Raw genomic sequence first — 60,948 nt, forward strand, 5'->3', positions numbered from 1 at the left:
CATAATGAACAGCCTACTACTAAATAATGACAAGAAACAAGAAGGAAGGAACAGAATCTACAGAGTAAATACACAACACCGAAAAGGTGAAAACAGACAGAATGCACGATCCCCAGGAACCTAAAGATAATCAAAGACCTGGGGATTGTGACACATTTAAAAGCTTATTAAAATTTTAGACCGCATAATTCGGGGTATTTCGGGTAGGTAGACCTACTGACACATCAGTTTCTCCTTGTGATGTCAAAAAAAAAACTTTGAACCAAAGGCAATACTGATTCCAAATTCAATGCGAGGTACCTGTTGAACGTTAGCAGGGCACCACACTGACAGTTTTAGACACAAAAGCAGGATTTCAACAAATATGCAGTAATTAGTGAAAAAGAATGACAAGGATATATAGACAGCACTATAAGACAACCATGTTAAGAGTTTAGTAGCAAAAAAAGCAATTATATTAATTTATTAATTTATTTTGATTACTTATAACCTACTTGAGTAAAACTATAGTGAAGTAATTTTACTCTTACATGAATAAGATTTTTGCCTCTGGGTTAGAGCAATCAGCACATGTTGCAAAAGGTGTTAGCATGCTAATCTTAGTGCTGGTGAATATTCTTAGTCATCCGGGTCATTAACAGAGGAGGGGCCTTAGGTTCCAACTCTCAAAAACTTACAATACAGCTATAGGGTTAATTCCGGCCAATCATCACCTCAATTCTCATCCTCGTACGAGTGATCAAAACATTGCTGCCAATAACAACCCTAACGACTCCTCGTTACAGAGGAGTGGACCAGTTTCGGTCCAATCTGCTGTCTTAATGGCTTTAACAATCGCCCATTACTAAGGGGTGGACCTGTTTCGGTTGAATTTGCATATTATCTAAGCCATTACAAGGCCTTTGTTGGGCAGTAGTATAAAGCTTGTTACTCCACATTACTCCAGACTCTTTGAATTGAGAAAGCTTCCTGGAGAGGAATCGAAACGTCTTCAACTATGAAAAATAAGTCCAGTTGCTTTGTTTTTTACTTTTTTTGGAATGCTAATCTTAGCTACACAGAATATGAACTGATTAAAATGCTTTCTTCCACTCCTTCTTTAAACTTGCTTAGCGTGTAGGGTTCTAATTATCAGCAGAAATCTGACCACGTTTTACAAAAAAATGTCAAGACTTTCCTTCAGCCTATCTTTTTTTATTTGCTGTCATTGACAAAAAAAATATCCCTTGCACTTCTTCCTGAGCGGGAAGGCCTTACATTCATTAAAGAGTTGGGGAAAATCCTACACATTTTTTATTGTCACAGTCACAAGATTCAAACTGTTTCCCACAGGTTCATTGTGTTTTTGTTTCGTTTTTTTTTTTTTTTTCAGTCTATGGGCCATGACACCAAACAAAACCTTCTATCAATATGATATTTAGGAGGACAATGGTGCTAGAGGGAGGTAAGGGGTGTGCTTCCTGGTCTACTGTGCGGGAATGCCAGGAAAGCCAGGAAACATCTGAATCTAACTCAGCAATGTAATACAAATCTTTTTACCCCCCAGATGGCTTCACATGAGTGTGCGATCTAGAAATCAGGTGCAGATGATCTAGAAACAAGAGACAAAAAGCCAATAAAGAGCAAAATGTGTGATGACATATTTTTGTTTAATGCCTTTTTGCTTTCTATGATGTAGCTTTGCTTTGATCTAGTTGTTTTGTCCAAACAGGTTTATGTAAGGTTTACACTGAGAATTACATTAACTCAGTCACATTTACTTGAATAGCTTTACTGCACTATACTTTTTACTGCTGCTTGAGTTATTATTTTGACACTACTCTTCATCTCTGGCTTCTTTACCACCTTGAGTTTCTTCACTAAAAGATGAACAAACAAGTTTAACCAAAACATGTACCAGACACAGAAACAGTGTGTGTTAAAGTGAAACGTCTTGTTTGTGCACAACCTTCATTGTTCTAACGTTATTTTCTGCTGAGCCTGCTGTGCCGTTTGGAGGTCAAGTGAGGATAGAGTAAACTGTATATATCATCACTTTGCACTGTTGTAACATACACACATTACCAATTGTTGGTATTGGGTTCAAATCTTTTCAAAACTGGATTTGGAAATGTGTTTCTTTTTTCTTTGTTGTTTTTTTTAATGATGTTGCAATCATTTATTCTTTAAAATAACAGAATTTCCACATATCTTGACATCATTTTCACAATGTAAATCAGATGTTATGATCAAGCAGTTACTCAGTACTTGAGTCACCTTTTAACCAAACACGTTGGATGATGACTTTTTGCTTCTTGAGTGAAAGCATATTGAAATAACGCTACTCTTTCTTGAGGACAATTAGTTTTACTCTACTCACATCTGGTAATTTGTCACGCATAATATTCTAGTTTTATCTATTGATATTTTTTGCATTAAAAGCTCAATATTTTTTATTAGAACTTGGCTACGGCCCATCTTGCTACAGCTTCAACAATAAAAGAGATAAATTGTGAAAACATGTTAAGAAATATGGGCCTTGTGATTGCTCTGTTCTGAATTATCTGCTTTGTCTAGTGAAACAATAAGATACATTCAGGGTTTTGTTAATGTAGTGCTAAAATACTGACAAAAATAGTGTTTAGCAATAAGTAAAATATTTACACATTACACTTCTTTAATACCTATTTTAATATGTTTTAAAATAGCAGAGATCAACTGACTTTATGTCTAATGTCCATAACCTAACCAATCCAATTTGGTTTACCAAAAATGAATCAGTCATGTAACTTAGACATAAAAAGGTTCAATCATAATCATTCAACATTTAAAGTGAGTTAAAAAAGAAGAAGGGATATCTTCAGTTTTATAAAACTAAAGAAAATAAAACAGAAATAAACTACTGATGTCAGCTACAGAGTATGGGGACCTGCTAATCAAAAACCTATTTTATTATAAAATTGGACCAGATAGAAGACACAAAAGTGATCATGAATCTGATGTCAGGAGAAAGATTATTTCAAATGATCAAATGTAGGACTCTTATGACTAATTTTACTTTAAAGGTGCGCTCACACTGAACGTGTGGAGTGAGGGATTCCCATGTTATCCCAATGCAACGGTGCATTCAGGAGCAAATTACCTGTCCGTAAATGCAAATGGCACAAATTTGGCCTATAGAGCGAAATAAAACTGCAAAAAGTGCAGTAGACCTGCGACTAGAGTGAAGCAAAACTGTAAATAGAGCAAAGCAACATTTCTCTGAAATTCAATAATCAGAACTTTTCTGTCAGTTTGTGTCGCATTAAGGGTGCTCTTCGTCCATTTAGTTAAGCACAAAAAATGTTTCATGTGTTACATATTTAGATAGTACAATTAGGCTATATTGCTATTGAAAATGATGGAATTTACTGACCGAAGAGCACCAACGCGGGGCAGCAGCTCCTCATAACGTCTCCAGGAAAGACGGAAGTACCGCCGGAAGCGATCATCATCCAGACACAACTACAGGTGGTGGTACTCGCTGAACAGGGTGCATCAGGGGCACCAATGCCATTGTTTGGGTTTCCACATTAAACACAGCATCGTAACTTCCTCAGTAAAATCCACATGTGCCATGGTCAGTTGAACAGGCAGGAGGAATCAGCAAGTTGATAGATGCTCCTCCTATTTGATGACACTGTGAAACGAGCTGGGGGGAAAATGGCTGCCTTGTCAGCGTGTTGTGGGCGCAGATTGTTTGCAGGAGAGAGGAGAAATGTAACCAGCCAACGGCAGGCAATTCATGTGAAAATGTTGTCTTGTTCACACTCAATGCGAACACAGTTTAAGAGGACAGTGCTGTGTCTGTTGACTGTGAAGGCGGCTATAGAAGAAGATGGCAACTGTGGTCTCATTTGCCTCCAGTTTAGATGTCTGCAGGTTTTGGATGTTTGGCTCACAGAACTGGCTTTTCGACACAATAAGGACTCACTTAAAAAGTTACCGAATGAAGAATAACACACTTGGGTTGTAAAACTGATAAATAAGAAACAACCTGCAGAGATTCCCTCAGAAATAGACAACCTAGCAAAGCAAATAATGGGGGATAAAAAGAAACCTTTCATACAATCACAATCCAAACAAGGGGGTAAGTCCTGGTTCTGATTCAAATGGGTCTGGCTTGATGGATAAAGGTCTGGTCTTAGGACCCCTTTTCCACAGGTTGCTTTTAGGCTACTTTATACAGTAGAAGCTTAACTTTACTGGGATTCATTTATAGAAAATAATACTTTCAGTGACGTTTATGCAATTTTATTTTTATTGGTGAATTTGTTTAGAGGCTCTTTTTAAAATAAAACAAATGTTAACTTTAACTGCACAATACAATTATATTTGTTAAATATAGATTTTAATATGCTGATGTTTCTGGATATTTAAATTATATCTAGATGTGTTTGTGGAAGTTTGAGGAATGGCTCTGACTCTGATAAACCCAATTGTAGCCATATGTTAGCCAGTATGTAAACACAATTCATACTGAACCCTGAAATACAAGCATACAACATGGGCATTGTTCCAATTTCAGCTCTTAACATGTGTTTTGTATAGACTATATATTTTTATGTTGAGAAAAAGTGTGAAAAAGCTTTATTTCCTTTGTGAGCATTAGTTCCCCTGTGATCCTGCAAGGCTAAGCGGGCACAGACGAACATTAGCATTTCTAAAACTGGAGATTACTTCTAGCATGATTAAAAATATACAACAAAAGCTGCCCAGGAAGGGTACTTAGGATCAACACTGAAGGGAATGCACGGACTTACTGTAAGCATTTGTTGTGTTTTACATGGAAACCATCTCCTGTATTGTCTAGGACAGGGGTCTGCAACCTGCGGCTCTGGTGACGCAAGCGGCTCTTTGGACCTTCCACAATGGCAAATTATACCTTCGGCTAAAAATGACTGAGAACCAACTAGTGTTTTCAAATACAGATAAAATTACAAATTCTGAGTTTTGCATTTTTTTTTCATAGTGTTTCACTGTGTTGTTGCAGCAACTTAATTTTTCATAATCCTTCTTCTCCCAAGACATTTGTGTCAAGATGGTAAAACTTACAAGAATAACACGATGAAATAGGCATGGAGCATGGACAAAAAACAAGGCACTAAAGAAACAGGCAATAACTGGCAGTGTAATAGGCAGCTCCATTGGGGAAGAATGGTCAACAGTGAACCTATATACTGAGGGAATTGAGGAGGATGGCATTTCAAGCCAGTGTGACAATAAGAGGGTAACGAGGAGCAGCTGAGGCAGAAGGTAAGCAGGGAGGCTGAGGGAAGGAAACTACTTAGCACAAATGGAGCTGAGCTGAGACACAATCTATCAACCAAGATGAAAAGATAAATAGAGGTCTAAGAGGAGTAAAATCTAGAGGTACAAAAAACAGAACATGAAAATAAACAAAGCAATTAGCAATGTAGCTGTAAGTGCTGTTGAATTCATGTTAAAATGAATCATTCATAATTTATGTTGTTAAATAGTTTAGGTAAAAACTTTAAATGAGTAAACTCATGTGCGAAAAGACGAAATAAATGCCAGTTAAAGAGAAACCGATCCGTGTCTGTGGTGACGAGAGCTACAGTAGCAATAGGAGATTGTGGCAAGACCTGTTAGAACAACAAAGAAAGGCTAAACCAGAACTCCCAGAAATTGTGATAATTTGTTTTTTAGTTGACTTGTACAGGATACATGCCACATTATAAGTGATAAAGTTTTGCCAATTATTAATCAAGGTCTAATTATTTTACATCTCAAAAACCGAGCATTTTGAAAGGGTCATATAATGCAAAATATACTTTTAGCCTGTAATTAGATTTTGTTGTGCACTTGGAATCTCTAGAAGTGCAGAAAAGTTTAATGTAGCCTCTCCAGTTGCTGCATCAATATATTTATATTCTGTTTGGGTCAATTTTTTCAATCTGTTCAGTTTTCTCTATTTTCTATAAAAAAAAATGTTGAACAACAATGTCACAGTATTTGCTACAGAACTGCAAAACAGGGTTATGGATTTCTGGCTGTTAATCTGCCATTGTAATTTCTTAGAGAAATTTTGTAGTCCAAGAGGAAGGATGTGGAAGCTACAAGTGGATAAGTCAAACCATTTGGTTGTTGGGTGTATCAACCACTGAGCTATATAATACACTGGAGTGCTGATTTTGCTGAAAAACTGAAGTCACTGGCCGCCATCTTGCTACTCCCTACTCTCACAGAATCCCATAGGATTTGGTTGCAACAACAAGCAGTTTTCTGGCTGAGTGAAAACGTTTCATAGGTAATTCTACAGTCAGTGGATGTACGTGTATGTGTATGTGTATATGCATATATGTATATATATGTATACACATATGTAAATATATGTTTTTGTATATTGTTATTTATATATTTATAAATGTTAAACATATATATTTAAATGAATAAAATGCTAAATATTTCAGCACATGACTTTCTCAGTACTAGATATTTTTAGAACATAACATAAAAGTATATGGCATTTGACATTTTAAAAGTCTTAAGCCCCCCCTGAACATGAGAAAATCCTTGTTATTCGATGCTGTAGCGCACATATTCCCTAGTTACTGGGGGGAGATAGGGAGTACCAATATGGCGGCTGGTGGCTTCAAAGCGACTCGTTCAAACAGACGGTGATTAGCACTCCAGTGTATTACATAGCTCAGTGATATCAACCCACACAATTCAATCTGTTTATCTATTCAAGCAAACAAACTACGAAAATGGCTGTATGGAGTGGAGTGGAACGCTCTGCAACCTGGAGGAGGGCAGGGTGTGAAATGCTTCCTTTGCATTCAAACAGTAAGCAGAAGAACAAGTTAGATCAGATGTACCACATAACAGGGGTGATGTGGTACATCTGAATGCTTGCTTTGGTCTGAACAATTCAGACCAAAGCATTGCAGTTCCACTTTATATAGACCACAACTGAATGATTTCATGGTGAAAAGGAGGGATTTAAAAGCATGATCTGTTTATTTTAAGGAGAAAGTGATCAGTCAACTTCTGATTATTTCAATTTTGCTCCGAAATCAATTCATCCTTGCCAAACTTTGTCTTATCAATAACTTCTTAAAACATTTTCTAGCAATCGCATTTTGAATTAGAACTAGTTGGACTGGTCTCTACTTTATATGATAATAATGTTTTCCATTTTTTTGTAAATTGTATTCAGATAATTTCTAATTAAATTTAAAATTTGTTTAATATATGCATCACATATGTGATTTGTGTTCCAAGAGTAGGGATTCCACATCTTTCCTACAAAGGAGACGATGCAGATCCCTCAAATGCTCCATGGAGGGTAAAGTGGGATTAGCTGGCTGGTTCAGGACCCCCACTGTCCTCTAATGGACCAGGAGTAACTAAACTGACAGAGATGTAACATAGACCAACATAAAGCCCTCTCACATTTAGGCTTTGCACAGAAATGAGGACAGGATCATACAAACTAAGCCGGTAGAAATACAAGTGACACAAAATAACGTCTCAGATTATGCAAAAGCCTTGATCCAACAAAGACAGCGTCTGAGGATTATTTGTTATTCATGGATGTGGTTTAGGTTTTCTTTGCATAACTGGCTGCTTGTCAAGAATGTGAACAACAGCATCGAGAGCAGGGGTGGTGTGAAACACCACGGGTCTGATGTCCCACAAATCACTTATGCAGTGACAATAAGGTGCAAGAATTTGAGTTCATGTGAGAGTGGGGATGAACTCACAATCTAAACGATTCACTGAATGAGCATAAATCTCATTCATAGAGCCAGTGTCTTAACTGGGTACATTTTTATAAGCCGGCTCAGACAAGGTTGGCAGAACATGAATTGATTTCCAAATTAATGTGATCTGATAGTGGTACGTATTGTTCCCTTATGACACATTGCTATCAAGCCCCGCTAAGTCAATACTTCGTAGTGTTACCTTTTGCTGCAATTATAGCAGGGAGAGACAGAAATCTTTGTTCTTTACACGTATTTTTAACTCTCCCTAAATATTACGAGTTGGGTTTGTGTCTATAATTCATTTTAACAACTTGATCTGAACTAGTGCTTTGCAGCTCTGGCTCTGTTTTCTTTTGTGTCTTTCTCCAGGAGGAAGATAAACCTCTGCCCCAGTCTCGACTCTTTTACAGCCTTTAACAAGATTTTCATGTATTTACCTCCATCCACTTTCCCAACATCTCTGACCCTGCTGAAGAAAAGCATTCCCCCAGCATGATGCTCTCACTCTTATGTTTCTGCGTGTGTATGCCGTTGGCATGCTAATTTGCAATGTCAGATTTTCACCATACAATGTTTTCAATATATAGACCAACAATTTCACCTCAGTCACATTTGATCAGACCTTCTTCCACATTGTTGCTGTGCCTTCTTTTTGGCCAACAGCAGCTGGACTTTTGATGGCTTTCTTTAAGCCACTCTACCATAAAGAGTAGATTTGTAGGGTGAATAGTTCTCCTGTAGACAGATTTTTGCACCTGGGTTATTGATCTCTGCAGCTCTGCCATGGGCCTTTTGGCTGCTTCTCTGAGAATTGCTCTCCTTGCCCTGGAGTGAAGTTGGTTGGCAGGCAGGTTTGGATTTGTGTCAAACTCTTTCCAGTTTGAAGAACAGATAGTACAGCACTTTCTGTGAGGGGTCCAAGGCTTGCGATATATATTTTTTTCAAGTTAACGCTGCTTTTAACCTCTCCGCAGCTTTTTCCTTGACCTGCCTGCTATATATCTTCATGATGCTGTTTGTTGACTTACGTTTTCTAACAAACCTCTGACACCTTCTGAATTTATGCTGAGTAAGTGGCGATGACCCCCTGAAGACAGTTGGTTACACTGGATTTTAAGTTGGGGGAGTGTCACACGAGATGGTTAGGAAGGGATGGCCTTAAATTCGCATGTAAACAAAAGCTATGAAAAGTTGACATGCAACAGAAAGATGTGTAAATGTTCCTAATAACACCCCTTATTATTACAGAATATTGCATAAAAAATGTCATGGAACCGGTTTGTTTACCAGTGTGTCGTCGTCGTGTCTGCAGTGGACACTGTTGATCTCTGGCTTAGGCAGAAACATAATCTTTTAACACCTATCCTGCAGATTTTCTCTATTGTTGTCCATTTTTATTTTCAATGCATCCAGAGCTGCAGGCTGTTGTTCAAGTAAATAAACACAGGATTACCCGCTGTGGCTAAGCAGCACGTAGTGCAGCTGACCTTTTGGCATATCCCACCTTTACACAAGTCAGGAGTCAGACAACAATTATCAAATTGATCCTTTTGATTATGAAAATGTGGAATTAGGAATGTGTGCTGCAGGGTCTCCCCCTAAGCTGCGCACACAGGGAGACCCTTACTAAGCAGATTAGCTCAGTAAATCTGTGTCAGTATACTATGCTGGGTGTCCATTCATCAAGAGAGTGTGAAAATGCAGACACAAAACATGTTTACAGAAAATCGAACGTTTTTCTCTGCACAATACTGACATCTGCTGCACCTCTTTGAGCTACATGTGAACTTTGACTGGGTGTTTGAACTGATCTTGCTCGGAAAAGCTGCCCTATAGATGATCTGTGATAAAAGAGGATCATACAGGAAAAGAGTTTTTGGTCCAGAGATATATATATATAAAGAATGTTTCCTGTGTTTGGGTTTTACCTTGGATTAAGGAACAGAGTTGTGACTCACAGCTGTCAGAGGTGGAGCACAGGAGTGAGCTTGCAACATGAGAGGGCCAGATGTTGTCCTCCTACCATGGAGAATACAGTCTATCACTCACACTGCAGGTGGTGGGAAAAAAAAGGGGGGGGGGGGCACACACGAGAGAAAAGAACGAGTGAGTGAGTGAGTGAGAAACAGGGCAAACAGGAAGCAGAGGCCTTAAAACACAATGCTCCCAGAGTTTCCTGCAGGCTCACACAGATAAGAAGCAGCACTTTGTTTAAAGAGGCATTTTTACCCCCAAACGTTTCCCGCTTCTGGAAGCACATCTTGCAAAACTTGCAAAACGATTCTGCAGAACAGCTGTGACATTGTGTGGCGCAAAATGTGGAAGAAAAGGAGTGAAAAAAGCAATTTACAACCTTGACTCTGCAGAACAATGCACCAGCAGTAAGGTCAAAGGAGGCAAAATACAGAAGGTAGTAGCTGACACAGGTTCCTATGTGCTTTCTGATCACGAAGGAAATACTGTCTACACACCTTGAATGCACTGCGATAGTGTTCATATTTAACTTGGCATACGTTGCAGCAATACATTTAAACGTTTTTTGGGGGATTTAAGGAGCTAGAACAACTAAACACAACAGAGACTTATGAGGTGAATGGAAAGAAACAATGGTTTTCAAAGGTTTTTTTACATATAAAAATCTGACCTAAGACAGGATTAGAATGTAAAACAACATTCTCTTTGAACATCTCACCGAGCAATGAACAATGGCAGAAGAATGGCACAACTGCAAACCTAGCAAAGCATGGATGTCCACCTAAACCAAGAAGAAAATTAGTCAAGAAGCAGCCAAGAGGCCCATTAAAACTCGGGATGAGCTGCAGAGATCCTGGGCTCATGTGGAAGCATCTTTCAATAGGACCACTGCAAGTTATAAACTCCACAAACTTTGCCTTTACAGAGAAGAGTCAAGAAGATAACCATTGTTGAGATAAAGTTATGAATAGTCTTATTTACAGTTTTGCACAAGCCATATAGAAGCAAATATTACAGTGAAAATCAAACACCCTGAATGCACAGCTAGTACATTGTGAAACATTGTGGTGGCAGCATCATGATGAGGGAATAGTTTTACTGATGTTCATGTGTTTGAATGGCCTTGACGGAAAAAAATAATTGGTTTTATCTGCGCAAACTTGTGAAAGCCATTTATAGTTACACAATATGGTAGTACTTGATGTGTTTTAACACAAAATTCTGATAGAATAAATGGAATACTTTTGCAACTCACTAAATTTGCATAAATCTGGTTGATCTAATATTTTATATTTGTCAATTTCACAGATTTAAGGATTTGCTTGTATTCCATTAAGTTTTTTGTAAGACTCTCATTAAATAAACCGAGAAGTTTAGCTTGGTTTACTGGAAGAGGTTATCACAGTTTATTTTTGTTAGCAATATATTCTGCAGATCAATTCTCAGCTGTAATTTTTTAATGTTCATTATTAATGCTAAATTAAAAAAAAACTAAAGCAGCTTAGCAATTTTTGTATAATATAAAACATTCATGTAACCAGTTTATACTTAATTGATGTAACTTGAAAGCATTAGCTGTGAGACTCCACTGTGAATTAAATTGAATAGTTATTACTTTTAAGTAAGGGAAACAATAGGACATTGCAATAAAATGAAGATGGAACCTGCTGCAGACCAGTCGGGTCAGTTTGTGACGGAGGGAATAATTACTTTCAGTTTGCGCCTAACCCATAATGTTTGAATTTATGAACTCAGTCACCTCAGCAAAACAAGGCAGGATGAACCAAAGCACTTGATGTTGCTGCTATAAACATAAGCTGATGACAGTCTAACAATGACAATCCAGCTGTGCCTTTTGACCCTCTGTTTGCCTTCGTTTTAAATTGTGCAGCTTGCGTTGTTTAGGATTAGCATCTCTTTGAGCCAAAAGGTTTTTCTTTTTGTTTTATTCTGAAAGCTAAACCTGATCATGACGTGCCTTTAATAAAGTCCAAATGAACCTTCCAAAACTCACGTGAAAGCATTGTTTAAAAGCCAATTAACATAAATCACACGATTGAAGTGAGATTACAAGATTTTGCTTAAAAACGTCCCTTAAAAATACCATGTGGGAAAAATAATACACACTTAAATGGTTATTAATTATGAAACTCATTGAATTCCTTGAATTTATTGTCACATTTTTAAGGTGCATGAATGTGGCAGAATATGGAGATAAATTACAGATCATATTCACATTTAAGGTTAAATTCAGGGTATCTTTCCCCTGCAGGTTTAGGTAAAATATTATGAGCGTTGAGGATTTAATGTAGTTTTATGCTACATCATCAACTATTGGGAAAAAGTGCCAACTGTTGCTAAAGCTGAGACTCACAGGGGCAGCTGGTGATTGTGGATGAACACTGCCCTCTGCTGACCAGTAATTGCAATACACCGTTAAGTAATCAAATAAATTGGAACCCAAGTCCATTTTTGTTTAACTAATGTTTAATCACATTACAAAATAATCACGGCGGATTTTGACGCCTTCGGTGCTTCTTCCTTCTGCCTTGCTCCAGAATTAACATCCATTTGACCGTTTTTAGTAACAGGAGCATAGCAAGCTCAAACAAACATAACATTTTAAACGAAAGATGTTTATCTGTGTGCCTTTTGACCTTTAAACTGGTCTTTGTGGGAGGGACCATGTAAATGCACCAAACAGAAACACGAGGGGGTCCCTCTTCTGATTGGGGGGCCTTTGTTCTTTCAAACCGAGGTGGTCTCCTCTACTGGTCCAAATGAGCCCTCTGACTGACAAAAGAAATGCCTCAATTCTGCATGCACTTTTATATCGGTCAGAAATGGAGTAGTACCACATGGGGAAGATGGCACAAGTCTGTCAGAAAGCGGAAAAAACAAAAAGACAGGGAGATGAGCTGAGCTGCATGCTGGTTGGAGATGGAGCTGTTGGAAAGACCACCATGATCATCAGCTACATCTTTAATGGATACACTAGAGAGTACAGGCAGACAGCGTTTGATGTTTTCACTGGTATGAGAAATGTAATCTTTTTTTTTTTTTTATGTAGCTGACTAAGTAATAGAACTAATAACCTTTCCCCCTGCAGGTTTTGTTCATGTGGATGGAATCCCAACTCGGATCAAGCTGGTAGACACAGCTGGCCAGGTGAATTTCACAAATTTCTTAAAGCTGAATCAGGAATCATTTGCTTATCAACATATCTCATTTCATCGGTCAGGAGGAGTTTGGCCAGCTTCGCTGTCTGTGCTATGCCCACGTGGACGTCTTCATCCTCTGCTTCAGCCTGGTCAACCCCGTCTCCTTCCACAGCGTCTCTTCCAGGTGGATTTCACAGATCCGAGGTTCAAACCCCACTTCCCCCATAATTCTGGTGGGAACTCAGTCGGACCTGCGTCACGACGTGGACGTGCTGGTTGAGCTGCACCAACAGAGCAGCAGACCGGTGGGCTTCCGGCAGGCCAGACGACTCGCAGACAGGATCAGAGCTCAGGACTACATGGAGTGCTCAGCTCTGACCCAGCACAACCTCAAAGCTGTGTTTGACTCTGCTGTGTCTGCTGCCGTCCGGCACAAACATGATGAAGGTACTCAAGCCAGGAAATTCAACCCACTTAAACGGTTAAAGTCATTCGGAGGTTTGAGAAAAATGTTCAGATTTGTTTAATATTAATACAGAATAGTGGATACTGCTTATTTTTCATTGTTATGAACATGCCTTTTACCACTATATGCAAATAGAAAATGATTTTGAAACTTCCCTTAATAAAACTATAGCTGTGTTTCATTTTGCATCATACACAGTGGCGTCTCTAATATAAATTATGATTCTTACAAATCAGTTTATTCAAATAATGAAAATTTGCAGTCTAAATCTCTCATTTCTTCCTTATATTGAAAGCCCATTTGTCTGTTGCTATTGTTTAGATCCTTTTAAATGTTGTATATGTTTTCCAGTAAATGTCTTGCAGTTTTACGGTCCTGTTGTTGTATTTTTGGTTGAACTATTAAATACTGAACCCGCTAACCATCAGAATAATTTTGTTAAGGTTATTTACAGTGGAGAAATGGAGGGAAAACACAAAACACTAATGTTCCCCTGCTGTTACTTTGAAGTGTTGCTTTACACGACAAAAGCCATTTAAATCCATCCTTCTGTTCTAAGCTCACGATGGGACATACAGCCACACTGGAAACCAAGCCACAGGTTTAAGTAGTTTAATGAAGCGATCAGCACAAGCAGGTTTTTAATTGCAACTATCTCAGAAAAGCTCAGACTTTTACAACAGCTCTTACATTAACAGGTTATTAAAAGTTTCAATAGTTTCATCTGGTCCACATTTATTTTCATTTCAAAAGTAACCATTAAAAAAGGCCCCAATGAATGCTGTAAAACTATGAACAAAAATATGAACAGATTGAATCTAGTCTGGCATCAGCGCCTAACATCTAAAAGAGAAAGCCACAAAAAAAAAATATCAACAGCATAATGTCTAATAAACATATCCTGTAAGTTCTTTATTTATGTGATTTAAGTTATTGATTTTGCAAATATTAACATTTTGTTAGCAGATCATTCCTCTGGAGGAAAATCATTGTACTTTGTGTAGTCCGGGAAAGTGATGTGAACAGCCATAGCACAAAAACAAACAGTTAAACAGAAAAAAAAAATACTATAACATGAAAATTAGGATATATTTGTTGGAACAAAAAGAAAGTGTCACACATTTCGGTGTCGATCTATCACACAAATTCACCGTAAAACAAGTTGAATTCGGTGATTCCGTTTGCGCAGACTCCAGTTTGTCTTGTAGAACTACGTCTCCCAGCATGCCACAGCTCTCTGCCTGCCTCTCTCCAGCTCTTCGACTGAAATAATCAGATCAGCTGATCTGACCTAGCAACAACACAACGTAGCTACAGAAGTCTGCAAGGGAGGGGGACTGAAGAACAAAACAATGACACTGCTCGGAAGGACCCAAACACAGTAAGACTTTTAAAGGACTTTTAAAACGTAATTGCGTGGATTTCCTTCCGGGCTTAAAGCCAAAACCCTCCCTGGTTATCAGCGGTTCTCTCACCGGCTATTTTTTTATTTATTTGTACTTATGCCTCTTCAGTTCAGTTGACAAACAGGAGGCTAGCTGCTTGTTTGGACGGCTGTGAGGCGTTAGCGTCTGCTGCTTCTGTTTGGGGGGGAAAGTTCACGCACACTTACCGCTAAATCAAGCTAGCTGGAAGCCGAATTATGGCCAAATCATAAAAATAGAATTTTATAAATTAGCTTCCTAGGCTCAGTTTATTTTGCTAGCTAGCCTGTTGTTAGCATCAACACTTACACATTTATTTATCTCAGGAAAAGCTCCCAGTTGACACTGTCTGTTTCCCCATATGTGATATTTAATACGTTTAGCACTTATTCTATTTAGTCAGAAAAATAAAGTCGACAAAGTCAATTGCGTGTACATATATTTCGGGGATGTTTTTTTTAAGAAAAGACCATTAACGGCAACTTTGTTGCACCAGAAAGCTAGTTTAGCTTATCTGTTAGCATTACCTGCAGCTCCATAACTAAAAAATTAAAATTGGGAAATCACGTTCAACAGTTTGTGCGGCTAAACCCGTCCACCATGCAGCTGTCTTAATTTTATTTATTGACATTGCATCATTTTAGTTCAGTATTACTTCATGTGCATCTCACTTTAACTGCTTTTGGGAACTAGCAGGTGCTTCTGTCAAAGCTGTCCCAGTAAGCAAATAATCTGACCTGACGATCAACTTCTAAAAAAAACAAAAAAAACAATGAGCGGGCATGGCTCATCATCTGAAAAGGGAGTCAATACGAGTTTAATATGTCAAGAGAATTATTCCTGCGGCGGCTCCGAAGAGGCTGCGTTCGAGTGTGACGGCTGCAAAACCCTTCAGTGTGTCAGGTGTGAGCTGGAGCTCCACCGTCAGGAGCACCTGAGGAACCACGATCGGGTCCCAGTGGGTCCAGGCCACGTTCCCTACTGTGACAACTGCAAAGGAGGGAGCGGCGACGGGACCAAGCGCCACAGGTCCGTGGTCCGCTGCCAGAACTGCAAGGTGAATCTGTGTCAGGACTGTCAGAAACGCACCCACAGCGGAAGCAGCAAGAAAAAACACCAGCTCACCTCCTATCCCCCGCCACCGCCCAAGCCCGCCGAAGGGAACCCTACGAGGACGTCCGTCCAGAACGCGGACGTGCCTCAGCCGTGCGAGAGGACGAGGCTGCTGGAGAAGGTGTCGAGCTTTCTCCTCGTCGACGAGAATGAAGAAATGCAGGTGAGTTCTGCCAATGTTTGCACTCTCGGAATGCCAGACTTTGACTCAGTGGGACTGAAATCTGGGAGGCGGCGTGGTCACAAATCCCAAATTTTGGAATGATTGATCCATGAGTTACTTTTCTTTTGCCTCACCGCATTGTTTTTCATGGCAGTGTTTTGGAGGCAAAAGGATGAGTGATTCTTCACTGTCAGCATGACACAGGGCACCCTTTCTTCTCCATACAGTCTATTTCCACATGTCCCAAACAGTCTGTGAAAATAGCTTTACCCCGGTCCTTTGCAGTTCTACCCTGAGACTTCCTGCAGAATGTTTAGAAAGCCTGTCTTTGTTTTTTTTTTGTACTTGGAGATAAGTTGCTTCTCTGCAGCCCTTCTTGATGGAAGACCAGCACCGAAAAGGGCCTTTTCACTGGGTATGGAGAAACATTCCCACCTGTCTGCGGCCGCTCGCTTAACAAGCTATGCACTGGTGGCAAACAAATCTCTTTGATTTGCCATTTGCAAATTCCTTTCTTTTTTTTTCTTCTGAGGAGGTAAATCCCTTGAGTTCATTGCATTTAGAAACCTAGGCTATATAAAAAAAAAAACGGAAGCAGTAAAGTTATCAACAAACAGGATTCGTTAGGTCTCAAAACATCTGGCTAACGCTGTACGCTCTCCGTTGTTTCTCTCCAGATAAAAGATGAAGCCTCGTTCGTGAGGTCCCTTGGCTGCAGTCCCAACCAGCTGCTGAAGGTGGTCTCCATCTTCGGCAACACCGGCGAGGGCAAATCCCACACGCTGAATCACACCTTCTTCACGGGCAGAGAAGTCTTCCAAACCTCCCCCACGCAGGAGTCGTGCACAGTGGGCGTATGGGCAGCGTTTGACCCCATCCACACGATTGTGGTCATCGACACGGAGGGGCTGCTTGGCAACAGCTCCAAACAGGGTCAGAGGACTCGTCTGTTGCTCAAGGTCCTCGCCATCTCGGACCTCCTCATCTACCGCACCCACGCCGACCGCCTCCATGACGACCTTTTCAAGTTTCTGGGTGATGCGTCCGACGCCTATCTGAAGCATTTCACCAAGGAGCTAAAAGCCACGACGGCCCGCTGTGGTCTGGATGTCCCTCTGTCCACCCTGGGCCCAGCGGTGGTCATCTTCCATGAAACTGTGCACACCAAGCTCCTGGGTTCAGGTGACACTCAGATTTTCATATAATAGAAATCTTCTAAACAGAATTTCTTTTTTTTAACTGAATTTGAAACAGGCTCTTAGTGTGCTTATGAGTTTATCAAGCCACATAAATCACAGGTTTAGCAGCTACTACTTTACAGTGTGAATTTGTTTATTTTGGGATCATGATCTGGAGCTGTAATTTTACAGCTGAACACTCTCTGAGCACCAAATGGATTTGAGCGTATAGCAAATGGATGGATGAGGCGTCGCAGACCGTGCTTTATTGGTAGTTTATGTGAACCGCCAACACGGAGTAGTGCATAACTCCTCTGGGGTATATCGCTACCATCTTTGCCCTGAATTATTTGTCCATTATATTCCGTTTTTAGCTCTTGCTCTATGTTTTTTATTTCTGCTGCGACCACGTTTCACAACTGGGATGTTGTGTTCAGGGCGACGTGCAGTTTTACGTTTCTGGTCATTTCATGCTCCGAGAACTAGATTTTAAATTTTGATTTTATTTATTTATTTATTTGACAGGGACAGTACAATTAAACATTGCAACCAAACAGGTGGCCGATGTCTAAGTACATAAGGCTTGTAGCCATGGGCTAATTTGCAGCCTTCGTCCCTGGTTAGGCTTTTAAAAGGTGTAAGCATTAAGGGGGAGGGAGGTTAGTAACGACACACAAATGCATAAAAAACAAGAGAAATTAAAACAAACAATACAATACAACACAGTTTAGTGTTCACACTTTTGATTGTCTTTGAGCCATTTTTTCAATCTTGTGGAGAAAAGTCGAACATCAGTCTGTGACTTAAGCTCCAGAGGCAAAGAGTTCCAGAGATGTGATGCTTTCACTGAGAAGGCGGACTGACCCATAGATGTCCGACATCTTTTAATCCTGCAGTTCCCACTAGCTCCAGCTCTTGTCCTGATTCCTTCATTTGCATACTTTAAAACAAATTTACAGATTACTTCAGGGGCAAGACCATTAAGGCATTTAAAAATAGCTTTTAAAAATGAGAAATTTATAACATTTTCAAATGTCATGTTGTATTTTTTAATAATTTTACAGTGATGCCACTTCACCGGTTTTTGATCAAATATTTTTAGTGCTTGTTTGTAAAGTGAGAGTAAAGGTTTTAAAACAGACTTTGTGGCCTGGGCCCAAACGATGGAACAATAAGACATATGGGATAAAATCATTGCATGTAAATATACTTGTGCAGCTTGATTTGATACACATGGTCGAATCATTGGAAAACAGTTTATATTTGTCTTTATAGTTTTCGTCATTTTCTTAATATGGGCATCAAATTTCAATTTTGAATCTAAAACTACCCCCAGATACTTAAATTCACCAATGCAAAATATTATCCAACATAAATAAGAAGCTCAATGTTTTTTTTAATTGTTGCATCAGACAACGGTATTTGGAAGAAGAAAAAGTTCCTTTGAGTTGTTTAAAAATATTTAAATGCATGCCAGTTGTTTATTTACTCTCATAAATGTCTTAATCCATCTTTAGATAAAGCATCGGAGTCTGTGGATCGGCTGCTCTTGGAGCGCTTTAGGAAGCTTTCCCGATTTCCAGAAGCCTTCAGCTCCGTCCAGTATTGGGGCACGCAGACTCTCAGTCCGCCTACCGATTTCCGCGGCTTGCAGAGTAAACTGGAGCAGCTCCTGGATAACAATGCCACCCGCTCCCCTCGTACCCCAGGCGTCATCTTCAAAGCCCTGCAGGTAGAGCTGCGCATCAGCTGACTTTTCAATACCTAATCCGCTTTAATCCGGCCGGTTTGTTTAATAGACCACGCTGATCTTAACGAGTCTGAACATAGTTTATGCTGGTTCATAGTGTCGCTGACTCTGTTTAGTTGCAGTTATGATTATAAGCTTCTTTTTTTTTTTTTTTTTTTTGTCTTTGCAGGCATTGAGTGAGCGCTTTAACGGGGAAATCACTGGTGAGGTTGCAGCACACAGCTGCTTCTTTCCTGATGAGTACTTCACCTGTTCCAGCTTCTGCCTCAGTTGTGGGTGAGCGCTCTTGCCTTCTAAAAAGCAATTGTTTTCCCCTCTTGTTTGGTGTTATTAATCATTTATTGGATTTTTACAGATCTGGCTGCAAAAACAGCATGAACCACTTACAAGAAGGATCGTACCATGAGGCGAAGCAACGCTGCCGTTACTCTGCTCAGTATGATAATCGCATTTACACGTGTAAGGTGAGCATGGTGGTTCAACTCTGTTTTATTGCTCCCTTTTTAACCACAACAATAAAGTCAACTTTCTTGATTCGCTTCGGTTGAAATAATGCTTGTTTTCCTCAGGCTTGTTATGAAGGAGGGAAGGAAGTGATAGTTGTCCCGAAGACGTCTGCTTCCTCAGACTCCCCATGGATGGGCCTTGCCAGATACGCCTGGTCTGGGTGAGTAGCGGAAAATTTAACCTGCGAACGTGGGCTTTCGTCATTATCACTTTACTTGGTCAGCATGTGTATTACGTACCTGTGCAAATTCTTGGTCATCCCGGGTCATTGCAACAGCAAACAGGCTTAAATCGGGGGCAGCCGGACTTTCGCTCAGTTTTTTCTGAAAATGCTTCGACACCAATCCAGGAGTCTTTGTCAATTCTGGTGACACGCACTTAAAGGCATGCTATGCAACATTTTTCAGTTAATTAATGTGTCCCATACCGTTTTGGATGATTAAATGAGTTATTTCAGGTCGAACAAAGGTTTTCTCGGCCGCCCTGGGGGTCTGTGGGGGAAATACCGTACTTGCAATTGCAGGAGCCCTCGGCCCGCACACACAGAAGTCTTGCTTTACGGCGAGAACTCCATGTGTTTTTGCCCTGCCATTCACTATATGCACGCGTGAAAGCAACAAAGAACTGCGTGTTAACGTCAAATAAACATGCAAGCATATCAAGTTTTTTTTTATTATTATTTATTATTATTATTATTATTATATATATTTTTTAATGTTGGCGAGGCAGTAGCGTGAGTTTGGCGAGGCGGCCGCCTCGCCAAGATAGCGCTGCGGGAAACCCTGATGTTCATACTTTCACTGTGTTAGTCATTGTTTGTACTGCCGTTTTTTTCGACCTTTCGTTGCGTTCGCCTGTCTGCTAAGCTCAAAACAACCGCGCCTGGCTTGACGGAGAAACCAGAACAGCTGAGCATCTTTATGACAGTGCACTTTTACTTTCGCCCTCTGGGGGGAGCCTCGCTGGAAAATCAACCCCGGTTGCATAGTATACCTTTAAGCAACCTGCAGTTGGAGCGCTGCTGTTTTTAAGGACATGGAGGCCCATCCTCCTAGGCGCATTCTAGGTCAGATGCAAATCAATGACCCACTCGTCACTGTCCTGGGTCTTTAGAAGCTATTGCTTGGTGTGAGTGGAGTACTTGGTCACCTGAATCATGATGAGACTCCTGATATAATCTCTTTGGAACATGTTAGAGGACCGAGATGTAAATACTGGGGAGTTGGACGCACAATCCTCCTCCTCTGTTTAGTGATGTCTTTTGACCAAGACCACTTCTTTTACCCCTCTTTCAAACCATTTCAAACCTCTCAGACAAAACCTGGTTCCTCCCAAAAACAGAACACCCAAACCACAGCTGAGAATAGATGGTTTGAAAGAGAGGTAAAGGAAGCAATCTTGGTCAAAGAGAAACAACATCACTAAACAGTAGGGGGAGGATTGTGTTTTCATCTCCCCAGTGTTTACAGCTTGGTCTTCCAACACATTCCAAAGAGATTACATCAGCAGACTTGTCATGATTCAGGTGGCCAAGTACTCCACTCACACCAAGAAATAGCTTCTAACAACTCAGGACAGTGATGAGTGGGTCATTGATTTGCATCTGACCTAGAATGCGCCTAGGAGGATGGGCCTCCATGTCCTTAAAAACAGCAGCGCACCAACTGCAGGTTGCTTAAGTGTGAGCTACCAGAATTGACAAAGACTCTTGGATTGGTGTCGAAACGTTTTCAGAAAGAACTGAACGAATGTCTGGTTGCCTCCGATTTAAGCCTGTTTGCTATCATGTGTATTGCATTTTACTAAGCATAGATCCTTGTTACATCCTCCATTTGCAATAACCTTAAGAGCCTAAACCCTAAATGTTAAAACTTTAGAACACAGTCTAGTGGATTTTTCTTAAAACCAAAAAAGCAACAATTATTCCGACTCTTGCCTTTTAGTTGGTTTGGTGGTTACATTTAACACCGACCATGCGTTCACTTGTACCTACTTTGATTGAATAACCAAAATATCCTTTATTGTCCCACAGTGGGGAAATTCAGGTGAACCAGCAGCAAAGAGCAAATTTACTACATAAAAGAATACTATACAGTTATTTAAAATGTTATGATAAAGAAATTAAAGAAGATAACCCGTGATTCAAGGAAGTTTAGTCTAAGATATACGCCTAGACTATTGTAAGGTAGTAAACACTAGCCAATAAAAAACTAAAATTAGCAGTATATTTTGAGTGCCTTTTATGCAATCTTTCACTCTCTTTGTCGTTCCTGTAAGCTTAGGGTAAAATATATCGTCCTTCTTGCAGACCGCTGGCCAGGCAGTGTGCAGCAGCAGTTATGGTGGGAAAGTGCTGCGTAATCTGCACTGTTGTTAGCCGGAGAAAATTTTTATCCTGCACTTTCTGTGCAATCTCATTTAAAGCGCCTTAAAACCTCGCAATGTTTTGATGAAAGTTACGGTTTGTAAACCATACCTTTTTAAAAACCTTAATGATAACTTGATGATGTTACTTTGCAAAACTTGGTACTGGTTCATACAGGTGACCTTTGAATTTAACAAACATTCATATATGTACATATATTTAGTTTAAATAAGTGTTTTTTTTGTCCGCTGCATGTCTAGGTATGTTATTGAATGTCCAAACTGTGGAGTGATCTACCGAAGCCGCCAGTACTGGTATGGCAACCAGGATCCTGTGGATACAGTCGTCCGCACTGAGATCCAGCATGTTTGGCCTGGGGTAACAAAACTAGACTGCTTGCATCTATTATTAAGTGATTTTGAAGTGAGGTTATGTGAATTATTATGAGTCATAATTTCCTTACCTATAGTCGTAACATGCCGTATCCCTTTGATTTCTTAAAAGTGAAGAAACTGTCATGGTGGTTGAAGGCTACATTGGTGGGATTTATGAATGAATATAAAGCGTCTAGACCTTCACAATTAAAACAACCACTTTGCCCTCATTGATAAACTTTTTCTAAGGCTGCAAAGCCTACATGACCCTAAAAAAATAAGTTGATTTTAAAAATGGTTTCTATATTTATAATGGTTTCTAACCATGTTTTTTGCTAAAATGAAACAATTGCAGTTTTATTTCTAACATTAGGTCATACAACAAAAAATCCAACTTTCCCAAAATGAGAAATCATACGTATTCCTGATTAGGACATTTCTTTTTGATTGATAATGGGGGGGGGGGGGAAGTTTGCCTTTTGGGGAATTATAGCTAAAACTGCATAAAATGTTTTTTCCTTGTACCATTTCTGTCATTGTCTTGTGTAAATTCAATTAATGTACAAAGAAAAAAAAAACTAAAATTTGCTTTTTTGTTTTTATGCAAACAAATACTCAGTTTTACAGCATTTTGGCCAACCTTAGAGTCACCGAGTAGGGCGTAAGAGCCTAAGGTTGAATACCAGTCCTCTGATCACAAGGCAAAATTGTTACGTTTGTCACAACTTTATCAGCTGAACACGTACGTGTTACATATGATAACTGCATGATCAGCTGATATGGCAGCATAATTTTCAGATAACTGCAAGACCTGAAAAAGCTCAGTTTCCAATGTCTCTGCACAACTGATGCAAAATCCCAGTTTGTTCCATGCTCAGTGGAGTTGATGCTAGTCAGGAGGATTAATGCAGCCAGTAGGCTGCTGGCCAGCACCAATACACCAATACAGCAATAAATTAAGGATAGTTACTGTTAAATATTTGAGGTACACACATCACTTTTGAGTTATATAGTGAACATGTGTTGGATCACGTATTTAGTTCAACTACATCAGGATGGGGTATGTTACTTTAGTTGTGATGTCACCAATAAAGGAATTATACAAGCTCTTGCTCAAATTTGAATCTGGGGTGAAGGGAATAGTTTGAACTTTTTTTTTTAATGAGAAAACCTCGACATTCACGAGACTAAACACCTGCCTCGAGCTCCTTCACGGTTCTCTGGAGGAAATAAGGCTTCATCAAGAGACTTTTTTACATTTTCATTGGGTAAACGATATCTTCTTATGTGAATGGTCACCGCTTACAAAAATGCCATGCTGTTCTGTTTACATACCGTCCTGCACGCACTGGAGGAGCTGCTGCTTAGCAACAACTCTGCACCTAGTTGTGTCATTGGCTGAGAAAGTCGTCCCGGGTTGTCCCCAGTTTGCTGCTTATTCCTACTAAAGAAAGCCCGGACTCGCACGATCGCGTTATCAATTAGACAATTGTTATTATCAAATTATGTCTTTTAACTTATAATAAAATGCGTAAAAAGCATTTTTCTTAACCAGAAAAAAATGTATTCAGGTATAGTTCCTTTATGTGGTATTATCCCCATGCATTTAAGGAATAATGTGTGCTGTACACAGTGTGTTTCAACTGGAGCATTCATGCTGCATAATTTTTGTTATGTCTAAACATCCATATCATCTTGGTTGGTAATCGGATAGTTCAGGGGTTCTCAAACTATTTCTGTTGCGCTCCAATTTGGAGAATGACATTTTTTTCAGGCCCCACATCCCAACAATCTTGGAATGCGGGGGCCTGACAGCAAAATGGGTCAAAACCGTAACTTTTATTGTTGATGCAGTGAAGCCGTTGCTCTGAAGGTAATCCACAATTCCTTTTATAGTTTATAAAAGTTAAATACATTTCATACCAATAACGGTTTCTAACAACTGGCAATTTACCACATTTTATAAACTATTTAATATTACCAGCCGTATGAAACCTTTTTTACTCTGACACGTACCTGCTGTCAAAAAAAGATGAAACAACAATGTTACTTTCTGCGGACGCAGCAAGTTCTCTCTCTGGAAGGACAGCAAATGTTACTTTTAGCTAGCCATAAACCTCGGCAATAAAATTCAGAGACCTAGAATAGACTAGCTGAAAACATGCTGAAAACAAGATCAAGACAGCATCATCAAAGACAAAATAGTTTTTTTTTTTGTTTGTTTTTTTTATCTTTAAGGACACTATTATTTGTCCACAAATATTCATATTTTACATCAATGGGGTGAGGACTACCCAGAATTCCTTGCAACTCATTCCACTGACTGCAGGTAAATGCCAAACAGCAGATGGTGCTGTTGTCCCATTTAGCGGGAGTTAGCTTTAGTATTGTTTCCACCTTTTTAACTGAAAAGCCTGCGCTGTATTATTATTATTTTTGGACAAAAAAAGGGTGTGCTCCGTAGTTTGAGAATCACAGAGACAATGTGCTGTCGGGGTCTTCAATCCTGGTCCTCAAGAACCACTGTCCTGTACGTTTTAGGTTTGTCCCTGCCTCCACAAACCTTACTAAAATAGATTGTGGTTGAAGAGGCCTTTGCAGCCCTTGATGGCTGCTAAAGATTTAATGCAATCATTTGATTCAGGTGTCGTGGAGCAGAGACACCACTACAACATGCAGGGCAGTGGGCTCCGAGGACCAGGGTTGAAGACCCCTGATGTATGGTACAGCATTAAATATGTAGAAATGTGATGCTTTAAGCTTTATTTACCGAGGCCAGCATATATTCCTCTGCCATTGAAAAGCAAAGCAGGAACGCAGTAGTCTGATTGGGGAGTTAACAATGGTTCCTTGCGTATGCATTTAATCATTGCTACTATATTGCTGTGGTTCATAAATATGAACATTTTTAAATGGCTAAAATCAGCTAAAACAACTTTTTAGTTGACTTCACAGATTCTCATTTCATAAAATCTAAACTACTTTTTAATTATCATTTAGACCTTGAAGTATTGTAGTAATTAAATGGGCAATTCTGTGGTTTTGCAGTCTGATGGCTTTTTAAAGGACAACAACAATGCTGCACAGCGGCTTCTCGATGGCGTCAATCTAGTGGCTCAGTCGGTATCGGAGCTCAGCGTGAAGCCTGCTAAGGCCGTCACCTCTTGGCTGACAGATCAGATCGCCCCGGCCTACTGGAAACCCAACTCCCTCATCATGGTGAGTGACACACAGACTCGCCCTCTGCCACCCGCTACCGGCAGCCAAGTCAACACTTTCATGTCCAGAGGGATGTTTACCCTCTGTAGTGCTGGGCTCCTGTTGCACAACGTATGCATGCCTGTCACAAGATAAAACTTGGAAGGACTGCTGGCTGCTGCGCCCGCCTCTCATCAGCTCTTGATCAATAACAGCATGTGCTGTTGTCTTGCTTCTCTCGTACAAGATGTGCCACAAGTGTCACACAGTCTTCCAGGGTAACGACACCAAGCATCACTGCCGTGCCTGCGGGGAGGGCTTCTGTGACGGCTGCTCCTCCAAAGCTGCGCCCGTCCCTGAGAGAGGCTGGGGTCCTGCCCCTGTCAGAGTCTGTGACGTCTGCTTCGAGCAGAGGGCTTCGTATGCAGGTACACGCTCGGTGACTTTAAATGTCATTCCTCTTCCTGTTTATGCTGGTATTTAATCTTTATGCGAGCGTGGCTTTAGTCGGGTTTTTTTTCTTCTTTGACCAGAGATACTTGCGTCAGAGCTTGAGGAGGAAGAAGGAGGAACTCTGGCCAGGAAGGTTGGAGAGGCTGTCACCAACACCATCGGAGTCGTGGCTACTGCTATTGACTTCCCACTGGGTAATTATAGCTCAAAATCAGATATAGCTGTGCACCACTGTAAGGTGTAAAATGGGTAGTATAATGCCCCCTAGTGGCAGAGTCACGCAAAGCTTATTTTGTGGTTAAAACATCCTTGGATCAAGTTTCTTAGAGCTGTTTATGCAAAGTATAGTCAATAAAACTTAAATAAGAAATATCAGCTGCCACATCAGACAGGGCTAATTGCTTGCTCCAAGTGAAACAATCGCTCCGCTTCGAGAAGAAATCCATATCAAACCAGAACGAAAGAAAATTATTTGGTTATACACTTGATAGGCATGGGATGAGGTTAAAGAATGTTACTAGACACAGTAACCTGTTTCCTAACTGCAAGTGTAAATTAAAAATAATAATAATTTTAACTCAAATGTTTCAAAGTAATCGGGTTGCCAAAAGCTGCAGTTTTTGCATCTTAGAGATTTATTTAAACCAACATGAGTTGTAGCTTAAATATCCTGAATCTGATGTAAACGTAGCCCAAAAAATGGCTCTGGTGGGGATATAGTAGTTTTGATGGTAGCCTGAACCTTTAGGGTGGAGCTTTGTGGTTGAATTCTTCTGCATTTCATGTTTTATCTCAACTAAAATGGGTTTTAAATCACACTCATCCTCTTTCTACAGCGCTAGCAGTCAAACTGCAAACATCCATCCATCCATTGTCACCCACCCCCCTACAAGCCAAGAGACAACAGTGTTGTTTTCTTCGTTCACTGTGTTCGACTTCCCACTGTGCATGCCACCTAGAACGCTAGACATAAGTGAGACTCATTTATTTTCAGCTTCCAGCAGAGTCAAATGCTAAAATTCCTTGATTGATGTTCTCTGACCTGAATCATCTGATTTTACGTCTTCTGGGTTAAACACAGAAAGAAATATTGCATTTGATAAACTGGCTCTGTCGTGTTTAATAAGCGAATTATAACAACTTTCCCTCACCCGATTTGGTTATTAAACAATATATCGTCTGTTCATCATGTTTTAATCAGATTATTACTTGCTAGTATGGTGTTGAGCTAAATTTACCTCTGAAGGGCGTAGATACATGTGCTTTTGATAACCTGATATCCTGCTGAAATCGTCTGTGTATTCACGGCCAGCCCTAAAATACCTCAGAGCAAAGTCTGCTCCAATCACAACAAAATTAGACCACCTGCTTACACACTAGTTTTCTTTATTTCTTATTTCCATGGAAACAAGAACCACATCTGCTAAAGATTTTATTTAACTAGTAGTGAATGTCCACCCCAAACATTTATGGTGTAGAAAATGCACGAGCATTGTTCTAAGTGAGTGTATTTAGGTTCAGCACCATAAAACAACTCAGGATGTAAAAGGTGACGCAATCTCTGTGCGTCTAAATTTGATCAAGTACTAAGACATTCGGGGATATTTTGGCTTGGAGCTGCTGACTTCCAGTGAGCAAACGGGGAAATTCAAGGAATAAATTTCTCCACAGCGTAACTCTTAGTCGCATGACGTTCACGCGTTTTCACGTCTTGTCTCGTGACGTCAGCGTGTTTCATTGTAGTTTTCTGTAGAAGACCAACACAAAGTAGCATATGTACAGTCAGAGCCACAATGTAACGCTTTAGTTCAAAGCAGATAAGCAAATGGCCCAGTCAAAGTCCAGACCTGCATCTAATGGAGAACCTGTGGCAGTTGTCACAGACTATCTCCATCTAATCTGACAGTTGTTGAGCTATTTTGCAAAGATGAATGGGGGGGGGGGGGCTTTCACTCTGTAGAGTTGCAAAGTTTGTAGCGACATGCATTCTTTGCACTGTTCTTGCACAAGTCACTATTCACTTTACTTGGATTTATAGTTAAACATATGTATATACGTGTGTGTGTGTGTGTATATATATATATATATATATATATATATATATATATATATATATATATATATATATATATATATATATATATATATATATATATATATATATATATATAGTATGTCTGATTCTGATTCATACCCCTAAAGACTTGGAGATGTATCTGCAGCAAACTGTGGCTCTACAAATGATTGCCTCAGGTCGACTCAATGCGAATGCATGCCGCACATAAATATTTGTAAAAACAAAAGCATGTATCGTTTCCTTCCATTTTACAGTTTATGCACTACTTTGTGTGCCTTATACATCCAATCCTGATAAAACAGTGACGTTTGTGGTTGTAGTTTGAAAAAAATCTGACCCACCTCGAAAGGCACAAATACGTCTCCAAAAAATTGCAAGAAACATTTCAGCTCTACTGCTTTCGGTCATCAGATTGACGCAGGACTAAATTCCATCTTAGTCTTGGTACCTGTTCAAACCGCTGTTCACCATCACCTTACTGTTTTTTTATTATAATGTTGAAGACGTGTTTTTTTATCTTGTCAATTTTCGTCCCGTTTTCTCCTCAGGCCTAGTGAAGGACGCAGCCCGTCCCGCCTATTGGGTGCCTGACCAGGACATCCTGTCGTGCCACAACTGCCAGCGTGAGTTCACTGCCAAGCTGTCCAAGCACCACTGCCGCGCCTGCGGCCAAGGAGTCTGTGACGAGTGCTCCCCGCAGCGTCGAGCGGTCCCTTCCCGGGGCTGGGACCACCCCGTACGCGTGTGCAGCGGCTGCAACCAGAAGCTGGGAGAACTCTGATATGGTTACTCTTTCCCTCCTCTGAGCTCCGGATCGGCAGCGTTCACTCAGATGGCAGTCCGTCCCCGCTCAGGTGTACCCCCTGCTACTCTAATGGATTGGTTTTGCATAAATGGAAAGGGAAACGTAGGGAATGCTTAAATATTTTAGCAGATTTTGGATTCAGAGTTGCCGTGGCCTTTTTAGAACACACAGAACATGGGGGGGGGGGGGGGGGGGGGGGGGGTGTTGCTGGACTGAATGTGAAACCTGAATTTTAGCTTCATGTTTTGATCATCATGGACACAAAAGCAGAACTTTTCTGTTTAAATAAAGCCGTAGAGGTATTTTTCTATTATTCTAAACTATTTAAAAATGTGTCATATAAAAGAAGCTGCAGATGATGGTTGGTTGCTGTGGTTCTAACTGCAGCGTATTGAAACAATATCTCGATTGCGTGACGCCGATGTGGAGCGTGTAAGGAAAGCGTTTCGTGTATTTGCGCAGGCATAACTGCAGGTTCTGTTACATGCATGCGTTGCAGGATTTTTTTAGTTTTTGCAATAAGCCTTTTGTTTCAGCTGTTATAGGCTGCTGCTTAACATGGCCAAACGTTAGGTATCCAGCAGAGGAAGTACGCTGTAAGTACTGTCTGGTGTGCCAAAATGTATTCAGGTCAATGTGTCCGTGCAAATGTAACGTTTGTATTCCAACATGCGATTTGTGGTTGTATGAACTCATAGAGGTGTGTGGATCTGGCTTGTTGAAAAAAAATATTTAAGTGTTAATTATTGAAGAAAAAAAAAAAAAAAAGAAAATGCTTGTAAGCACATTGTATGTCTGGCATTGCAGTCTGAGAGATCCATGGCCTTTTTACTTGTTCAGACAAGGGGATCTGAATAAACCTCATTATCTCTCTTACCAGGTGGCATTTTAGCGCGTGGATGTAATGACATATTTGCAGCCTATGTTCAGATTGTATTTTTGTTTGCATGTCAATATATTTATTAGATATGTGGATAATGATATGCCAGAGATGAATGACATCCAGATATCTCTCTATACTGGTTTGTCATTGTTTGTTCAGTCACTGAACCCGGACAATGGTACAGTGCCTTGAAAAAGTATTTAAACCCTCTTGAAGTTTTTCACATTTTTCTAACGTGGCAACCACAAACCTTATGTACTTTTGTGTGATTATATGCGATTACCACAAAGTAGCATACAATTGTGAAGTAGATGGAAAAATCATGCATGTTTTTTTGGACATATTTTACAAACAGGAATCTGCAAAGTGTACCGTGGTCATGTATTCAGAGATAATACTTTGTTGAACCACCCTTTGGTTCAGTTAGAGTATTTTAGGGTCAAAGCTGAATATATCCAGATACTTAAACATTTGCAATTGTTTACATATAAGTTAAAGTTATACATCGGATCGATGGCATCAGTGGATAGCTGTTTTTTTTTTTTTTTGTTTGATTTAATTCTGGACTTTGACTGGGCCACTCTGACACATTAATACACTGATCTAAACCATTCCATTGTATTTCTGAAGGGATCTTTAGGGTTGCCCTGCTGGAAGCTGAGCCTCTGCTCCAGTCTCAAGTCTTTTGCAAGCTCTAACTCTCCCAGGGTCGCCCTGTATTTAGCTCCGTCCATTTTCCCATCGGCTCCGACCGGCTTCCCTCTCCCTGGTTAATAAAAGGATTCACACAGTAGGATACTGCAGTATGTTCAGCGTGATGTGTGGTGTTAGTTTCCTATACTTTAAACTGGAGATCTTAGGGCTTATTTTAATAATTCTCTCCTTGGTAGGTTTGCTATTGCACCACACTCTTTCAGTCTTCTGATTATAGGTTTAACAGTACTGCCTTAAGTAGTCACAGACTTAGATAATGTATCCTGACAAAATGTGGAAATATTCAAGGGGTTTCAATACTTTTGCAATACACTGTATTGTAAGTACTATTGTAGCTTATAAGTTTTTTGCATTTGTTACTTTGATTTGACTTTATTTTTTTTTTGTCTTTCCCCATGTTATTTTATTAACTTTTTTTTTTGGTTTGTTTTAATGTTACTGTAAATGTATATTTATAATTCTTGGGTTGGAAACTATACAAACTGCTTTTTATTTTATTTATTTTTAATTTAGGTTTTCAGCCTCAGACAAAAAAAAGTGGTGGTATTCAAATCTAGCTGTTATGACACCATGTCTCACATTAAGTAACATAGCTTTAACCTGGCTTACATCTGTGTTAGTTGTACTGAGTAACCAGACAGTTACACAGTGATGCCATGCTAAGCACAGGGGGGTGGGGTGGGGGCTTTTATTGGTTTAAAAAAAAAAAAGAAAGAAGTGTAGGTCTTTGTGGAAAAGGTTAATTGCTGGTTTTGATCTCTGAGGTTGTCTCAAATGGATTTATTCATCTTAATGTTAAATCAAACACTCCTCTGCTCTGCTGATATTGCACAAAATAGAATATTAAATGTCTTAGTCCTCTCTGTTCACATCTCATTTATCATGTTTTGGCTTTGTAACACAACACTTCTCATTTACAAACAAGTAGGAATGACTGATTTACTTTAAACTGTTTGAATCTGACTTGAAGAAAACTGGTGGGGGAGTTGCAAAGGATTAAAGATGTCAGCACCCGTCTGTCAAAACATAATCTGGAGCTGCCTCCATGTTTTTTAGTGCAAGTGTGTGTCTGTGTCTGTGCGTGTGAGAGTGTGTGTGTTCTGTGTCTCCACGTACTGTATGTGGGAGGAAGAGATTGTGTGCACTCCATTCCTCTCCCAACACTGTAGCTACAGATGTAGTGAGTGGAAACAGCTTTAGTGTACTTATTAATTATGCTAAATGATTTATTTTAATATATTAATATTATATATTTAATATATTTATATTCATTGGCGTTTAAAATGTGCAGTTTTGGTATGCCAAAACTCCCCAGTCGGCTTTTGGGGATACAGTGACGGTCTCTTTAAAAAAGTGCTGATATTCAGTTGTGTACAATATGAATACAAGGGAAAACCCTTTAAAATAATTTTGACAGTTTACCCCTTCGGAGCCACGCCCCATCCGCTCACGCCTGCCAGGGATTGGTCCACGAATTCGCCTCGAGTTCCGATTGGCCAGCCGCCCTAGGTTTCCCTCAGAACTGCAAGACGCCGATATTGCGTTACATTGTAGCAAAATGGCGGCTGTCATTCAGAATCCACTGAAAGCGTAAGTAATTTAGACATTCATCAAATTCCGAATCCTTACTTTGCTGCCAACTCAGTATGCCGGCGATGTCCGCTCGTCTGCGTCATTTCCAGCCGTCTGCGCGAGGCAGGCGAAGCTGTCCGAATAGATTTGCTGTACTTCTTTCATGGCAAAGTAGCCCTCCGCTGTTCTTTTATTCTGCCAAATTTCAACATTTAGACTCCAACATGAGCACATGGCTGCCTGACACTGTCTCGGCACCGAAGGGGGCTTCTGCCCCGCTCGCCCCGGGCAGACTGTTACCTCTCCTGGGCTTGGACATATATTTGAAAACTGTCGACAATGTGCCGATTGGCCGCGGCGACTGATTAAAAGCCGATCTCCCTTTCGAGCAGGCTCGGGGACACACGCCGCGGCAGAATATCTCCCGGCGTTCCCAAAAAGTCCTGATAGTTGTGGGGAAATTGTCGACATGTCAACTTTGGGGCTCCTCGGAGCGCAGACGTGGTCAAGACCCGGTCAGAGCGAAGCGAAGCGAGGCGAGCCAGGCAAGGCAGGCAGGCGGACGGACGGACGAGAATAAGGGAGGAGGCATTTTGTATCTGGAAGCAAGGCTGGCGATATTTCTGCACAAAAAGTGACAGCGATTTCCGTCTGAAATTCAAGGATTAAATAACGTGCGCGAAAAGTAAATTTGATCCGTGAATTGCACGGAAACATTCAAGCTTGGCTCCCGTTTATCCTTTGTTCTGCTCTACTGTTTCCCTAATGTTAATACTGAGTTAGCCTCCTGCTTCTTTGGCCCCTTTAAAGTTAAACGTGACTATTATTTTGTGAACCTTTTTTTTATTATTATTATTTTTTTTAATGCATGGTCGGTTCAGCTGTACGTGACAGCAGCAGCAGCAGTCAGCCTGGTTTTATTGACGTCTCCTAATGATCCTGGCTCAGTGGGGACCGAGGAGGTAGAGCTGTAGCTCCACTGTGCCTTTAAGTGGAGGAGTGCTGGAGATTAGCCTGGACCAGGATCCTGGGCCCATCTGTCAGAGAGATGCTCCAACTGGGAGGAAGTGCTAGGTTGAAGCTGAAGAACCATCTGCTCCTCCGCAGAGGTACCCTGCGACCTCCTCGGATAGAGGAAGCGGAGCACCAAGGTGTAGATACCTGGACCAGTTGTGAGCTTCTGGGTTGTCTGGATGAGGAATTGTGAAAATGGCACAAAATCAACCACAAAACCCCGCAGATAGAGCGGTTAGTGTTTGATCGCATGTCCTGCAGGTGATTTCAGCCGTGTTATGCCGCTTTGGCTTCTTTGTCTTCACCTTTTTATATGTAGCTTTGTGTTTACACTTAATACCAGTTCATATGTGTGTAGTGGTGGATCGATCATTCCACCTGAGGTCAGAATTTGGCAAATTTGGACCAAAAGTATTTTAATTTCTAGTTTCCTATTATTGAAATGTATGACAACTAAGGTCATCAACCAACAGCTTGTTCATTGTTGCACTTTGAGGTTTAATAAAAAAAAATAAGATAAACATTAGGGACATATGCCTTGGAGCAAAAATGAAGACGGTTATCCCTTCGATTTCTATTTTACCTGCAACATTACGTCTATCACGAGCCCCTTTCAGGTTATCCTTTCAGCCCATGATCTGCATGAGTTCATTTCGCCTCACAATCAACTAAAAGGTTGTGACACAAAATGTGTGTGTGTGTGTGGGGGGGTTGAATTCAACCCACCCGATCATAAACCTGTAACTTGGATGAACTGTAAGGGGATTGCGGAACGACTGGGATGTAGTGCAGAGTTAAGCCGCACAACTATGCGGATGTACACCAAACATCAACATCATAGTGTCTTCATGTCTCCCATCTAATCTTAGGAATATGTTGATCAGCAGAATCTGATGCAGGGGATAAAATGCCTAAGATGGCACACAACAGCTTTGTTTGTGTTTAAAGCATTGGGCTCCCTCTGGACGGCATGCCTGTATCGGGATTGTGACACAGTGGGATTTACCCACACTTGGCACTGGAGGGAATCCCACGCAGGCTTTAAGCAGATGAATGCTGAGTTGTAGGCCACGCCTCTTTAGTCCCGCAGCTCCAACTCTGTTTTGTGAAAGTTCACAAGGCCCGTAATCATGGCAGATCGAGTGGTATATGAACGGTCAAAGAACCATCAGCCCACTTTTGCTATTTCATGTGTCATTGTTCTTATGGGGAAAAATCCTAATGATCAAACTGCCAGTTTTGTAACAAATGAACCATAACTTTATAAATATAATATAAAGGAAAAATATTGTAAATACTATTTTCTAACCTTCCTGCTATGAGCAGTCATTAATTTATTTACATCAGGCATGTAGGTAATTAGACACGATTTGAATGGGTTTTATGCTTGTTTTAAAGACAAAATAATGACGCAGTTCTCAATTTAGACTTAATCTTTTATTAGCAGCTAGCATTGCTAAAACTTTGTGTGTATTCGCTTGAGAATTTAGATCCTTACTTTAACTGTGACATTTCAAATCCAACATGTTCCTTTACAAACAGAAGTTGTAAACTCAAAAGGGATGAAAATGAGTCCCTTTGCTGTACTCTGTTGAGTCTTTCTGTCGTTTACTGAAGTCTAGCTCTCGCTCGCTCTCCTGCAGCCTAAATGAACCATAGAGATGTCTTATTATAAGCACCTCATTGATATGAAAAATAGCAAACTGTTTTATTTTTTCATCCAGTTACACCCCAAAGACTGCTTTGTCAGCACGCATTTTACCACTTGCATATAGTTTGTTCACTAATGGAGAAAATATCAGATTTTGCAAGTTTTTATGAAGCCGTTGAAAAAAGACAGAAAAGTTTGGTTCTGGTCACCAGCTGAGATCTTTTTGCACCTGTAGTGTTGTGGTTGCTCTTTGATAAATGGGTCCATAATCTAATATGGTTTTGCAGCGCTGCTGTACTGCTCTCTCTCGCTCTCTCCCAGCCTGAATAAGCCCGTTTATTATGAAGGATATGCAAATTATTAACAGACAAAACTATTGTTAGCTTTGCTTTTTTCTGTCAAAACGTACTGTATAGGATATGTTTAAAAGGTAAAATTAGCATTCCTTCAACCCACACCTTTTTGGTTACTTTAGTTTATGCTGTTGAGTTGTTTTGTGTTGTGTGGAAAAATGGCAAATGGCCGAAATAAAAAAAAAAAAAGAAGAATGAACAATTAACCTAGCAAAATTGTTTTAAAAATAGCTTAACTACATATCGACCTGGTGACTCTTGGTATAATATCGTCACTGACTAGCAAACTAATAAATGTTTTCAAGTTTCAGCATAGCCCAATCAAGCTCAAAACCGTGATTGCTTGGCGAATCTGCAACATGCAGCTACTAGGATAATCGTGGTTGTCTAATGGTCCTTTGGCGATGGATCTGGGGCGTTAAAGAATCACCTTAAAGAAAAGAAAAAACTTTTTTAAGACAGAGTTTTGATACATTAGTTAAGAAAATGTTCTAACTATAAGACTTGTTATTATATGGGCATAACACAAATCCTATCACAGAATGATGGAGCCTGTTTCAGATGTAACTTATTCTTTCATTGTCGGTTTTTTTATTTTTTATTTGCTGCCACATGACTGCTTCGCATCCATCTCCTCTGTATCTCTTGTTGATCGTTTTGATCCGCTTTCTAGTGAAATCAGTCTTCCTTTGTTGGACCTGGTAATGCATTTCTCCTACATTTCTCCCTTTTTTATGTGGCGGTGGTGATTAACTCGCTAAAAAGAAGTTAATTTAAATTCCCAGAGTATTCCTGAAACGATGTAGAACACTCACAGAGGCCTGCAGCGAGATAACTCCCCACCTGCACCCGCTCGCTGGAAACACTGCTAAGAAGAATAAATAAAATAAGACTTTGCGTCTGTGCCATATGCTTCAGTTTTTTTACCCACCAGGGAATCACCCAGGAAAATCACAGCTTCCATTTAAAGGCTTCTCTTAGAAACAGCTGCGTTTGTCGTGAAGATTTTTTTTTTTTTTTTTTTTTATCAAAACCTGTATCTTGTCACTTTGCTGGATTGTTTCACTCTCTTGCGTCCCAACAGGCTTTCTCCTTGTGTTTGCTGTGGAGCTGCTGTTTTCATCTGAGAGCGGTTTTAGCATTCTGATGTGGAATGTCTCCTTGCTATAAGCTGTGCTTAATGAAGTGTTTCAATCTGCTATAATTAGCCTCTGTCTTGGGTTTCTGACTTCATTTCACACGTTTGTCAGATTATAATTAGTCACACTTGACACTAATTGGGTGTCGGTCCTGTGGACCGCTTTGACCTTTTTTTTTGTTGTATTAGGGAGAATCACTTTAGGGAAGTAAAATGGTTTTATTTTTAAAAATTTCATGAAGATGAAGATGAAGCTGCAGCGGCTGGACTTTCGTGACTGCGTGAGGTCTTCCCCCTCGTCTGTGAACAGGACGTCGGTAATCTCCAGAATCTGCTGATTAAAAATTGAGCCCAGGATATTTAATTTGTAAAATTGCTCATTAAAATCCGAGCCACAGCTGGAGCTTTCCCCCGACTGGACACATCCTTCATCCTCAGCTCTCCTGAAACCACATCAGACCTCTTGCAGACTTCCTTGTCGACAGGATGGAGCAGAATTGGAGTGAGTCAGGCCTGCTGTTTATTTGCTGAGCGATGTGGAGGTGTACTGTCTGGTTTTGCTCCTGCCCTCACCCAGACTGTGCTGTTCGGATTGGTGTAATCAGGGGTTGTTGTCAGGATGCAGTCACTCTGTACAGGCCCTCCCCCTCACTTGTTATGTGGTGGTTCTGGCTTCCTGTGAAGCTGCAGTGCACCTGCAAATTTAGGAAACGCTCTGAAAGAGAACATAAGAGACATTAGCGATGATTTTAAGTCAGATCTCTGGAGGGTGTTTTAAAGTAGACAGGGGTGCTATCACAACTGCAGATCTTTCCTGGGAGCTGTGTTGCCAGATATGCAAAATGTGTGTTGACACATGCTCACATTACAGATGCGCCCATGTGGCACGGCAAACCGTTGACAGAAACAAGCTGATAGTGGAAGCCCCACCGGCCACAAGATTAGCTTTTACTCCATCTCACCCTCATTCGGCTCGCGCTCTCCTTCTCTACTCCGCTGGAAGACGGTGAGGATGCAAAGCACACGTTCCTGATGTCCTCGTGTTCTGCTAAAAATCTCCTTTTGGCTGCCGCACGAAAGGCAAGGACAGGTTTTATGGACAATTGTCAAAATATTTCACAAAACATATTTGAAAGCTAAAATTTTAAAGGTATAATTTGATCTCTTTGGTCAGGTAAGCAAGTAAACTAACTGTTTTGCCACTTTTATATAAACAAGTGCATTAACACTACAAGTCAGTTTAATGTTTTTTTTTTGTTATCACTGCTGATTTAAGAAGGATATAATGATCTTTCTTTTTGGGTTAAAAATGGTCTAGTATTGGGCAGCAAAACCGAGGGTATCATCACTAGTCCTGTAGTGAACCTTTTGAGATTTCAGTTGTGTGTTATGTCACTGATTGTTTAAAGTACTGTTTTACATTCCTGAGAGTGGCATTTTACAAGGGGTTGCTATATTTAGACGAGAAGCTGTGGCTTAGGAGTGAAACCTGGTTGAACAAAAAGAAGTACATCTGGTGCACATGATTTCGTCTTTTAAATTGTGGACTTGGTTATCAAAGACAAAGCGAACATTAGATGTAGCGAGTAATCATTTGTCTGGAGTTGAATCATTTTCAACTAACTGGCCCTGACCAGTGACCGGCAGTCAGAAATCCAAAAATGAAATATCCTCATCATAGCGCCATACTAGAGGCTACCAGGTCGTTCTGACCACAACACCTTTCAGTGTGAATGCTGTTACTGAGTGAGGGGAAGCTCTATCAGGTGTTTAAAGGAAGTCAGGAAAGTATAGGGATACAGAAACAAGCCGTATTTTTACACGTCGACATGTCTGTGGTTCATTCAGGCTGCAAGAGCGAGTTGGTTCTTCAGTGGATTAGAAGACTGAGCAGAGTTAACATTTCAAAACAAACCAAATCTGTCGACTGGCACATTAAAGGTGCACAGTGCAAGTTAAATATTTATTTTCTTTCCTATACATAGGCCTACCCTTAAGGTGTGTTCACATTGAGCGTGAATTTGTCAGGCTAAACAACAGATTTATATGATATCCCTATACACAAAGTGATGCTAAACGAAGCCACAGAGGCAATTCTAGAGATGCAAAACATGTGATTTTGGCGATCAAAGCGAAACCAGAGCAACACGACACCTGCGAGGGATGCAAGCGACAATTGTTCGAATTGAAAAAGCTGGATTTTTGTGTCTTGTCACGTCACGACAACCAATCAGGAACTACATTTTGCTGACATAGGGTGAAGGAAGTTTTCATTCTACCTGGAAGATAAGCTGATAGAGGCGTTCTGCGGTCGGCAACCAATTATTACTAACGAGACAAGTCTAGAAAGGAGCAAGCCTGGAGAAGAGTGAGTGGCAAGGCTGGAGTGGCAGGGAAGTGGAAGCGTCACTAGATGGCGCCATTGTACTGCTGTAATTCTGGTTTGTCGCCCGCCGTGCAATTGTTGTCGCATGCTGTGCGAACGGCCGGCGATGATGTCAGGCGAGCAACAGCAAGCAAAAGTGGCGACTTTGTCACGGCAATGTGCACGTATCTTTAAAATTGCATGACGTGTAAAATGAGTTATCCTCTCTTTACCATAATTGTCTCTATAGGCTGGATATTCAGTTCATGAGAGAGTGATTCAGGCTGAACCCTCATGGTGTGATTGTGACTCGCTGTGCGTTCTTGTTTACCAGGCTAACATGTTTAGAGTCCGCCGTAATCGATGCATTAGTGAGAAAACACGGGCTAACTTTAATTTTTATAGCTTTCTTACCTCAGAAGACATCACGCCTCTAAACAAACGACCTGTGCAGTTGCAGCAGCAGGTGCTTTTCCTCTTCTCCGACGCTCGTGCACAGCACTGGTGTCATTTCATCTTGTCGCCAGAGGGGGCAGACGTCTGCAAAAATCTGGAACTTACACTATGCCCCTTTAACATGAGTGATGTGAACCGAGGCTGGATTTGTTTTTATTTTTTTACTGTTTCTCACACAGATGCATTCACAAGCTCCTACTTTGTGCTATGCTGAGTGAGACGGAAAACAGGCATAAGGAGAAGAGTACAGCAGGGTAAACATATTTGATATGCAAATGTCGCGTAATATCAGTAGAAGTCAGGTTCTCACTAGGATTCTTTGTCCCTAAAGGAGGATTCCCATCAGCGTTGGCGGCGCTTATGTTGTTTTGCTGCTTCTGTATGCATTCACGCAGCAGAGCGTTGCGTGGTGCAGCTCGAAGGGGAAGCCCAGACCTTCAGAACCCTGTCATCGGGCTGTTGGTCAAGCTAATAATGGCCATCGTTAGCTTATGTTGTCTGGGAGGTTTACTGATACACATTCAAAAGCTTTAGTGACCTTTTATGCTGCTCTCAAACATCTGTGCCATTCGGCTAGCTTAGCACGAAGCACCGTACAGCATTTCGTTTTACTTACCTGTTTTCCTGAGAAAGTTTATCTTGTCTATAAAGACGGTTGCATGTTTTCCTCTGGGTGTTCTCCACATGTTAGCAGACTTGAAATCTTCCAGCAGCAGCTCTTTTTTTTGGACCAGGTGTGGCTGCAGGGACGAAACGTGTCTTTACGGTGCTGCTGGAAGAAGTGCAACAATTTGAAAATGAGTCCCAAAAGCAATCACTGTATCATCTGGATGCACTTTTTGATGACAAAATATGTAAAGCAAAGTGTAATATTTGCTATAAAAAAAATCCTAATTGTTTAAGTCTTTAACCTTGACGTGTGGCTTCTTATAATAAATGTGTAGAAAAATGAGCCAGTCTTTTAAACAGCTCTTTCTGTGAACCATAAATCCCATCTCTAGTTACGGATGTAGAAATTCATGTCGCAGAGTTTTAGCAGTTTCACAATTTTGATTGGTAGGTTTGAATTGTCTTTCACGCTGCATTTGATTGGTCTCATAGTTTGAGGCTTTTATAGAAATGACCTGAGCGAAGCAGGTTTTTGTTACAATCAGTATGATTTGGTCATTGTTGTGATGCTAACCACTGTTAGCGATGCAATCCAGTAGCAGCGTGTTTCTTTCCTTTTTATACATTCAAACCCCAAAGTGGGGTGTTCACTAAGAAAGGTTAATTTGATGAATATGCTAAAAACTGGTGTCGACCTGCACCTTTCACCGTGTTTTATGTGTGCTACAGGCTTATTAAACACTAACCTTTGGGCTGCTCAGGGATTTCTGACTTTTTTATTATTATTATTATTCCTTTATTTAACCAGGAAAATAAAGGAATAATTTATTGTGAACTTGAAAGAAAAAAAAACAAGCGTTATATTTGTCAAGCTTATTTCGTCACATTTAAGAATCTTTGCACTCACGTACTGGCCTTCAAATGATTTCCTGCTGGTTTTCTTTTAAGCTTGATTGCTGCTTAAATTTGGTCAAAGGTGCAGAACAGAAACGCGAGCACACGAGGATGGGCTAAAGCTCGTGCATGCTGCTTAGAGGTGGCGTGGGTATCTTTCATCTCCTGTGTCGTTGGGCATGTAGGTCTTGTCACTCATTACAGGTGTCAGAAAGATCTCTCACCTCAGCTGATGCACCTGCTGCTCGAGGTGGCAGGGCTCTGATGGAGGTCGTGTCATTGCACAGACAGCCTTCTTCCACTTTTTCCATCTGCCGTTCGGCTACTCATCCCACCCTCTGCGTCCGTCACCTGAGAAGTTTCCTGGCAAGACAAAGACTTCAGGAAAGCTTATGTCTGATTACAGCCGGGTGCCATGGCTAGCGCTAGCAAAGCATACAAGTTGGTTTGATTCACTCTCAGGATCTGTACTTTCTGACAACACATGGTTCATTTTGTGAGACAGTTGGATGGTTTTATAAGCAGAAGATTTCTCTTATGTTTGTGATTAACTACCAAAGAATGTCATGCTGTGAAGGGTATTTTGCCCCTTCACTGTTTTCTCCCGTGTTCGCTTTGTTTTCTCGCTTGGATGTTTCAGATCATAAAAGAAATTTGAATGTCAGACAAAGATGACTTTGCAACTTGTGCACCAAGTTATTTAACTCTGTTTTGGTCCAAAATAAAACTAAAAGAATGAAGAAATGAATGCAGATGAGGAGTAGTGACGTGCTGGTGAAGATTCTCAGTCATCCAGGTCATGGTCATTCCAAAAAAAAGTAAAAAACAAAGCAACTGGACTTATTTTCCGTAGTTGAAGACGTTTCGCTTTCTCTCCAGGAAGCTTTCTCAATTCAAAAAGTCTGGAGTAATGTGGAGTACCAAGCTTTATACTACTGTCCAAACAAATACTTTTTGAATTGAGAAAGCATCCTGGAGAGGAAGCGAAACATCTTCAACTACGGAAAATAAGTCCAGTTGCTTTGTTTTTTTTACTTTTTTTGGAATGAGTAGTGACGTGATGATTACCTGTACTAAATCCCGTCTACCAGAGACAGTTTCCTCACACGGCTTTGCTTCTCCTCCACAGCTTTGAGTTTCTCAGGTCCAGCAGTCATGATGTGGTTTTCCCTCTGCTGGATGCTTTCAGAGAAAAGTCACATTTTCACCTGCTCCGTCTTAGCTTTAGAGCCACGGCCCGACTCAGAACCTTATAGCTCATTAGTTTCACTTCAAAATGGCGGTCTTGCTAATCGAGAACACATGGAGGATATCCGTGAATGAGCGCTTGCTCTGACCTGCCTTTTTGGCCACTGTAATCTTACAGCAAACTGTAAAAATGTGCACGAACTACCTCGTCACAAGAGTCGCAGCCTTTTCTCCCATCTCTGCCGTGTAAATCAGGACCTGCCCTTGTGCAAGGAATTCTGCTGAGATTAATTAAGTAGGCTAATTACCATACCAGGCGTGTGGCAGAGACTGAGTGCTTGAATGTGAAATAGCCCCCCCACCTTCCCCATTTCTCTCTGAATATTGACACTGAAACCCAGAGGGACAGCCAAAATCTCAGTGGCACCACGAAAAGTAGAACTAAACTGCGAGAGTCTGAGCTGCATATCGGTCAGAGGAGTGACTTCACGTTGAAAAAGAACCCCCCCCCCCCCTTCCTGAGGATTCTTTGTTTCACTGATGATCTTTGCACACAGTGAGAAGCAGCATAGCTCTGTCCATCGAGAGGTAATAATGTGTTTAACCTGTAAGGTGGGAGCAGCAAAGTGGGCAAACGGTTGTAAATTTGCTGCATTTTTTAAATTTTTTTAAATTTTTTTGTCCACAAAGCTGAACCGTCTGGTTGAAGCTGAACTTGAACAGTTTGATCAGAGCTTTTCTAACAGTAATATTCCGGTTGACATGATTTGGCCAAGAACAGGCCTAAACTGTAATGAGATGCTTAATTCAAAATACCCTGGCTTCACAGCATTTTCATATTTGAATAAAAATGTTCAACAAACCGGTGGGGAATTATGTAATTGCTGAAAATTTTAAAGGAAGTGCAACACTTATTGCTTCTGCTGTTAAAGCACTGTTGATTATTACCATTATAAGGTTCTACTGGCACCCATCACTACCCTCCCTCCTCCCCCTCCAACCATCCATCATTTATTGGTAGTTTTATATAAAAAAATGTATGAGCAGAAATATTGAATACACATTCTAAATGTTACCATTTTGAACGTGGACATTCCTTTAGTTTAAACACTGTCATTTGTACTCCCCAGAAGTGCGACTAAAGAGCTAAATTTGTCTTCTAAGCATGGGAGAAATGCTGCTGCCTCATTTCAGCCTGCTGACCATCAGTGGTCAGCATTAGCACAGCTTTATGTTTGGTACAGGCAGAGAAAACTGGTCACCTCAGCACCTTATCCAGCATCTTATCAAAAGGATTTCAGTCGGTGGGGACTGCATGGAGGAAAATGTCGTTTTAAAAAAACAAGTCCATTTAAAACTTGGGGGCACCTCGATAAAGGTGATTGGTCCAAACCTGCTTGTTTCAAAGTACATTCTGTTTGTTGATTTATTTTAAAAAAATTAAATACTTGTTATTTTTTCTCCCTTTTTGATCCATTCAATGAAGGAAAGAAAAATCACAATTTTTCAGCGTTTGATTTGTCGAGAGCGGTCAATAGAAAATTGATGGATTAAGCAGGATGTCATAGATTAAAATCTTTTATCGGCCTCATCTGTGTGATTTCACCTGCAGTTATTGCAACTGCAAGTCTTTAATTTTATAACTGAGAGGAGGGTCTATATCAGCTGTTGAGTCATATTCATTATAAGTTTTATGTTTTTATTTTTTTAATACAGTGTCTTCAATAAAGCTGCTATTCCCTCATGTCAGCTGTAACTTTTATGGTCAAACATTGCTTTTTAAATTAATTTAGGTAGTTTTTTGTGCTTTAGTTTTTGTCTGCTGTTTTTTTTGTTGCATTTTTGTCAATCTCTTTTGCTATAACTATACATATTTACAGCTCTACTTACCCACACTATTAGGGAATTGGTCAGCAACTGACTCCTATAATAATCTATTCAAATGCCCAACAAGACGCATGTAAAGTCAACCAAACAGGACCCCTGGCAGATTTATTTCTTAAGTAATCTTTGAATTTTACTGCTGCGTTTCTTCTCACTGGAAGCACTATTACCATTTTAGACAATTTACAGCCAGTCACACACACACAACAACTGCACTTAATCACACTTTTAAAGATATTTTTAGTTCACTTTTGCTTTTATGGAACCACGGGTGAAAGTAGGATAGCAAAAGCAACAATCACAGCAACACTTTGACGGCTAACAAACATCAGCATGTGGATTCTGTCATTGTCACATATAAAACAATGTATGATGGGGGAAAAAATCACGATGACAGTAAATACTGCAATAATTGTCCATCTTCATAAATGTGTGTGCTCATCATTACTTTAACATATTCTCTAAACTCTCAGGCTCCAACGTATAAAACGGGGTTTCTGGAATTTATTAATCTCAACGATTGGCTTTTAAAATTATTAAATGCACCTAAAGTATTCATACAAGTTCTTAAATTATTTTTTTGTTTTTAATTAGTCCTTTTTTCCCATTCACCAGTTTTTTCCATTTTTATTTTTTTTTCTAATGAACTAGTAAGGATAACTAATTTAAAGCCAGACATTTGGCCTCCACGCAAATTCCTGACGGCATTCTTGACCGAATTTTTTTTTGTTGTAGCTGGTTTAGGAAATTAAAATCCAAGCATTCTTGCTACCTATAGGTATGTAAAGGACTTGAGTCACATGCTCAGGGTGAACAACAAACTATTCATTCAAGTTGTATTTAAATTGCTTAGGTTAATTTAATTTAATCTCAGTTATTAGTTGAGCTAAGTTGCTTCTCATAAACCCAGTAATTCAAAAGTTTGAGTTGTTGTTGTTCTTGTTAAACGGTCTTAAGAAATCTTCGATTTAACTGGCAGAAACGTTCAGTGCTGCCACAGCAGCAGCTCATGCGCCCATGCGTCAAAAATGACTGTTATCCTGTAAAATGACTGCCTGTGTTGTGCGTGTAAGCTCGTAGTCAGGGCTCTCACCCTCTGCTCCCACTGTTCCCCGCTGAAGGTTGGGCGACCAGTTCTATAAGGACGCCATCGAGCAGTGCCGCAGCTACAATGCCCGCCTGTGTGCCGAACGCAGCGTCCGCCTGCCGTTCCTGGACTCTCAGACCGGCGTGGCCCAGAACAACTGCTACATCTGGATGGAGCGCCACCACCGAAGCCCCGGTAGGGTGACGCGCACACACACACACACCCCTCGCATGTTTAAATACGTACAGGAGCACAGAGCCATGTCCTCCCTGATGCAGTCTGTACTGGGTCAGGCTGCACTCTTATACTCAGGAGGCTGCCGCTCACCGCAGCGAGTAAAATGCGTGAGACATATGTTGCAGACGATCTGAAACATTATCCCTGACTCACTGTCAGGGAAATCTGCTATTTTCTCTCCGAGTTACAGCCCATTATACTCAGATCTCAGCCTGGACTGATAATCATCATAATTGTGTTTATCAAAGAGTTTTTCCAGGCAATTTATGACATCTTCAAACCGTGGAGACGTTCTAGGGGGATTGTTTGTTTTTTTCCCCTTACTGACAGGAGTTTGTAATCTACCCGAAGCTTGCGAGTGCTTTTTTTTTTTTTTATTAATTTAGTCAGAAGCCAAACCAAATCTTTTACAGAGCTGGCTCTAGCACCAGCTGATGAAGTACTGGAACTACATTAATAGACAACTCAGATTGGAGTCTTCTTCCATCAGTAACATGTTCCACACCGAAGAGTGTTGTTGCAGTTGTCGTGCATTCACTGATCAGAAGAAGATCAGATTATGAGTTTTCTGCCAGCCAAGCTAAAAATTTTCAGGTTCCACCTTGAACCAAGATCTCAGTGCATCTCTTTGATCGATCTGCTTATTGCTGATCTGTAAATTATTTGTACACAATATCATTACTTGAATTGTTTCGACTTCTTTACAAACTGCAAAAGTCACCCTGGCTGCAAAGCGTAAGCTGTCTTGCTTTTGTGTGACTACCACACTATTACCATATAATGTAGAAAGGATTCCTGGATCAATGTGTGCGTCTGTGATTTTTGTGTCTCTGCTCTGTCTTCTCTAACCCCCAGTTGGTCAAGGTTCACACTGAGCCAGGTTCTGCTGGAGGTTTTTCTTTCCGTTAAAGGGGAGTTTTCCTCTCCACTGTCGCTTCATGCATGCTCAGTATGAGAGATTGCTGCAAAGCCATCAACAATGCAGACGACTGTCCACTGTGGCTCTACGCTCTTTCAGGAGGAGTGAATACTGCTTGTTAAGACTTGATGCAACCTTCTAGGTTTCCTTAGAGAGGAAACGTTTTGACCAATCTGTATAATTTGATTGAATTTGACTTTGGAAAGTGCCTTGACATGATGAGTATCACGAATTGGCGCTATATAAATAACATTTTATTGAATTGAACCTGTAACTTTGCAGGTGTTGCAGCGGGGCAGATGTACACTTACCCCGCCCGCTGCTGGAGGAAGAAGAGGCGGCTCCACAACGCCACGGATCCCCGCCTGGGCATCTACGGCCTCCAGCTCGGTAAGACCCCGCCGCCTCCTGTCCACCTCCCCATTCATTTCCGCCCCCCCTGACCGGCTCTCGGCCTTCTTTTCAACCTCCAGATTACTGGTGCGGATCTGGAACGATCTCACCAGAAGCCACCGACTTTTTTCTTAGGCACCGGCATCAAGGCAGCACGGGATGCCAGATATATATTTTTTATTTTTTTTTCCGGATGATAAATAAAATGTGTCTGTGTCCTCTGCGGCTGGTAAACTTGTTTTGTGAGAAGCAGAACGTGTAATTAGATTTACGCTGGGAGTGTTGAGACAGAGGTCGGCCACAGCAGACCGTATTTAATAAATGTTGGGGAATGGAGTCTGGCCTTCTGCGGCTGCCGCTTGAAACAACTCACTCGACACTTTTCCTCTGTCCTCTATATTTCTGCCTGTTTCTTCCTCTCCAACTCCTCCGCTTATCGGTTCTGTGGTTCTGTTTCTGAGGCCTTTATCTCCGCGTTCGTCCACGATGGAGTCCGTGGAGCCGATGAAGCCGATTCTGTTCCCAAAATCTAATGGGATGAGGGATTTTCACACGAGCCGATCTTTATTTATCGTTTCAATAGTTTCTGTGAAAATATGTGAAATTATCGCGCTTTAGCAGAAATCCCCAAGATCCAATCCAATTACGTGTTTTAAAGTTCCTAGAGTGGGGGGGGGAGGAGGGGAAGCGAGAAACGGCCAAATCTAGCAATAACTCATGAGCTGAGCCTTTGTTTCCCAAACACATCCCATTGTAGTCTATTGTTTTCCTCTGCACCCACTCTGGCTCAGACTTCGCCGCCACCATCCAGCTGTCCCTTTCCCCTCTCCGGCAACAATGGCTCGCATGCGTGCCGTCCGCGAGAGCCCTGCAGAGGTGAAGCCAAGTGTGATCGGACCTGGCGTCCCTTCCCCCGGAGCGCACGGAGCAACTGGCCGGAGGTGGCCGGCGCAGGGCAGCCGCCTGAGTCCGTGTCGCTGTCTAAACCGATGGTGCGCTACAGAGACTGGGGCTGCATGCAGAATCAGCTCCCTGCTGCAGGCTGCTTCCAGCTCTATTTTTAGCCCCCCCCCCCCCCCCCCCCCCAGCTCCCTTGGGTTTAGATGGAGGGGAGGGAGAGAATGGGTGAGCGTGGAAGGGGGAGGTGGGGGGTGGTTGTCTCGCCGCGGAGAGTTGAAAGTCAACGTGTGCAGACACAATGGTGAGGGGCTGCTGCCACGTGGGTTTGTGGAGCATGTAGTCTCTGCTTTCCTTGCTCCTACCTTTTGTGTCTGCCTCATACGTCTCGTTCTCGGTGCTTCGTGTCTAACGTTCCGTAAAAAAAAAAAGTCCGTCCAGTCGGGCCGTCGTAACGTTGGAAGGGCTTGTGCTTTGAAGTGGCTGCTCTCCACAAACCAACTGCAGCATCGCACGGCTCTCTTTTTTTGGGAAGAGGTTGTGTGAAAAAGACGTGCAGATCTGGCGTCTTGTCACACTTCTGTTTGCATTATAAAAACCCCTGCTTGCCTCCTACAGTGTTTGTTCATATATTCAGTGGAGGAGGAGATGCAGTGCCTTACAAAACATTCACGGCTCTTCAAATCATTGTTCGCGTTTTGTCAGGTTTCAGCTACAAGTGTTGTAACTTGTGAGAGCAAAACAAAGTAGTGAATAATGATGGCACGATTTTTACGCCGTTTTTTATACCAAATGAGAGAAATGTGGCACACATTTATATTCATTCCCCCCTGAGTCAATAGAAGCAGCCTGAGCTGCAAATACAGCAGTGAGTTTTAGTAACTTATTTTTTTTTTGCTTATTCTTCTTTGTAAAATTGCTCAGTTAGATTGGATGGATCGATGTATGTGAACATCAGTTTTCAGGTTTTACCTCAGATTCTCTGCTGGAGTTAAGTCTGTACTTTGACTGGGCCCGTCTAACATGTGAAAATGCTTTGATCTTAAACCGTTTCATGTAGCTTTGTGTTTTGAATCGTTGTTCTGATAGACATGGCCTCTCCTCCCCAGCATCTAACCGATGTTCTCCAGAGATTGCCGTTTTAAAATAAATAAATATGTTTGACCAGCTGTCCTGTCCCTGCTGGAGATGCATCCCTACAGCATGATGCTGCCACCACCGTGTTTTATCATGGGCACGGTGCGTTTTGCATGCATCGTCCATATTGCCGTGCCTCCTTACAGCAGACAGGGCCTATTATACTTTTCTTTCAACAATTACTTTTTTATGTCACTCTTTATTAAAGATCTGATTTGTTACGTGAATAGCCGTCATGTTAACTGATTCTCCCACCTGAGCTGTTGGTCCCTGCAGCTCCTCCAGAGTAGCGTTGTGCTTCTTCAGGGTTTTTCCAATTTTTGGCGGGTTGTGAAACGTTCAACTCTCAGAATATTTTGTTTTACCTTAACTTTACTTTAAACTTCTCGACAGCTTTATCCTTCCTGCTTTGTTTCTTGGTCATCATGATGTTTTTGCTCACTAACGTTCTTTAACAAACCCCCGAGGTCCTCATACAATACTGTATGTATACTGATATTAAACTACACACTGTGTTCCCCATTTTATTTAAGGGTATCAAATCTACAACAGATTCCCACATATACATGCCACACATTTCAGAGTTTTGTGTAAAACATCTGTCGTTTTTTTCTTCGAGTTCACAGTTGCGCGTCTATTTTATGTTTGTCTGTCACCCCTTGAAATCCACAGAAGTTTGCGGCTGTAATGTTAAAAAGTTTAAGGGTTATAAATGCTTTTATCTGCATGTGTTCAGGCCTATGTAGCAAACCACCCTGCTTTATAGATTTAAGTGGGAAACATTGGGTGAATGTGTATGTAAATGTCTTAGAGAACGAATACTTGTGTTTTTTTATTTATCCGTGTTATCCCAAAGGGAGAATGATGATTACGGCTTCAGTCAGTCCCCGCTAATGACGAGCGGCAAAAGCCAGAGGATTGCCTCATGTTCCCCTGACCTGCTGTAATGATTCATAAGAGACCGCTTCTGTGCTTCGTCCAGATGGCGGCCTTATGTCCAGAGACGCTTTGCCCACCCAGAGCACCACGCTGGAGGCTCTTCTGCGAGGAGAAGGTCTGGACAAGAGGAACAACTCAAAGAATGATGAGGAAAGTCTGCTAGAGATCCAGGTCGGTCCTGTCAGGAAAAACACCGGGGAGGGGGGAGCGGGTGTTTTTGGACCTTAATGCAGTTTGTTGTGGTCAAAATTCATCGTGATGCAAATCTTTCCAAATTTTCCCTACTAACTTGAAGGAGTTTGTTAGCTGAGAGCTGGCTGGTAAATGTATCAGGGTGTCAAGTGATTGTGACAGCATGTTGGGTTCAGGTTTAGACAAGATGCCAAGCTTACTTGTTTTTCTTTTTTTGTATTTTTTTTGTTTTTTTTTAATCTGTTCTAGTGGAAGACTTTGTTTGAGAGTCGGATAAACCTCAACTTATCTCATTATCACACATTCCACCTGAAACATGTCGAAACAGGCTTGTTTACAGGAAACAGGAATCTGTGAGGCTGTTCTACGTCTTTGAAAAATGATTGACTGGCGATTAAAATATCCTAACTTTGCTTCAGCTATTTTCAGCTGCAGTCAGAACTCCCGTGTCGTTCTGTTTCAGAGGGTTCTGGAAGCGGACGCGGCAGAAGACGCCTTCAACGACGACGACGATTACGAGGTGGACACTCCTAAGAGGAGACATCGAGGCAAGGGGAGAGTAAGTGTGACCGCAGGGCCCTCTGTAATCATCTACTGGAGTGGCAGTTTTATACTGCAATCATTTTTAAATCTATGTGATTGCCTGATTGTTTTATTTTTTTTCCCCTCTGCTCAGGGCCGGGGTTCAGGCCGCAGGAGGACAGATCTGGATGACGATAAGCCATACGTCTGTGACAGTAAGCGGAGACAAAGTCATGAGTTTCACAAAGCAATATATACAGGAAGAGTTACCCTTGCATTCAAAATACTCAGTGCACACTATAAAAGTGTTGTTTTTGAAAAGACCAAATCAGAAAAAATAAATAAAAACGGCCCCGGATATAGAAAAACCGACCTAATGCAGTCACATCCGGTTATTTTGCTGAGGCTGAAACCAGGCGACCCGTGTCGCTCACCTCAGGTGTCCCTGCATATGCAAGTTGCATGTGGAAAATCCAGAGAGGGTATTGGATTTTTTTCTGCTTGTATGACGCATTTTCATGTTGTTTGCTCTGTCTTTTTCCTTTGTTCCAGACAGATACAAACAAAAGCAGAACTCAAAGACTTTGACCTCAGGTACCTTTTATTTGTCAACTCCTTCTTTTAGCTTGTTTTTTCCTAATAGTGTTGAAAGTGCTGTTTTGTTGTTGTTGACTTTTTTTATGTATCTTTCCCAAGCATGGAAGTAGGTACCAGTTTAAGGTAGAGCAAGGGCTTTAGAAAGTTGCAAAGCCACGTAGTATTTCTACTAAGATGCCAGTGAACGTGTTAAATTGACCAGGGTTTTCTCTGGCCGTCTGAAACGTGGAGCAGGGGTTCTACACTGTGTGGAAAAGTAGGACATTCAATTTCTGTACCTTCCAGCTCCGGATTAGTGTAGACAAAGCAAATAGGAGTATAGAAATGATATGAGTATTTTAAGACTTAATTCCCCCGTCCCATCAGGTGTTTCTGTCCTGGGGGGCCACTGTCCAGAAACGTTTAGATGCATTTCTGCTCCAATGCAGCAGAATCACATGAATCATTAACAGGTTTCTGTAGAAGGGATGTTGGGGGCAGAGATGCATCTAAAAGCTCCTAGATAATGGGAGCCCTGGTTTAAATATTGTCTCCTTCCTTCCTTCCTTCCTTCCTTCCTTCCTTCCTTCCTTCCTTCCTTCCTTCCTTCCTTCCTTCCTTCCTTCCTTCCTTCCTTCCTTCCTTCCTTCCTTCCTTCCTTCCTCATGTTCTCCTTTTCTTCTTTCCTCTCTCCCTCCTATCCTCGTGTTCTCCTTTCCTTCTTTCCTCTCTTCCTCCTTTCCTCATGTTCTCCTTTCCTTCTTTCCTCTCTCCCTCCTATCCTCATGTTCTCCTTTCCTTATTTCCTCTCTCCCTCCTATCCTCATGTCCTCCTTTCCTTCTTTCCTCTCTCCCTCCTATCCTCATGTCCTCCCTCCCTCCCTCGTGTCCTTCCTTCCTTCATCTTGTCCTTCTTTCCTCTCTCCATCCTCATGTCTTTCCTTCCTTCCTTCCTTCCTTCCTTCCTTCCTTCCTTCCTTCCTTCCTCCCTCATGTTCTCCTTTTCTTCTTTCCTCTCTCCCTCCTATCCTCGTGTTCTCCTTTCCTTCTTTCCTCTCTCCCTCCTTTCCTCATGTTCTCCTTTCCTTCTTTCCTCTCTCCCTCCTATCCTCATGTCCTCCTTTCCTTCTTTCCTCTCTCCCTCCTATCCTCATGTCCTCCCTCCCTCCCTCGTGTCCTTCCTTCCTTCATCTTGTCCTCCTTTCCTTCTTTCCTCTCTCCATCCTATCCTCATGTCCTTCTTTCCTCTCTCCATCCTATCCTCATGTCCTTCCTTCCTTCCTTCCTTCCTTCCTTCCTTCCTTCCTTCCTTCCTTCCTGCCTTCCTTCCTGCCTTCCTTCCTTCCTTCCTGCCTTCCTTCCTCTCTCCCTCCCTTCCTCCCTAATGTCCTCCTTTCCTTCTTTCCTCTCTCCCTCCTATCCTCATGTCCTCCTTTCCTTCTTTCCTCTCTCCCTCCTATCCTCATGTCCTCCTTTCCTTCTTTCCTCTCTCCCTCCTATCCTCATGTCCTCCTTTCCTTCTTTCCTCTCTCCCTCCTATCCTCATGTCCTCCCTCCCTCCCTCGTGTCCTTCCTTCCTTCATCTTGTCCTCCTTTCCTTCTTTCCTCTCTCCCTCCTATCCTCATGTCTTCCTTCCTTCCTTCCTTCCTTCCTTCCTTCCTTCCTTCCTTCCTTCCTTCCTTCCTTCCTTCCTTCCTTCCTCCCTCATGTTCTCCTTTTCTTCTTTCCTCTCTCCCTCCTATCCTCGTGTTCTCCTTTCCTTCTTTCCTCTCTCCCTCCTTTCCTCATGTTCTCCTTTCCTTCTTTCCTCTCTCCCTCCTATCCTCATGTCCTCCTTTCCTTCTTTCCTCTCTCCCTCCTATCCTCATGTCCTCCCTCCCTCCCTCGTGTCCTTCCTTCCTTCATCTTGTCCTCCTTTCCTTCTTTCCTCTCTCCATCCTATCCTCATGTCCTTCTTTCCTCTCTCCATCCTATCCTCATGTCCTTCCTTCCTTCCTTCCTTCCTTCCTTCCTTCCTTCCTTCCTTCCTGCCTTCCTTCCTGCCTTCCTTCCTTCCTGCCTTCCTTCCTTCCTGCCTTCCTTCCTCTCTCCCTCCCTTCCTCCCTAATGTCCTCCTTTCCTTCTTTCCTTCCTCTCTCCTCCTATCCTCATGTCCTCCTTTCCTTCTTTCCTCTCTCCCTCCTATCCTCATGTCCTCCTTTCCTTCTTTCCTCTCTCCCTCCTATCCTCATGTCCCCTTTTCTTCATCCTCTCCTCCTATCCATGTCTCTTCCTCCCCGCCCTCGGCTTTAGCCCTCCTCTCAATCCTTCTTCCCTCATCATGTCTTCCTCTCTTCCTAGGCACTCCTTCCGTCATTCTTCCTCCTTCCTTCTTCCTTCCTTCCTTCCTTCCTTCCTTCCTTCCTTCCTTCCTTCCTTCCTTCCTTCCTTCCTTCCTTCCTTCCTCCCTGCTGTATTATTTTAGCTCCCAGAAATATTCCATGTTCTCTTCCCGATTTGAATAAAATCCGTTGGATCTTGTTTTATATCCAGGATGCTATTGTTTGTGCAAATATTTGAAGCCTTGGTGTTTGTTCAGGTTATCGTACCGTGGGAATCTCCTTCTGCTCCATGCGCACTCAGAAGTGCTCTTGCTGAGTCACTTTCACCTTGTCGTAAAGATTCAGAGCCTCGCTGTTAGAATCAGATCTTTAGGCTTCCTCTTCCTTCTTTATCCAAATATTCTCAACGCAGTTCCATTCCTGCTATTTCCTTCATGTTTTAAGATGCAACATGTGGGAGACGTGGGCTAGTGGTTAGAGAGCCAGGCGTTTGCATCCTGGAGAGACCCCATAGGTTGGCGGTTTGAAACTCAGTCTGTCACTCTGGGTCCCCGAGCAAGACCCTTGACCGCAGATTGCTCCCTGTGCGCCACTCTGTGTCTGCAGCACACCGCTCCCTAAGGGACGGTTAAACACAGAGACAACATTTCCCCTCTGTGGGACTTTAAAAGGAAATATTTATTTATTCTTTCCTGTGACACAATTATGTCTTTTAGTGAATTTTCTCCACTCTGCACTGCTGTGTGCTAAAAAAAATTGGCAGTTTCCTGCAAAACTGAGAAGATGAATAGGATGACGTGTAACCTAAGGCGTTCTGTTTGTTGCAGTCTGTACAAAGCGTTACAGGAACCGCACAGGACTAAGTTACCACTACACTCATTCCCACCTGGCAGAGGAGGACAGAAGCGGGGAGAGAAGCTCGGTGGCGTCCCGCTCCCCCTCTGCACCACAGACTGACAGGCACAAACGTAAGGCCCCTCAAACTCAAGCTCCAGAAATCGAATGTGTTTTCAGCTGTTAGCCAGTAAAGTACGAGTGTTTGAATCCTGTTAGACAAACTGTTATTTCTGCCTCTCACTAAGACACGACTAGCTTCAAAGTGCAGATAGACCCCGTTTAAATTTGTTTAGTTAACTGTTGTGTGTAAAACAGCCCTGGTCCATCTGTTGAGTTCAGGAGTTATCCTCTTCAAACGTTTACAAGCAGAAGTTCTCAGGTATTAGTCTGCATATGAGCAACAAAAAAACAGACAAAGATATTCAGAACCTAAAGCTGTGTGGATGAACACTTTTTAAAAGATTACAAAAAGTCTGGCTTTTAGTTAGAAATGACCAATGAAGTGTTTGAAGCCCATTTCCACAGCTTGGAAAAATCAGATCAGGAACATTAATTTAGGTAATTATGACATTCAAATTTATAAGTTTGACTTTTTTTAACGTCACATTGAAGATATACAAAATTAAAATTATGTATTTTATAGTTTTCAATCTCAAATATGACTTTGAAAGTCAAAACATTGAGTTTGTGTTTCAAAAGGATTACTTTCGATCTCATAATTCTGAATTTATTTATTTATTTATCTTATAAATAACTTAACATTTTATTTGTGTCTCAGTTCTGATTTTGGAAAGGGACAATTTCATAGATATGACTCATGTCATACATTTCTATCCTGTCTATGTAGCCCTGAAACTCGTAAATATTACTTCAAAATCAAAATAGTTCTTGAATTGCATAATTAAAGTCAAAATTATGAGTTTGTATCATAACTTTAGAACCTTGAAAGTCATAATTAGAACTTTGAAAGTCAGCTATTTTAATTTGCATTCAATAAATATGACTGACATAATTATCACTTTAAAATACAGAAGTGACCTTGAGTCACATAATGAAAGTCAAAATTATGACTTCTTTATTAAAATGATGACTTAAAAGTCAAATTTGATACTTCTTAGTTTACAAAATCTAATTGTATCTAATAAACCACTTAAGTCATGAATCTAAATTTCTAAAGGAAAAAAAAAGTTGTATCTCATAATTATCTCATTAAAAGAAAACAAAGGATTTATAATGAGAACGTATTTACTGAAAGTAAATACGTCTTTCAAGTTGCAAATTATGGGCTTCCAAAGAAACCTTTTTTTAAGAGATGTGAAAAATACTCAGCAGAGGTTTTTGTTTTTAAAATTTTCAAAGTTACAAGAAACTTGGACAAAGCAGTGACACGAAGGTTTCTTGCTTAAAGAAGAGGGTAAACTACACCAAAGGGTTCCATTACGATCGAATCTGGACGTGCGTTTAGAAAAGACTAACTTACGCCGGGTTCACCTTCTTTCTGGAATCTGTTCTAGGTCCAAAGGGTTCTGGTGGGACCAGCATTCCCAACAACTACTGTAACAAATGCCAGGGCACAAACAGGAAAACGGGTAAATCTGGGTCTCCCTGCACAGCCTGCCAATGCACAAGTGAGTTCATCTATTCCTTTCTGCAACATGCACAAAATAATTACCTACATCTCAGCTTCTAAACGCTCTGGACGGGAATATGCAAGCAGCTTCCTCACGATCTGTGCTGTCCTCCTGTCCTGCATCACAGCTGGCGGTGGGGAGGAGAAGGAAGACGGCAAATTCGCTGCAGCCGAGGAGCTTTTCGGCACCACCTCGGAGAGCGACACCTCCACCTTTCACGGCTTTGAGGACGACGAGCTAGAAGAACCGGCCGCCAACGGCAACGGGATATCCAGCCGCCACAGATAGACTTGCTAGATTTTAAGGGACACTTGTTTCAAATATATATACGGATTACCCTCTGGCAAAAATCAGCTGCTTCTTTTTCAATTTTTTTTTTTTTTTTTTTTTTTTTGTTCTTTGTTTTGTTTTCAGAAAGCACAAAGTGATCATTTCCAGACAGAAATGCAAGTGGTATTTTATCTACTGAACATTGTTGAATAATTTATGGAGACATTTTTTTATATTAATATGCGGTATAAACTGACCTTTAATGCAACAAACTATCAACGTTTCCTAAAAAGGTGACTGTGTAAGACAGAAGAAGCTTTTGGTGTGCTTTTTTTTTTTTAAGTTTTCTTCATTTCCCTTCGTTGGAGTAGAAGTAGCAAAAAGCTATGAACAAATGCAAACACTGGAGCAGTTAGAGACAATTTTGAACAAGTGAAACTTTACAGCGATGAGTTGGGTAGGGTGATCGAATTTCTACGAGGAAGATACTTGCATCGAAGGTCTACTGGATGTTCTTAGGTCAGAAGTCTGCGGGACTTTGAAGGGCTCCTCTTCTCCGCTCTCTCTGGGAATATAAAAAAAAATGTGTGAAAGTGAAGAAACCATGGAAAATTACAAGCCACTGGAAATATTGGGAAATGGAAGTCTGTCTTGTTTTCACCGAAAGGGACATAATAAATGAAAGGTAAGCCATTGCAACATGCTAAACAGCAGCTTCCAAATGTATTTTTTATGCTTCCACATAATCTCATGTTCCAACAACAATCTCCCATATATATATATATATATATATATATATATATATATATATATATATATATATATATATATATATATATATATATATATATATATATATATAATATTATGTGACAAAGTAGCTCATAGGTGTGTGGTGGAAGGAACATTCTAATGATACATCATTTTTATATTGTTTAATTTTTACTAATATGAATCTGATTAGTGTGTTGTGCATTTTCGTTTTGCCCCCTTTAGAATGGTAACCCTAAATGAAATATACCATATATTAGTTAGAATCCACTTGTTAATACTTTCTACCACTGATTTGTTTTGCTGCAGGTAGTCTTGTTACAGATTCTTAATCAGCTTTAGGTCTGGACTTTGACTAGGCCATTCCGGCACATGAAAAAATGACTTCAATTAAACCTTTCAGCATCTAAACCCGATACAGCTGGGAGCCTTTCGGGGTTTTATTTCTACCAGTTTAGCACATCTACAGACTGACTAGCTTCCCTGTCCCTTTCAAGAAAAGCCTCCCCACAGCATGATGCTGCCACCACCATGTTTCACTGGACTAATGGTGTTTTTTTATGGAGATGTGCCTTGTTAGTTTTCCATCACATATGATGTCTTTCATTCAGGGCTAAAAAGTTAAATTTTGGAATAATCTGACTAGAGCAACTTGTTCCACAGGTTTTTTAAATCCCCTACAAGGCGTGTAAAGTGTGAACAGGACCTCTTATGATTATGGCTCGTTTCAACAGCACCTTTCTTCTTGCCACGCTTTCCTAAAGGAGTGGACAACTAGTAGCTTTCCAGTTGACAGATTCTCCCATATGAGCTGTGGAGCTCTGAAGCTCCTCCAGAGTTACCATCTTGGCTATCCCCCCTGACAATGCTCTCCCTGCCCAGCCTCCCTTGTGTTATAGCACAATAACAAAACCCACCAAAACATGGCTAACCACCTTAACTGGGTTAGGTGGTTAGCCATTTATTTATTTTCTCACGATGGACTGAACAAGGCTCTGAAGTGTTCACCAAAGTTCACTAGCAAACCTCTGAGGCCTTCACACAACAGCCATTGTTTATACTGAAAATAAATTCAGTCACTTATCAAGGCAAACTGAATTTCATTTAGAGGTATCAAAGTAAATGGGACAGAATTTCACATTTGTATTTGGAAAAGGTCGAAAGCAACGTAAAGGTTTCCTTCCATTTAACAATTGTGAACTACTTTTTATCACTCTGCCACGCAAATACTAACGGTATTACTAATGGTACTAAGGTGGGACCTTTTTTTTTTTCTTTTCAGGGCACGTTACATCCTGTTCTACTCTAACTATCGATCATCTATTGTGCAGGAGCGGTGAGCACGTTGCCATGTTGCCCAGAGATCAGGGGATGACCAGTGAAGAAGAGGATTTGACCCCTTAAAAACTAACGAGCCTCCTCGTCCGTCCTGATTCGGGCTCCGAACACGCGACTGAAAAAAGCCTTCCAGGAGCAGCGTGGCGTAATTGAAGCAACTGCTCCCCAGACATTATGTATCGACCCTCCTTGAAACGTTTGAAACGCGAGCGTCCGGCCTCATTTAATCCTATCTGCACTGTGTCGGGAGCTCCTCTCTGGACTGCGGGAAGGCTAAAGGCCAGGCCTTTGGACTGCTTGTGCCCGACGAGCACATCTGGGGCGACCCGGCTTGCCCGCTTCTGCTCTGTGACTGTGTGTCTGCCGCTTGACCTGATGCGATATGAAGACATCGTTATCCTGAACACTGTGCTAGCCTGCCGCTCTGCACTGAAAACCAGCTTTGACAGCCATGACTCCTCCAACCTGGTCAGACCAGTGACCCCCCCCCCCCCCCCTCTCCCCCCTTCGCTGACCTGCAGCCATAGAGTCGGTGCTCAAATCCACCACTATTACATGCAGACCTCTGAACTATGTAATCTTCTAACTTGGAAAGTTTTTTTTTTTTCTCCTGTTTTAGTCTGTTTTTGCAATTAATCTTTAACGAATCAAAGCAATCCTTCTGGCTTTTTTTCTTCTGGCATGCTTTTTCTGCTGTACAAGCTTTCAGTTTTAGGCTCTTTTAGGAGTTGCTTTCAGTCTGTGCCGATACATCTGGCTGATCAGGTGCACAACACTCACAGCTACTCAGGCATCTTTGTTTTTTTTTTTAATATTTTCCTGGTGATTCTTCAGCTTCTCAGATCAGCGATTGTACTCAGACGACGAGGAGGGACGGCAACATCCACACCGCGATTCCTTCTTTTTTTTTTTTTTAATCAGCAGTACCTAGGAAGGATTCAATGATGCAGTAATCGGATGCTAGAGGAAAACACCTGCAATAACGAGCTTTATCTGTTTGCTTATTTCATTTGAAATTTTTATATGTTTAATATTTAAGGGTTAAACAAAAAAAATGTCTTATTTGGTTAAAAAAAAAATGTTTTTGTTACTAGAGAGAAACTACTGTTCAAATTCACACCCTGAATTATAGAAGGTGTACTCACGGGGTTTTTGTGGGCCTAATTGCTTTATGACATTTAAAAAGGTGCTTTGTGTGCTGAATCAAGAAGCCGTTAGGTCCAAAGGTTGCACAAGCTGTTTGAGAGGTGTGTGGATATGCAGCATCGCTGCTCCGTTATTCCTGCGTGTTGCTTATGACTGGTTTGTGCATTCAAAAAATCATATTTCCTCACTTCCCTCAGGGACCCCCTTCCCCACCCAACGTTTTTTTTTTTTTTTTTGAATCTCCACAGGATAAAGAATGCTTCTGAAACTTGTCGTCTTCCCATGTATCAGTTCTATGTCCTTTCCGTTTTAATATGGGGTTTTATCTTCCAAAGTCCCACCACAAAGTGAAAGACGTGTCCTAACCTGTTAAATGTCGCTAATACTAACAGGTAAAAGTACTTGCATCTCTTAGCTAAAAGCTCAAAAAGAAGAAGAAATATCTGCTTAAACTAAAAAGCGTCACCTTTTTATTAAAAAAGCCGGTATACCTCGTCACAGACACAGCAATAGGCCTTGGTACTCCTTATGAAGCCTGCCGAGGGAGGGGGGGGCTTAGAGAAGGAGGAACTGGGGGCAAACGGAGCCATGAAGAGTGGAACGGACATGACCGGGTGTTGTTTTTGTTTCCCACGTTTTTTTCCTGCTGTAAATATAAGTCAAAAAGGAGAGAATGAAGAAGTGTTTGTTTGGTAAACTATTTTTATTGTTCTGAAAAAATAAAGACAAAAATAAGGAACAAATGCAAATGTGTGATGCTTTTTTTTAAATTTATTTATTTATTTTGAACAGGATGAGGAAGCTTTTTGACACTTGATCGAATGGTTGGAGCGACCTAGAGACGCACAAAAGAAAAAGTGCTCATTGGGTTTATTATTACCTTTAAGAGTTCAGCACTGTTAAAGGATACGTCATGATTTTTAGAGAACCAGCAGTGTAGCTTCACTAACTTGTATTGCTAAAAAAAAAATATTTTTTTTTTTTTTTACCCTGCAGTTAAACTATACCAAAATGTGATAAACAACACAAAATAGGGTGTAATTCTAAGGTATATATATATATATATATACATATATATATATATATATATATATATATATATATATATATATATATATATATATATATATCTTTTAAAAATAAAAACCTGAAGAGAGTGAAATATGTTTGTATGCACCGCCTACACTCTGACCACAAAATAAAACTTTGGTACAACTAACGACTTATAGAAGTCAACTAGTTAGTACATACAGTCCACCTCGGGGGCGGATACTATGGAACAACATTTTATTAAGGATGAATATTTTTAGATTGATATAACTCACAAAAAATAAGTATATATGATTATTCCTACGCTCTTATGGACATAATAATAATAGATCACCTGTTCTCTAAAAGACTAAGAAAAAAAATTGTGTCCATCCATCCATGCATCCATTTTCTATCCCTATCGGGGTTACCAGGGGTGCTGTTTGCCTTGTGAATTTCAAAATAAGGGCATATCTTAAGGATGACGATGCAGATGGAGGTTTTCATTTTGCAACAATTTAATTGGATTGTTAGTCATTTAATCGCTGTATTGTTACAACCCTAGTGGATACAAATTCACATCACACTTTTGAGACTAGAAAAATAAAGCTTGTTTAACACACAAGGTTCCAATAAAACATATATTGGTGCTGAAATTAAATGGGGAACGGTACAACAGGATGAGAAGCCTTTTGTAAGTTCCTATTTCAGTAAAAAAACGGGCTTGTTAAGATTAGCTGTGATCCAATAGGTTATTGTAAGAAATCATTATTAAGGAATTGTGACTCCATTGATTCCAGCCTTAAACATGGAAATCAATTTTACAAGCCTGTTTTCTTTACCTGTAAGACAACAGACATTAAGGAATAGATTTTTCTTTTAATCCTCTCCAGCTTCTAAGAGTACATAGCTGTGTGACAAATCTGTATTATATTATCTTTAAGCAGTTATTCTACATTTCATTAAGATGATGTACATTAATATAGAGATTAATAACATATTTTTACACGCTGGCAAGTAATTGAAATTCAACAATGCCAAATTTCAAAAACAATGTAACTGTTGTAAATAAATATCACCGGTAGATGAGTTTCCTTCATTTACTTGTATCCAAAATTGCTTTTCATGATGGTTTGTTTGGGGTGCATGATGAAAGCACATGTATAATCTTAAAATCAAAACTAATCCCTGAAAAATCAAATATTACCTGACCCGAGTTTACCAC

General features: G+C 40.9%; 3 protein-coding genes across 4 annotated transcripts; all 3 read left to right on the top strand.

Moving 5' to 3' along the window:
- Window positions 1-12,494: 12,494 nt before the first annotated feature.
- Window positions 12,495-13,782, top strand: LOC105938376 (rho-related GTP-binding protein RhoU). The gene is made up of 3 exons (XM_021307353.2): window positions 12,495-12,758; window positions 12,835-12,893; window positions 12,967-13,782. Exons 1-3 carry the CDS (start codon window positions 12,584-12,586, stop codon window positions 13,411-13,413), a joined length of 681 nt encoding a protein of 226 aa, XP_021163028.2. The 5' UTR covers window positions 12,495-12,583; the 3' UTR covers window positions 13,414-13,782.
- Window positions 13,783-14,605: 823 nt separating this feature from the next.
- LOC105938384 (zinc finger FYVE domain-containing protein 1) lies at window positions 14,606-28,949 on the top strand. The gene is made up of 11 exons (XM_036151196.1): window positions 14,606-16,052; window positions 16,730-17,234; window positions 18,748-18,962; window positions 19,150-19,256; window positions 19,336-19,444; window positions 19,550-19,647; window positions 22,113-22,230; window positions 25,275-25,445; window positions 25,672-25,852; window positions 25,958-26,071; window positions 28,503-28,949. The coding sequence occupies exons 1-11, from the start codon at window positions 15,549-15,551 to the stop codon at window positions 28,733-28,735; spliced, it is 2,355 nt and encodes a 784-aa protein (XP_036007089.1). The 5' UTR covers window positions 14,606-15,548; the 3' UTR covers window positions 28,736-28,949.
- A 2,863-nt stretch (window positions 28,950-31,812) lies between these two features.
- LOC105938385 (zinc finger protein DPF3) lies at window positions 31,813-59,437 on the top strand. Of its 2 annotated transcripts, none has more exons than XM_021307352.2 (11): window positions 31,813-31,946; window positions 44,602-44,762; window positions 46,006-46,113; window positions 49,133-49,260; window positions 49,745-49,840; window positions 49,958-50,018; window positions 50,356-50,397; window positions 53,529-53,669; window positions 55,053-55,166; window positions 55,297-56,124; window positions 57,493-59,437. In XM_021307352.2, the coding sequence occupies exons 1-10, from the start codon at window positions 31,915-31,917 to the stop codon at window positions 55,455-55,457; spliced, it is 1,044 nt and encodes a 347-aa protein (XP_021163027.2). In that variant the 5' UTR covers window positions 31,813-31,914; the 3' UTR covers window positions 55,458-56,124; window positions 57,493-59,437. The 2 variants fall into 2 exon arrangements, with proteins under 2 accessions (XP_021163027.2, XP_012735554.2); XM_012880100.3 differs by having other exon boundaries at window positions 57,542-59,437.
- The last annotated feature ends 1,511 nt before the right edge of the window (window positions 59,438-60,948 follow it).

Source organism: Fundulus heteroclitus, chromosome 19 (genome assembly GCF_011125445.2).
Source record: "Fundulus heteroclitus isolate FHET01 chromosome 19, MU-UCD_Fhet_4.1, whole genome shotgun sequence".
Classification (NCBI taxonomy): Eukaryota; Metazoa; Chordata; class Actinopteri; order Cyprinodontiformes; family Fundulidae; genus Fundulus; species Fundulus heteroclitus.

Excerpts from the sequence above, each read along its gene's own strand:
- LOC105938376 (XM_021307353.2), top strand. The coding sequence starts at position 12,584 with ATGGGGAAGATGGCACAAGTCTGTCAGAAAGCGGAAAAAACAAAAAGA. Across the intron at positions 12,759-12,834 it reads AGCGTTTGATGTTTTCACTG|GTTTTGTTCATGTGGATGGA; the intron begins GTATGAGAAATG and ends TTCCCCCTGCAG. Across the intron at positions 12,894-12,966 it reads TGGTAGACACAGCTGGCCAG|GAGGAGTTTGGCCAGCTTCG; the intron begins GTGAATTTCACA and ends TTCATCGGTCAG.
- LOC105938384 (XM_036151196.1), top strand. The coding sequence starts at position 15,549 with ATGAGCGGGCATGGCTCATCATCTGAAAAGGGAGTCAATACGAGTTTA. Across the intron at positions 25,853-25,957 it reads GCAGAGGGCTTCGTATGCAG|AGATACTTGCGTCAGAGCTT; the intron begins GTACACGCTCGG and ends TTCTTTGACCAG. Across the intron at positions 26,072-28,502 it reads TGCTATTGACTTCCCACTGG|GCCTAGTGAAGGACGCAGCC; the intron begins GTAATTATAGCT and ends TTTTCTCCTCAG.
- LOC105938385 (XM_021307352.2), top strand. The coding sequence starts at position 31,915 with ATGGCGGCTGTCATTCAGAATCCACTGAAAGC. Across the intron at positions 50,398-53,528 it reads CTCAAAGACTTTGACCTCAG|TCTGTACAAAGCGTTACAGG; the intron begins GTACCTTTTATT and ends TGTTTGTTGCAG. Across the intron at positions 55,167-55,296 it reads CACAGCCTGCCAATGCACAA|CTGGCGGTGGGGAGGAGAAG; the intron begins GTGAGTTCATCT and ends CCTGCATCACAG.